The sequence below is a fragment of the Lampris incognitus genome, chromosome 18, assembly GCF_029633865.1.
Source record: "Lampris incognitus isolate fLamInc1 chromosome 18, fLamInc1.hap2, whole genome shotgun sequence".
Taxonomy (NCBI): domain Eukaryota; kingdom Metazoa; phylum Chordata; class Actinopteri; order Lampriformes; family Lampridae; genus Lampris; species Lampris incognitus.
The window spans coordinates 17845693-17917781 of NC_079228.1; the positions used below are offsets into that span (position 1 = coordinate 17845693).

A 72089-nucleotide genomic window follows, 5' to 3' on the forward strand; every position below is an offset into this window, starting at 1 on the left:
GACACGGGCGCTGACAGCTTCACAAAAGGCTGACACAGGGATAAAATGGCTGTCTCATGTTTGACAGCACTCAAGTGTAACAATGGACTCAATAGGCTTTTAAATGGCTGTTAACCTGCTGGCATACCGTAAAAAGGCGTTTGGTAGATGGCCCGCCTTTTAAATGCAGCCAACGGGAACAGCACAGGACACCGTGAAAGCATCCAATGCTCGACAAGCTGTCAGTGTTTTCTCAATGCATTGTGAAAATACCATTTTTAGAGTTAAACTCTGTTGTTATGGTGCCATCTTGCAGAGTGTGTTAAAAGTCGCCATCAACTGGGGCGTCCATGTGGCGTGGCGGTCTAATTGGAGGTTCGAATCCCCATGTTACCTCCAACTTGGGGTTGGGCGGTCCCTACAGACCAATTGGCCGTGCCTGCAGGTGGGAAGCCGGATGTGGTATGTGCCTTGGTCGCTGCACTAGCGCCTCTTCTGGTCGGCCGGGGCGCCTGTTCAGGGGGTAACTGGGGTGAATAGCGTGATCCTCCCACGCACTACATCCCCTGGTGAAACTCCTCACTGTCAGGTGAAAAGAATGTGGCTGGCGACTCCACGTGTATCGGAGGAGGCGTGTGGTAGTCTGCAGCCCTCCCCGGATCGGCGGAGGGGGTAGAGCAGCGACCAGGTGGCTCGAAAGAGTGGGGTGATTGGCCAAGAACATCCATCCATTATCCAACCGCTTATCCTGCTCTCAGGGTAACGGGATGCTGCAGCCTATCCCAGCAGTCATTGGGCAACAGGCGGGGGGGCCACCCTGGACAGGCCAACAGGCCATCACAGGGCCCCACCCACACACACACACACACACACACACACACACACACCACACACACACACACACACACACACACACACACACACACACACACCAAGGGACAATTTAGTACGGCCGATTCACCTGACCTACATGTCTTTGGACTGTGGAGGAAACCGGAGCACCCGGAAGAAACCCACGCAGACATGGGGAGAACATGCAAACTCCACACAGAGGATGACCTGGGATGACCCCCAAGGTTGGACTCCCTGGGGCTCAAACCCAGGACTTCCTTGCTGTGAGGCGACCATGCTAACCACTGCGCCACCATGCCGCCCCTGGCCAAGAACAATTGGGGGGAAAAGGGGGGACAAAGCCAAAAAAAAGTTACCATCAGCTGTCTGTAAGACCACTTCTTTAAGACAGGTCGGCCCTTTAGTCGACTGGTTAACGTTGTCGCTGGCGGTGCAGGAGATACAGGTTCGCGTCCCGGCTGTGGCAGTTCCGAATTCACTACAATATCTTGGACACCTAATCAATGACTAAAAATAAATAATAATAGTGATCATTTTAGGTCCTGGGTAAGACGCTAAACTGAAACTGCAACTGTTGTAGAGGGGTAGCACCTTACCTCAGCAAGGGCTCTTTGGCTAAAGACGACGTCCCTACTGATAGATCTGGTCCTCCTGCATGCCTGTATGGTACTTCCCATTGTGCCCAGTCCAGCCAACACATTGGGATAGAAGGGAACTCTGATTTCAAATCCACCTGCTGCCTTGTGGGTTGACGCCTCTTTAGGCAAAGGCTAGGGGAAGGTAACTCTGAATTCAAATCCCCAGGCACAGTCTACCCAGCTGCCAGTACCCGTAAAGAGTAAACCAAGGGTAAACCACTCCCCAGGCGCTGCACGGCGGCTGCCCACTGCTCCTAGCTACACAGCTAGGTTGGGTTAAACACAGAGAGTGAATTTCATTGTATGTATGTACAAATGACAAATAAAGTGTATTCTGTATTCACTTGGGTTAATCAGTAATTAAGCATTTATGTGTCTAATTATACAACAGACAATATGCACTAACCCTATGAAAATCTTCAGAGTTGCTTTTTGATATCTGAATCACCATTCAAAATGGACCCGTGCATCAGCCCCACATATGAGGATCAAGGCTACTTACCTATCATTTGTTTGTATTCAGGGGCGACCAGGACAAAAGTAATACAGGCTGAACTTTTGCAGACCATACATGTGTATGGATGAACGTGTTTCCTCGGCATCATTGACATACAGTGGCATTGCTCTAATGCACCACTGTGTTAGCTCTGACACAGTAATACTTCCTGCCATGGTAATTATGTGTAATCCACAGGCGCTGGTTAGTTGCTTATTTGGGCTTCTCTGAAATGGGGTGGGGGGGCCTTAGATACCTTTCAGGAGCAGGTGTGTTTTAACAGGCTAATCAAACTGTGTCCACCTGTTTTTAATTCGCGGGGCCATATTTGAGAGACGTGTGGGCAGCTGGGAAAGGCAGAGGATTTCCCTCGGCTACTGCAGAGCACATGGCTGCACTCCGGAGGACAAGATATCGCTTTCCATGAAAGACAGACAATGCATGTTTGTGCAACCTGGAATGAGTGGCAAGTGCACTTTACCTGATGCTTATTAAAGCTCTGGTTGTGTCGCTGTCAGAAATGGCTTCAGCCCAAAAGAATGCTATAAAGGCCCTACACTGCTATGCGTGTACTTGCTGCATGCAGACATGCACATGCGACTGTCTGCACATGTGTTTGACTGTGTCGGCATTTGATTGTGCATGCAATCCATGTGGGACGAAGCACAGACCCTCCCAATACATATTTTCTACCTCTTGCCGGTAGCGAGACTTCTCTTCCACTTGTCCGCAGTATTGATTCATTCATTTCTCTCACATTTGTTCCAACATTCTTTCTGCCCCCGTTCCTCACAAAACCATTCTTATTATTTTAATGATGACAGACTTATGCATTGGCCGGGCACATGTAGAGTAATTATGGGGAAATGAACCTGCGGGATACACGGACCATTGACCAGCATATTGACTTTGACTGCCACCACAAGCAATTAAACTTAAGCTGCTCAGCGTCTATAGCAGCCCCCACCTTTTTCCTCTTTCAAACCCCCCCTCCTGCGTGCGCGCGCACACACACGCACACACACACACACACACACACACAGTGACAGCCACTAACTGCACCCCAGACCATTAGCCCTAGCACTGCTTGCAAGGTCTAATGGTCACAAGGTCACCAGAGATCAGTCATTTAAGCCACTATGTCTCTCTCCATAAAGATCCAAACAAACTAACAACATCTTGTTTCCGAGAGAGTCTGAACCAAAACCCTCCATGCATGTGTGTGTCTTACAATGTTCCCTCCCATAGCACTTCACACACTACAGCTGCACACGCGACCCTTCGTGGAGCATGAGGCCGTGAAGAGGCAAACCTGCCCCTCGGCCCTTCCTCTAATACGGCCCTCTAAGTCCAAGTGCTAAGACTATTTTGACACGCTTTTATCAAACACGTCCAACCCACAGCCAGCAGCGAGGCGCAGACAACGGGGATGTAATCCATCTGTCAGGGCATCTCTGAGTCACTGAGCGCTGAGCTAACACTCATCCAGCCGGGCGGGCGGGCGTTTAGAGCCGCGAGTTAGCGAGCCACGCTTGTTCCGTTGAATCGGTTTCGGGAGCAGCGTCGATGAGAGGTTAGTCGACCCAAAGCCAGAGGGATAGAAAGAGGACGGAGAATTAGGGCTAGGTGAGGGATTTCTAACATGTTAGTATGGAAATAAAAACCATCACAGCAGAATTACACTGCGATACAAGATGCAGTGGATTGCAATGGCCTGCTGCGTCTGGCGTGCAGACACATTAATAATTCACAGCACTGCACATTATTTGCTTCCGCTGTTTGTAGAGGGACTTCACCGGGTTTTACAAATGCATACAAGAGTGTTTGACATAAAATAAGATGAAGCACTAAACAAAAACGGCATCCTCGTTAAAATGTTGCCCACTTAAATTTGATACTTATATGCACCATGACTGCAGAAGTCAAGAGGGTTATTGCAAGTTGTACTTATAAAGTTGTGTAGCTATATACAGCGGCACAGTGGTGCAGTGGTTAGCGCAGTCACCTCACAGCAATAAGGTCCTGGGTTCGAACCCCGGGGTTGTCCAACCTTGGAGGGGGTCATCCCCGATGGTCCTTGTGTGGAGTTTGCATGTTCTCCCCGCGTCTGCGTGGGTTTCCTCCGGGTGCTCCGGTTTCCTCCCATAGTCCAAAGACATGTAGGTCAGGTGAATTGGCCATACTAAACTGTCCCTCGGTGTGAATGTGTCGGCCCTGTGATGGCCTGGTGGCCTGTCCAGGGTGTCTTCCTGCCTGCAGTCCAGCAACTGCTCAGATAGACTCCAGCATCCCGTGACCCCAATTGGGATAGGCAGCTTGGATAATGGATGGATAGCTATATACAAACTTGTATAGCTATGTATTCTCTGAGGATGCTTTGCACCCACCGTGGCTGGGTTAGCTATATACATACTTGTATAATTATATGTATGTATAAATTTACACATACTTATTGGGGTGCTACCAATGTAATGTACCTTACTGCAGAATATTAACCACAAGTTACAACTGTAACAGGTTAACGTGATTAAGTGCATGCTCGATTAAGTTCATTCAGCTACAGATAATTAGATTTGTCTCCGAACATCTTCGAGCATCTCTGTATCTTTGTCCCATTTTATTTTCATTTGTGTATATATTCAATTAAGTGTGACTGAGCTAGGGTCTGAACTATGTGTTACACCACCAAACTGACATTTAATTAAGTTCACCGTTAACATTAGTGAATGCTGCACATTAAGACAATCCTCACTTACAAGCCTACCTGAAGTTTCTTTCTAGCGCAATACGATACGACGCTTTAAAGGAAATTTGGTTGGAAAAAAAAAACAAAAAAAAACAGAAAACATGATGGGTTCAGAGATTAAGTTGAATCAACTTTGTATTCTCGCCACAGATATGCTCAGGATAAATATTCCAGGTTCAGATAAAGTAAAAAGGCTCCTGATTCAGGCTGTTCATGTTAAAATGTGCTGACCTTGAACAGCATCATTAAATAAGTGTGAGGCTGTTTCCAGATGTTACCTGTAGGTCTGCATACTTGCATGTCTCCATGCACGCATGGATGTATGTATGTATGTATGTACATATGTCTGCATGCATAAATGTATGTATGTCTGTTTCATTTTTTTGCAACAACCAACCCTATATCATGTGCAGACTAATTTTAGTCATAAATAGTTGCAGTGGTTAGCACGGTTGCCTCACAGCAGGAAGGTTCTGGGTTCGAACCCCGGGGGTAGTCCAACCTTGGGGGTCGTTCCGGGTCGTCCTCTGTGTGTGGAGTTTGCATGTTCTCCCCGTGTCCACGTGGATTTCCTCTGGGTGCTCCGGTTTCCTCCCACAGTCCAAAGACATGTAGGTCAGGTGAATTGGCCATACTAAAAAAATTGTCCCTAGGTATGAATGTGTCGGCTCTGTGATGGCCTGGCGGCCTGTCCAGGGCGTCTCCCCACCTGCCACCCAATGACTGCTGGGATAGGCTCCAGCATCCCGCGACCCTGAGCAGTAAAAGTGGTTTGGATAATGGATGGACAGTTGCTGATAACAAGACCCTATTATATGAAGAGGGTGGTTTATGTGAATGTTCAAAGTGTGACAGTCCCACTGGTCTTCCCTGCCGTCGGAGCACAGTAAGTCCCAAAAAAACCTCTTTGTGTGACCAGTGGGGGTCTACTTGCATGACACACACTCGTTTCATGGCAAGACTGGTCAGCAAACATTCACCTCGGTGTAATCGTGCCCTGGATGCATCCGGCTCAAGCTGCTTCCTGTAGGAACGCACAGTCAACAGCCAACGCACAATTCTCAAGTCTGTCTCTACACTGAACCAGTGGTTTCCCGTCCATGGTCTAACACAGACTGGTCCATGTGCAAGTAGGAGGACATGCAAAGAACTTTGTAAAATTGGCCACAGGCACACCAAATGTCCAACCCCAAAGAAAACACCAGGACCCTCAGCTGTTAACTCACCAACACACCCTTAGCTGTTTCCCACCAACACACCCTCAATAGCATAGAAAATACAAGGTAGGAAATTGAAAGAAATATGGTTGACAGATTTCTGTCAGTCAGCCCGGTGTGTATGTGGGTGTAATTACGTCTCGGTGGATAAACTCTGCTTGTGGTATCTCCTTCACTTCAGGTGATGGGATTTGGCATGCTTCACTATCTATTACCAGGGTCTCTAGTTGTACCTCTAAAGCAGCTGTAATTAAAGGGTTTTATTCCCACTCTGGCTAACATATGCTCATGCAGATGTGGCCAACATTTGTACCCGTCTTTCATTTTCTTGCCAGCAGTTTTAATTGTGCAAGTAGAAAGAGACAGAATAAAGTATGGCAAGAAGTCGCACAAAACTGCAGTGAAATCAACTCCCTGACTGGCCTGATTCTGACCTGCCAAAGTACACCTTCTCCAAAATGCAGATAAACGGAGATTCACCGACACAGTATATTTTAGTATATTAATGTTCTCCCTACTTTTGACTCTCACATTTATTAATTTAGTGTTTTTTTTAAATATATATTGAGTCGAAATGCAGGTATGTGCCAATGTACTCACCGTTCAATTGCAAAAAAAAAAATTGTTACCTAAAAACACGCAATATAAAAACAGAGCAATAAAGAAACACACAAATCAAACATCTATTCGTTGTGACAGGAAAAGAAAAACACCATAAAGCTTGTGCAGGGACTAGTCCCGCCCTCCAACATTCACATCACACCCGTCTTGTGACCATGGGCATGTTCGTGTGCCCTTGTACGTTCTGAAAACAAACGCACCCTCCGCCTGCCCTTGCCCCTCATCCTTTTTGGAGGTGATTTTTGGCAGCGGGTTAAGTGTTCAGTGACTGTCACCATCGCTCTGACAGTCCTCCCAAGTGTCCTGGGGACTTAGCACACAGCCTATTGACAGAACATCTGTAGCATGTGGTTTTAGCTGGCTGCTGACATAGAGGCTCGGGGGGGGGGGGGGGTCACCATGTGCAATGTAAAGAATAAATGATAGAAGGGAGAGCGAGAGAGGGCTGAGGCATAATATAAAGATGGCACGGTGTGGACCACAGCCTGCGGCAGAGGCACACCTGAAGGCGTATATGGGAACATGGAATGTCACTCTGCAGAATTGGATAGTAATAACTCAGTGCACCTGAGTCATACAGAGAGGGAATACAGCACATGCAGCATTGAGCAGAATGGCACGTGCACACTGAGAATACACACTGCACCAGCACCACATGGGTACACCTTTAAATGGCATCCTATGCACTTTCCATCCATCTATCCATTACCCAAACCGCTTATCCTGCTCTCAGGGTCGCGGGGACGCTGGAGCCTATCCCAGCAGTCATTGGGCAGCAGGCGGGGAAACACCTTGGACAAGCTGCCAGGTCATCATAGGGCCGACATACACACACATTCACACCTAGGGACAATTTAGTACTGCCCATTCACCTGACTTACATGTCTTTGGACTGTGGGAGGAAACAGGAGCACCCGGAGGAAACCCACGCAGACACGGGGAGAACATACAAACTCCACACAGAGGATGACCCGGGACAGCCCCCAATGTCAGACTACCTCGGGGCTTGAACCCAGGACCTTCTTGCTGTGAGGCGACCGTGCTAACCACTGTGCCACCGTGCCGCCCCTTATGCAATTTGCATTTTGGAAATATGTATAAAATGTATGCCCGATACCCAGTTCGTGGTTCCTGGTTGAGCACTTATGTGGGCATAGTGTAATGGTTGGAGGAGCCATCAAGAGTACCACAATTTAATGTGGCTAATATTACATGTTTCCAGGACTAAGGTGGTGAGTCAGAGAATGATCACATTTGGAGAATAACTGGAGTGAACGCCTGGACTAAAAGACATTTTTTAATTGATCACCTGGATTTTCAGTGAAATAGGTTAAATACTCGCCTAAAATTAGCTCCATTAGTCTCTCGCTCACTATTTAAACTTGCTCCTATCTCATTATCCAGTCAAGATGGCTGTGATTAAAACTGTCCAACGCCTCAACTACTCCGTCCTCCATCTCTGTTATTCTCACCCAGTTTCTCTCCTACAGTTGATATCCACAAATGATCAGACATCCCTACATAAGTCTGCATCTACCACCCTCCAACGTACACACACACACACACACACACACACACACACACACACACATGTCGTTGTAATGTGCTTGACCCATGTCCGCTGTGTTGGCTCAGCAGCCAGTGCTGATGGCTAAATGACCACGGTGCCTCACTGATCTGCCCACACCATGGCAACAGATGACCTGGTTATTGACTCGTTCCTCTTAACAGGTCTTTGAGATATTGGATTCCCTCTTTAAACTTGTTTTTCTTTTTTTTTTGGAAAATTATCAAATTATGTCAAAGCACGATCTCAACACTTCCACCCAAAGTTTGAGCAAGTCAAGCAATCCGATATAAGCTGGTGCTTTGAATGTCAACTGGCCCTGCAGGCATCAATTTCCAATTTGCCATTGGCAGCACTTTTGGGAGGAATTTCTTTCTTCTTTCCCCTCCTCCTTTGCACCTGGCACTGCTTCCAATGTGAAATTCCCATTCATCATAATAACCAGTGTTGAGTGTCCATTTATCAAGCCCTGAAGGCCAGTGCTTGTACTGTAGTGAGGTGAGCCAGGGGGATTTACCTTCTAATGGCTGTTATAAAACGCTGTAGTAATGAGACAAATTTGACAACAAAGGAGGGGAAAAAACAAGATGGTCAACAACCCCAGCCTCCTTAAGAAACTACCTCACGAGACTACCATCCGCCTTGTACAGTATACTTGACAAGTAGCAAGCTGTGTATTTTTCTGCAATCGATTACAGTTCACTCTAAGCAGCCAATCTTTGCTAGGAGAAAAAAAATCAGCAGGTTTCCTATCTTTGATGCCATTTTTTTCCCCTTCCAGTTTCAAATTGGTTCAGCTGATCAAAACTGCATTCATAGATCTTCGGCTTGAGTCTTGGAGTTCATCATGATTCAATGTTCAACTTGTCACTAGCGTAAGGTTTCTCTCTCTCTCTCTCTCTCTCCCTCTCTCCCTTCCTCTGTCTCTCGCTCTCATCTCTCCCTCTCTCTCTCCCACTCTTCTCTCTTGCTCTTTTCCTCGCTCTTCCTCACTCTCTCCTCTCTCTCTCCCTTTCTCGCACTCTCTTGCTTTCTTGCTCTCTCCCTCTCATTCTCTCCCTCTCGCTCTCTTGCACTCTCTCGCTCTCTCACTCACTCTCTCTCACTTTCTTGCTCTCTCCCTCCCCCCCTCTCTCTCACTTTCTCACTCTCTCCCCCTCTCTCTCTCGCTCTCTCTCTGCAGACGTTGTGACTGGGATTATTCATTGGTGTGATGGGCCACAGGTGAGGAACATACAGGCTCAGCCTCCACCACAGCAGTAATATGTAGCACATGTCAATTTGAGCTTTATGCAAGTCAACATGAACCTCTCCAAAATGTGATTCATGCAAACCAGTACCCTGGGGTGTATCATTCTGATGATGAATTAACAAATCAGGTGTGAACATCTCTCATCATATCACACCGAGAAATGAAACGCTGAACTCAAAAAGGCAGGCCATGTGAGTGTATCTGCAGTAATAATTTTCCACCCTTACCCGACCAAGAGGACAAACAAGTGACATCTCAATAGCCCCTTTTGGTTTGATAGAGACCCAGATGGCGGGGCTCAGGCAGTGATCTGAAGTGGTCTTCAAAACTAGGTATGATTGAAGTGTTTACTTACGCTTTTAAAGTACGTTTCCTGCTGAGACGAACATCTACATTCTGTGGATGTCAATTGACCGTAGAACTGCTGATCAGCCTGCACCTTAACAAGCACGTTGGCAAGGCTCAGTACAAGCGGAGCAACATATCTCACTCTCAAAAGACTGCAGAGGTCTGCACCAGCCATGTGATTTATGCAGGTGAGGCTACGTGTGCTGCACATTACTGTACATTAGTGACTGTGACGCTTGTGCCTGCATGCATATGTGCTTAAAAAAGCAATATTGGGGGAAATACTTGTACAAGCTCATAAATAAGTCATCATAACGGGTAACTTAATATCCCTGTGTCAAAATGTGAAAAAAAAACTGCAAGCAAATACAACCCCATCTTGCAACTGTCCTCACCAGGGTTTTACATCATGCAGTTTAGCAATTGGATAGAAATGTTCTCTCTTGGGCGTCCGGGTAGTTGGTAGTTGCCTACCAACACGGGGCTCGCCGGTTCGAATCCCCGTGTTACCTCTGGCTCGGTCGGGTGTCCCTACACACACAATTGGCCGTGTCTGCGGGTGGGGAGCCAGATGTGGGTATGTGTCCTGGTTGCTGCACTAGCGCCTCCTCTGGTCAGTCAGGACACCTGTTCAGGGAGGGAGGGGGAACTGGGGGGAATAGCATGATCCTACATCCCCCTGGCAAAACTCCTCACTGTCAGGTGAAAAGAAGTGGCTGGCGACGCCACGTGTCAGTGGAGGCATGTGTTAGTCTGCAGCCCTCCCCGGATCGGCAGAGGGGGTGGAGCAATGACCGGGATGGCTCGGAGGGGTGGGGTAATTGGCCGGGTACAATTGGGGAGAAAAAGGGGAAACATAAAAGAAAAAAGAAAGAAATGTTCTCTCTTTTAGCTGAGAATGAGTTTTTCTTTTCCATGAATTCATGTGAATATTCTTCAGCGGGAAACAGCACCCACACGTTTGATGGCATTGAATAATTGGATTTATAACGCTGAATGTCACACCAGATCCTCAAACCTCAGCGGAGTCAACGGACGCCCACGGAAGTGTGAAGGAGGTAAGGCTCCTCTCCCGATTAACCTGCAACAAAGACTTCGTACAGTTTCCACAGTAAAATCAACTCCTGTTCCTGTCCTCATTCCCTTTAGCTCTTCCTCTATCTTCCTTTCAATCTGTCTGCCTGAGCGTGTGGAAAAAAAGCAATCTTTACAGAAGACAGAACGAGCACTAGACAGTGGGAGGGGGCGAGATGGGTAGATAGACAGACGTTTGCTCAAAGCCAAAACATTCCTGATCTATCTTTCCCCCACCAAGAGTTTTCTCTCTAACAAGCTACATATCACCTGGGGTTATGAATGCACAATAACTGCTGCCCCGGGACTCAGCATAACATGCATCCCCATTAATTGGGATGTTTCTGCATACACCTGTGTTCCTGGTACTGTGTACATGGATAAAAACGGCAACATAAACAAACCCACCATGGTGCATCACAGCCTCATATAGACGGAAGGATGCAGACCCCTCAAGGAGCACCGACTTGTATTTAACAACGGGATCTAAGATGCGATGAAGCGGAGGAGAGCTTGTTGACATCAGTTCTCCTTTTGCAATGAGCTAAGACTCCACAAAGATCTGTGTGACAGCCAGCCTGTGTAACACAGCGGACAAACTGGAGGGATGTAATGTAATGTGTGCTGCCTACATTCCCGGCGAGATTTCCCCGTTAGCTTGGCAGTTTACAGTACGAACCACATCCATGTATTCTTCGGTTTGTGCCAAGAATGCTTTTTCAAGGACCATGTTCAAAACGGATAAAGCTCATATCTTTATGGTGAGAAGGATTAAAAAAAACTCAACCGTGGGGCGTCCGGGTAGTGTAGCGGTCTATTCTGTTGCATACCAACACGGGGATCGCCAGTTCGAATCCCCATGTTACCTCCGGCTTGGTTGGGCGTCCCTACAGACACAATTGGCCGTGTCTGCGGGTGGGAAGCCGGATGTGAGTATGTGTCCTGGTCGCTGCACTAGCGCCTCCTCTGGTCGGTCGGGGCGCCTGTTTGGGGGGGAGGGGTGAACTGGGGTGAATAGTGTGATCCTCCAATGTGCTACGTCCCCCTGGCGAAACTCCTCACTGTCAGGTGAAAAGAAGCGGCTGTTGACTCCGCATGTATCGGAGGAGGCATGTGGTAGTCACCAGCCCTCCCCTGATCAGTAGAGGGGGTGGAGCAGTGACCGGGACGGCTCGGAAGAGTGGAGTAATTGACCGGATACAATTGGGGAGAAAACGGGGAAACCCCCCCCCCCCTCCAAACTCAACCATTATTTTTAGATTACTACTGGAAATCTGTTTGACTGAAATGTGGTTTTTGGTCTTGGCTAATTCATGTTTTAGGCGTGCTCCTACACCATTATCCTGGTATTACTGCAGACAGACTTCCTGAACCTTTTCCTCGCTGGTTGCAGTTACACAATAAACCATAGGGGTAGGCATTCTCCGGAAAGATGTCGCTGGTTTGCTACAATGGTTGTGTCAGAGCAGATAAATCATAGGGTCTCCACACAAAACCATTTTTACCAATGACTATTTCCAGCCCACTTCTGTTTAAAAAGATATCTCTGGTCTGGTCTGCGGGAACCCGTTTCCTCTTTCTAAGATCTCTGTGGTCCGAATTAAAGAAAACTGCAGTGTGCTGGCTGCCCGCCGTAGATACCTCTCCTAATGCGCTGCTATCTCGACACACACAACGGGTATTCTTAGTGGCCCTTATCACTTTATGAAACATGAGGCGGGCTGCAGAGGCTTACGTTACACACCTCGGATGCTTAGGCTTAGTATAATGCCGGCGTGTGGAAGTGGGAGGGGTAGAATTATTGACTCCCTCGGTCAGATAGCTTTTGGCTGAGTCTGTCTAGCATTTCCCCACAAACGGTTTCCGCGGGCTGTTAAATATGGCTGTCGGGTGGAAGGGTTATCCCAGACAGGGAGGGAGGGGGGCCGAGCAGGAAGAAGAGAGGCAAGGATGAGAGTGAATCTGCAAAAGAGAGGATGGCGTGAGGGCTCAACTGTTAGTCCCGTCTGCAGTCTCTGCCAAGTCCGGAGTCCATATAGTCAGTGTCAATTAATTCAAAGTGTGCGGCTTTAAAAGGAAGGCGACACTTCACAGGACATTTTGATTCAAAACACAGGCGCCCTGTAATTGCATTACACGAGTCTGCACACATCCAGAGATGAAGTGCTATACACAAACGATGAAGCTGCACACGCGCAGCATGACTTTGATGTCCTTCTGCAAAAGCTTGTTTTTTGTCTGTGAACTAGTAATGAACAACTTGTACATGATGTGTTCATTATAAACTGTGTTTGAACTGGAAGTTATGACTGGATGCACCAATTATCCAAGGTCAGAGATGGACCGGCAACCTACTATATAGGTTGTCTCCCTCCCTGTCTCTGTCCCTTTCTGACCCTGAAAAGCGGTAAAGAAAAGAGGAAAATAGATGGGATGGATGTAATTATCCACAGTGACCGATATGTGTTCAACAGCCTATAAAGAGAGCAATGAATGATGGCATGTGATTCGAGGCCAGCATGCCTGAAAATAAGACACAGAGTCATTGTCAATGAATGAGAACCATGTTAAAGAAATACTCGTTTAAATTTTCATCCACCGTGAATAGAAATGTGCCCTGCCACAGCTGCAAATGAAAAAACAATAAAAAATGAGACAAATCAAATGACTCATTCCAGGTTCTGGGTAAGGTTAAATAGTAGAAATGCAGAGACTGCCAAGCATGCTTTTCTTTCCTCTCGTTTGGTCTATTGTGAGTCTCTACACATGTCTGAGACAACAGAGTCTGCATAAATCACAGCTTGTCCAAAATGCAGCAGCCACACTCCTCACCCAAACCAGAAGAAGAGGGCACATTACTCCTATTTTAGCTTCTCGCCACTGGCTCTTGGCAAATTTTAGAATTGATTTTGAGATATTATTTTTTTAACATTTAAGGCCCGCACCCAAGTACATTTCAGATCTTCTTTTTATGCATGCTTAATAATCCAGGCAAGGAAATCACAGAAAGTTGAATCGGTTCATCTGGACACAACGTTTATTGAGAGAAATGTTTCATCACTCATCTAAGTGACATCTTCAGTCTAAACTGACTGCAGGTATCCCCACACTCATAAACAATACAGTGGCATAATGACCGAAACAATGATCGGTTTCATATGCAGATTGCCATAACCATTAACTAGAGTTACAATGGCCATGTGTGCTATTCACAGAGGATGGGGGAATGTTTGTAATCACAGTACTGTGAGATGGTGACAGATGTACTCTTAGCCCCCCCCCCCCCCCGGTTCAGGGATGGTCGTTCCCTCTTCACATAGATGGCCTCTTTGACTCCGTTCAAACCAGCGTTCCTCCCTACCAAGGATGTGCACATCCTCATCCTTGAAGGAGTGGCCACTGGCCTGTAGATGGTGTAGACTGTGGAGTCCTAGCCTGATGCGTTAGCTCTCCTGTGTTGCGCCATCCTCTTGGCCAGCATCTGTTTGGTTTCCCCGGTGTAGAAGTCATGACAATCCTCCTGGCACTTAACAGCGTACACTAGATTGCTCTGTTTGTGCCAGGGCACCCAATCCTTGGGGTGGGCCAACTTCTGGTGCAGCATGTTCTGGTGTTTGAAAGCAACTGAGATGCGGTGTTTGGAAAATATGTGTCTCAACTGTTCCAAAACTCCCATCACATATGTAATCACCACTGGTCTACGCTTAGGCAGCTGTTGTCCTTCTCTCTTTGATCGGCTGGTGCGCTGTTTGGGTGTCTTCCTGGCTTTGACAAATGCCCAGTTAGGATAACTACACTTAACCAGGGCCTGTTTAATGTGGGATTTCTCCCCTTCCCCGGCCGCTGTATCGGTGGGGACGTTGTCAGCTTGGTGGTACAGCGTCTTGATGACTCCTAGTTTGTGCTCCAGTGGATGATGAGAGTCAAACCTTAAGTACTGATCAGTATGGGTTGGTTTACAGTAATGCCACTGTATTGTTTATAAGGGTGGGGATACCTGCAGTCAGTTCAGGCTAAAGAGGTCTCTTACATAAGTGATGGAATGTTTCTCTCAATAAACGTTGTGTACAGATGAACTGATTCAACTTTCTGTGATTTCAAATCTTCTGACCCCCATACCTGCCTGGTCACAACCTGAGGTCCTCAACCAAGGCTCTGTCAGCCATTCAACAATCTAGGCTGAGGATCAAGGGTGACCAGGCTTTTTCTGTTAGGGTCCCTACTCTGTCCTGTTAGGGCCCTACACTGTTCTGTTAGGGTCCTTACTGTTCTGTTAGGGCCCCTACATTGTTCTGGTAGGGCCCTACTCTGGTCTGGTAGGACCCTTACTCCATTCTGTTAAGGCCCCTACTCTGTTCTGTTAGGGCTACTGCATTGTTCTATATTCAAAATGATCTTAGATTGGTTTATTGTACTTATTTTATTTTTCCTCATATGCAGCTCCTCTTGCTTTTATATTTCCTTCCCAATGCTGTTTAACTTTTACCATTGTTTTTTATCATCATTTATATATTATTTATTTATTTATTTTTTTTGGGCTTGTAAAGCACTTAGTAACTTTGTTTGGAAAAGTGCTATGTATATAACTATTATTATTGTTATTACTAATAATAAAATATCCGTTACAAACACAAAAAAGGTGCCGTTAATGGATTCGTCTTCAATTCAATAAATGAATTATTCAAAGAATTGTTTCAAAGAGTAACTAAAAAAGTGGAACATTTTCAATGATTACCATAATTTCAAAATGCTGTCACAGTAGTGTGTGTGTGTGTGTCCTTCAGTTTGTAGGCATAAGTGCATGTATGTCATTTTGCTTAGGCATGTTTATATTTGCAACTATTTCATTTATTCAGCCTTAAACTGGTTCTTGGTTTTATGGGTTGGAAAGTTCTTGCATGTAACACCTGGGTCTCTCTCCCTCTCCTTGTGAAATGACTCACAATGACGCACAAATCCTCTATCTTGGTTTGCCTGGTCTTCTTCACCTAAAAGAGTGGCTTATGGCTGATGTCTGCATCCATGTTTTGTTCCAAGTACTTCACCCTTTCTTTCTTTTTCTTTACCTGGTGTGAAGTTCTGATGGAGCCAGGGATCAATATGGCACACACACCGAGGGGGGAGGAGGTCCATGCAGTAGAGCAGCTTAACAGCGCCACACAGACCAGGATGTGTGGGCTTGGAGGCAGGAGATCAATGGTGTAAAATGGGGGGAGAATTAACAATGATGCCCTAGCAAGGGGAGGATACTCAGCTTTGACCTGCTGTGTACAGAGACAACAGGCCTCAACCTTGCATCCAGATAATCACTCAGCGAGAAAGGTGACACGGCCAGACAAGAAAGGCTGGTACAAACTAAAGGCATCCTTGCAAATGGGCCAAAAAGCATCACAAACTTTACAACACCATGGAAACTGCTTATAATCAGTGACGGCTGATGGTGATATTGGGTGGGTGGGCGAACAAATATAGTATACCCATCTATAGTTCACACTGCAGCAATAGCAACACAACATCTGAGATACCAAGTTAGAGCAACGACACTATATACCTTGTTATAGCAAGTGCACTACAACAACACTATAGAGAAGTATAAGATTGGCCGGATGTCCAAAAATTCTCTCATACGTGTGCATGCACACACACACACACACACACACACACACACACACACACACACACACACACACACACACACACACACACACACACACACACACACACACACACACACACACACACACAATTTGACTATTTTTCTCTGTACACATTAGCACATGCCATTTTTAACAGGAACAACATATGTAAGAATGATGGGATGATATGCTACATGATAGAACAGAATGCAGAATCATGTAGCCTACAATGTCAGAAAAGGGCTCACCTAAGCATGCACAACAAAACGTGTCCCGACTGAAACGACTGCAACTACTTTTATCACAACTGTTTTGCAACACATTGTGTCAAACATGTCCCGAATAAAACAATTCAGTAAGCACAACAAAAATAACGGTCATTATAGAAGAGAGACAAGCAACATGTAGACAGGAAAGCTAAACGTGTCTGGTGGTCTTTTAAGAGGTCTATAGGCTTGGGCCTACCTTATTTGAAGAGAAGCTCACATCGACGACCTCTCTGGGATGCAAACAGTTAATCACCATGTCATTGAAGTCCGGTGATTTTCCGATGAAGTCCTGCTCAATAGACAGCATAGCCAGGGCGTTCAGCCTATCCTGTCCTCTTGACTGTACTGGAACACCTCTCTGACTCTGCAGATGTCATGGGGGTTGTAGTGGCTATTTGTGTTCATTTCAATGTTTCAGAAAAAGTACTCTGAAGATTGTTCTCAGATTGTTCCCTGAGAACAATCACACACTGGCTTACACATGCCACATCGGTTGTCTCATCAGCTTGAACAGCCACAAATGGTGCCTGAGATATTTCATCAGCCAATGTTTGTCCATAAACAGCTAACATACAATCAAGCAACTCATTCTGGCCTGTCTTACACTTGTACTTGGCAACCTGTGTGTTCGACAGGTGATCGGCTAACTGGCTATCCAAAAAAGAGAACTGGTCAACGAGGTCCAGAAACACGCCCCACTGGAATAAAGTCGGAGATTCGTCGGACCCCCGCAGGGCTTGCTCATGTGCCCCCCAAAATGTAATACAGTCCACAATCCGTGACCATGAATGCCTGTTTTTCTTTACCTGCTTGTTGTGTCTCTGTATAGACATCAAGTTCACAGGCGATGTTAACTTTACCCAGAATTGATAGATTTATGCTATTTCCAATGCGACTTGTGTTACAGTCATGTTCCCTAATTTTGTCGGATAAATGTTTCAAATCCACAATCCCTTGCTGGGTCAAGCCGTGTCTCCCCCAAAAAGCAGCAAGCATGGGGAACAGAAAAGTGAATTCTTAGCTACACTTGCCATTAGCCAGTCCTTTCGTTGAAACCAAGTAACACAAAACTTACGATTTTGTCATTTGTCCTTTTGTGTTATTTGAACATCGTTTGGACGATGTGTCCCCAGTCTCTTCTTCACTTCCAATTTTTCCTCCAAAGACATTGAAGAAAATGGATGAGAAGTAAATAATCCACCTCGTTCATGCTAATGCCCGCGGCCGCCATTGCCACAGTCTCACTTTTCTCCCTTCCCACTCTCACACAAGTAGCGCGTCACTGTATGTACTGTCTGTGCTGTCACTGGTTAAAAGTCAGTGGCCTGTGGGCTGATTGAATTTAGCATGCCGAGACACCTGTCACTCACGTAACACGAAGATGAATGGAAGCTGAAGCAATTGTGTTTGGGCTGTAAAAAATTAGACAATTTAGATGCATTTGTGTTTTTTCTTGTGACTATTTAGTGCTGTTGCTGTTCTTAGGTTCCACCAAATTTAAAATAATCTGTTCTAAGGTTTTTTTTAACAATATTTTCTCATCTTTACTGTAAAATATAGAGAGGGATTAGCCCTGTTAGCCCATTTATACCAGCGTCCCTGATTTTACTGTTCAAAAGTCACTGGGCAGAATCATTCCCATGCCGATACCGTAAATATTAGATAAAATACACGTACATAATCTATTTACTGTGAAATTGGAAATTTAAATTATATCAATGTTTTAAAAATGAAGGCAATTTGGGAAATCTAATGTGAAAATGTGTTATTAGCTTTTCACTCACTCTGGTAATACCGAATGGCACCACCACCACTCTGAAAAGCCAAAAATCCACCTCCAAAATCAGCAGATAGCCTAAAGTAGCATATTACTTTTCATTTTCAGGCCTCGGCCTTTTGTTATTAAAACAGGACCTTAGGCAGTGCCAAGACAATGTTACTGAAAGCTGTAGTGTATTTTCAAATTCCTGTTAGACACGTTTGGAGTAGCATTTTGTTGCAGCACAGTAGGCTGTCTTTCAACCAATCAGATTCAGTAAAATTCAGACTGCCCTTTAATTAATAAAGGCGGGGTTGACTTCATTTAAAGTGATAGGCCGCTTATAGTGATCATATCGGCTGGATCATTTATCATTTATCTCATCTGAGTGTATTGAGCAGACTATCTAGTATAAAGTATAGTTATTTAGACCAGAATGAAGATGCTGACATCAATCAATCAATTAATCAAGTTGCATTTCATATAGCGCATTTCTAGCTGCAACAGCCACTATTATTTGTTCATTGGTTTGCCTTAATCACACATACTGACCAGAAAGTTATTGATTGATAAGAGGCTAAAATATGCTACACTACAATTATGTCGATATTTTTACTTCACTTGCATGCTAATAGTGTTTTGTGCAACAACAAAAAAAGAAAAGAAAATAACTTTAGTTTATCTCTAAACTCTCTAAACCTTGTTTTCCTTGGAAATGTCAAGGGTCAAATGCCATTTAGATAATGCATAACTTCAACTGCAATGAACAAATTAAGTAATTTCAAATTAATTTTCACATGAAACGGTGTGATGGCTGCTTAAACAGTAAAGGTGAATAGAGCTTGAGATGTATTGATAGTAAGAATAAACAAATCAAAAAGTCAGAATTTAAGGTTGACAAATGCACTGGTTATTTTAAGCAAGCCTGTTGTCAGTAAGGCATGGGTTTCTTTCTTTTTTTGAAAATGTTCCCCCTTTTTCTCCCCAATTGAATCTGGCTAATTACCCCACTCTTCCGATCCGTCCCGGTCACCGCTCCACCCCCTCTGCCGATCCAGGGAGGGCTGCAGACTACCACATGCCTACTCCAACACATGTGGAGTCTCCAGCCGCTTCTTTTCACCTGACAGTGAGGAGTTTTGCCAGGGGGGCATAGCGCATGGGAGGATCACGCTATTCTCCCCAGTCCCCCCCCCGACAGGTGCCCCGACTGACGAGAGGAGGCGCTAGTGCAGCGACCAGGAGACATACCCACATCCAGCTTCCCACCCACAGACATGGCCAATTGTGTCTGTAGGGATGCCTGACCAAGCCGGAGGTAACACGGGGATTTGAACTGGCGATCCCCATGTTGGTAGGCAATGGAATAGACCACCACGCCACCTGGATGCCAAGGCATAGCTTTCTTAAAATCGTTCAATTACATGATGCTGAACCTGAAATAACTCACATCAGTGATAACTCCTCTTTGGCTTTGTGAGCATAAAATGCTATTGAAACATGTTTGACCAATAGAGAAACAGGCACACTGTGTAGCATTTTATATGGTTTTCATTGATGAGCCATCGTTCCGTTAAGATCCTAAAACACTACGTGATAGAGATCAGTGTCTGAATGGCTCTAATCGGTGAGACATGAACTACGTTTTGATCGTACTTCTCCTGAAGTAAATTGGCTTAACATAAAATGTATACTGGGAAAGATTTGCCCACGCTTGCCCCCATTAGACCTGTTAGGGATCTAAATCAAACCGAAAACACAGCATGTCTCCACCCTTTGCCTTCCAGGCCTCCCACCTCCCACTCCCACCCACTTCATTTTTGTGTTATGTAACACAACCACACTACCGCCAAGGAGAAAAACTACTGTAGTTTATCATCAATGACAGGCGGAGGTTATACCCTGAGCCAATGTCAAGCAAGAGGGAGGTAAAACATAGAAGACAGTCACTACTGTGGCAAACGGCAGAGAGTGGAAAGATGTCTGGCTCCACGGATGGACAGTAACACAGTGGTACGCAGCCACCGTCCATTCCACCCAGCTGAGCTGGAGGTCTAAATAAGCAGCGGTGCATAATTTACACAGCGTCTCTTCCTAATAAATTGATCGATGGCAGGTGTCCTTGGTTAGTGTGCACAACCTATCCAAGTGTAATACAGAGCGTTAAGGCCTATGAGTTTAAATTATGAAACGGCATCCAGGTGGCATAGCGGTCTATTCTGTTGCCTCACAACACAGGGATCGGCAGTTTGACTCCCCGTGTTACCTCCTGCTGGGTCGGGCGTCCATACAGACACAATTGGGCATGTCTGCGGGTGGGAAGCCGGATGTAGGTAGGTGTCCTGGTTGCTGCACTAGCGCCTCCTCTGGTTGTTCAGGGCATCTGTTGGGGGGGAGGGGGAACTGGGGGGAATAGCATGATTATCCCATGCGCTACGTCCCCCTGACGAAACTCCTCACTGTCAGGTGAAAAGAAGCGGCTGGCAACTCCACATGTATCGGAGGAGGCATGAGGTAGTCTCTGCAGCCCTCCCTGGATCAGCAGAGGGGGTGAAGAAGAGTGGGGTAATTAGCCGGATACAATTGGGGGAGGAGGCTAAAAAAATCCAAAAAAGTAAATAAATAAAAAGAGATGAAAGAGTATTTCCCGACTCCCTACCTTGTATTTTGTAGCAACTTCTTCTCCAACATATTTTGTAGCACACCTAAAATTCATAAGGTGTGGGATGGGCTTAACGCTTTGTGAAAAAGCTTCTAGATAACACGGCTAAAACAAACCTTATGGGAAATAAATAGATTAGAACTTTATCCTTAACCATATAGACCTACGTAGGAGGAGGACTGCACCTTATTGCTTTGATAAGAGCTATATTTGTTTGGATGAGTCACTACCAATTTCGGAATTAAGCAATTACTCTCCATCATTATTTGCTGAGGCAAACCTCCAATGCAAACTCTTCGTCAGGTCGGTTAAAAAATGACTTGGGGCTAAACATATACTTTAAAATTAAGAACCGAGTATGGCCTTGATTGATGGTGTTTGGAGCGAGCAGTGCTTTCTATCTTGCCATCATTCTCCAGATGCCAGAACTGAGACCATATGAAATGGCTGTCACTTAAATGTCACATACAGTGGGTTGGTTATTTGGTTGGCCTCTTGGTAGCTTAATGAGTTTCCCTCTTGTACGGTCATATAGCCGGGAGGTTCACCCTGATCTAGATAGGGTCCTTGCAGTTTCATATTTCATCCATTTTCTAAGTACACAACAAAAGCTAAAACCCTAGCAAGTGAAACATCAAGACAGTAAATTTATTTTTTGTCCGATGAGATCAATAATCTTCTGAGCAGTTTTAGGGCAAGATTTTTTTCCTCCCTTTGGTCCTGTTATAAGAAAACTCAAAATTAAGATCAATAGTTGTTTTCAATTAACTAATAATTGGAAAACAGTGTAATTAATATTTCAGGTTGTGATGTCAGTGTTGTTGATACTGATGATATTAAACCAGGATGGTTTTTGTCTTATTCCAAGATGTTCACATCAGACAATAAAACAGACATCTATGATTCTTTATCTTTTATTGTATAGTGTCATACAGTCATGCCGCATGTCTTTAAAAAGTGACGTGTGGTATGGAAGATTCTTAGGGATAGCCAATTAAATCCCCTTGTCTCATAGGGACATTGTTTCTGGTGCAGAAACCATGATATGGGGTGAAGTCAACAAGCTTTTCTTAGTCTTAAGTTCAGTCAACAACAACTTTAATTTATATAGCGCCTTTCAAGGGACCCAAGGATGCTGTACACAGTGGAGCAGACAAAACAAATAATACAAGAACGAGAAGAGCAAATAGCAATATTCTAAGTCTGTATCCTTATTAAGGTATTTTGCAGGATAAGCTTTTGAACTGCATTTTCATATCCTGATCAAAAATACCCATGTTACAGATATTTCAACCATTACCATTGTATCAGACTCAGACAGAGCGTAAAAACCAACAATGGGCATTTAAATGCGGCAGTATCATAGTTTACATCAGCTTATCCCAGTGATCATGGCTGGGTTTTGTGTTTACAAGAATTATGCTTCAAGGAGAACACTTCTGTGTCGTAAATGAGATTTGAAAACCAAATATGCAAGTAAACACACACACATAAACTCGAGTTTGAAAAAAAAAACTGGACAGCAATTAAAATTTCAGGCTGAAATGTTAGCAAAGTTTGGGACCTGCATCACGTAAGATGCCATCATACCATTTCATATCACTGTAACTCAAAATGTAAAGTTATAGAGTAAGTAGCTCAGAATCAGTGCTTGGCCTAAATTGCTTTATTTGCATATGTTTTAAATAGTTTTAAGGACTTATGTTACACTTATGCATTTATGTTGCAGAGTGACTAGATATTCTCAAAGTAACTAGATATTCCCAAAGTAACTAGATATTCATGCTCACGTCAAGAAACCTAAGAATGTTTTTCTCCCCCAACTGGCAGATTTTTTGCTTAATACGAAGATTTTCTCTAGTTTAATGGTTCTTTAGTCTCGTTGTTGAGGAATCACTTTTTGCACTTTCAGGGCATATTTAATGCCATTGAAATATTTTTATATCCAGCTCCTTTATACTTCTCAACTTTCTGTAATAAAGTCACAAAACTCTTGCATGACTTCTTGTTGGCCCAGAGACCACCTATAAGACATTAGCAATCTAGTTCTTGCGTTTTAACATGTTGTCAAAAATTAGAAGTCTTTAGTCCTTGTTATTTTTTTTCCTCCTTTCTGGTTACAGCAGTCTATCCAAATAAAAGCTTAAAGGTTTTCTTTTTATGAGTTTTTATTTTAGCCTTCAAAGGCAGTAAAACAATGACATTTGAAAGGCTTTATAAACTTTTGATTCTCACTGTACCAGCAAAAAAAAAAAGAAGACAAAATTCAGAAAACTCATCTCTTCTCTCTTAATTCTTCCTCCACTTGTCCCCTCTTAGTTTCCTTTTTCACCCCCAACCCCCATTAAATTAACATTGATGTTCATTAACAGCTGATCTATCCTGTGTACCTGTGCGCTTGGCCTGGCGCTGTGCCCGCATAGGAAATCAATGGTGTTTTCATTCAACCAGGGCAAGGCCCGGTCACTTTTCTTCCACACACAGTGGCTTCACTGTGATTAAAAGGTCACCAAAGGCATGTGGTCTGCAGGTAATGGCAGTCACTGCTGGAATCCCAGTCACAACTGTAATCACATCAATGCAGCAATGAGTGTTGCATCTAAGTAAGAGGAATGAAGAAATTTGAGAGGGATGAGTAAAGAGAGCGGGAGACAAATAAGATAGAGTGAGGTTGACAAGAAGAGGGGGAGAGAGAGAGATTATGCAAAGAATATGGTAAACCAAATCTATTATCGCCCTTCTCTTCCATCACTGATCAGGGGTGTAAAGGATGATGACGAGTCAGTCAATTCCCCCAATTCCCGGTGGATGCTCGCTCAAAGTGACGAATCGCCAGATTAATTGTGTAAGGGTCGCGGCCATTTTGTGAAAACGGGACACTTTATTTGGCGGGGAAAATCTATAAGGGAAGTTCATTCCCACACCAGCCATCTTCGGTTGGATCTGATGAGAAATTACCCTGATCCTTCGGGAACTATCCCTAATTGTCCATGTACAGTGGATACAGTATATGACAGTAATTAAAAACAGGCCAGCCTGGCAATCAATAAGGGCTTTCTCAATTCAGGGCCATGGCACCAATATTGTCTTGTCAGTTGTATGACAGGAAAGATGTATTTTATTTCTCTTTTGCTATCTAACCCGCAAATCAATTCCACTTCATTTCCTGTCTGATGGATGAGGCAAGAGAAAAGTCCATTAAACACCTGGAGCCACATTCATTCTGAAATCTGGCCACCTGTGTACTTCTTATATGCTCTTGAATCCGCTCCTTGGTACCCCGAATGCATATTTCCAATGCTCCGTTCACAAATACTGAAAGAAGGACGGATGCTAATAGTAAGAATTTACAAAGGAATCAGTAAGGAGAATAATCATACAGGGCAGTGAGTGGGCTTAGAGTTGAACCATGATGGTGAGTAGAGTTTGATGCTGGTTTGGTTTGATGTGGAGTGAGAGTTGGCATACTTTCAGTGGTGGCTACTGTATAAGTGGAGGTTTTTTCTGGGCAGAGGCAAGTGAATCAGTGGTCTGTGCATCTGAACTGCAGCCAGTTCCATCCATTCTGCCATGCTGAGATTAGGAGAGAAGGCCTTTCTAAACGTGACTCTCCCCATGGTATGGTTGTGGAGAGGCAGGGAGCCGAGGCAGGCAGGCTGACTGGTTGGCTAGCTGGATGGACGCGAGAGGTACAGGAGTTAAAGCTGAACTGTGAAGTTTTCCATGGAAACAGACTTGTGTTTGTTCACATTCATAATTTAATTTGTGCGGACGTAGAGCATGTTGACTCTACTGATAAAAAGCTGGTAGCCTCAAAGGTACTCTTTAACTTTTAATCCTTAAATTGCTCCAATGATTAAATCCAGATTGGGATGAGAAAGCTCCCGCCCCCTCTTTGATTGACAGACAAAGTTGCCCCATATGTTAAAAAGCCAACTTTCAGTCAACTTTGATTCTGTCTGTGATCGCTAATGTTGTGTTTCAACATAGCATATAACACAGAAGAGGTGTTGTCATAGACGCATCTTTACGTTTCTGTTGTCACATGACTATAAAAAAGTGGTTTGATCAGGGTCACGAAATGCTTACAGCCCTGAAGTAACCAATGAACATGGTTAGCGAGCGAGCATTTTGTTAGCAAGGTAGCATTTCGCTCTTTACACTAACTTGGTCATGGTGTGTGTGCAGAATCTCAGGCACAAAGCTGAAAATCACATTGGGTTAGTGTTCTGGTTGTGGTATGGGCACCCACTACGCTCAGTAGCGCTACCAGTGACCAGAAACTCTCCAGTTCATCTGGAAGGAGTTTTCCCGGTTGTTCAAATGGAAATGCCCACTCAGCCGTTAGCAAAAAGCAGGGACACGGGTTAGCACTGACACCCGACCAGACTCTCCCTCAACACCCCCCCCCACACACACACACACACACACACACGTAGTCTGCTGCCAGTGTATGCAGGGAAAGTGACAAAAGTGTTAAAAGGAAGTGCAGAACCCTACGTCAGGTCACTTGGGAAAAGCTTTCAGAAGGGCTTGGGAAAATAATATTTTGATGCCAAAACATACATACTTTCACCAAAGTTTGAATTTTTGGATTTGAATACACAGGGAACACTACCGGGAAGCCACAGAAGAATATAAAAACCTTGAAAACACACAAAAATGCCCCCCCCCCAATTAACATGGGAAAGAGTGCAGATGAAGTGAAAGAGTGGGCTGTTTTTAGTATCTCCAAGTGCATGAGGCGAAGTCGGTGGAGGAGAGGATACGGGGGGGGGGGGGGGGTCTCTCGACTTCCCTCCTTCTCACTTCCTCTCTTCTTGTTCCCGCTCTCTGACTCTGTTTCTATGGCAGCAGGGTGCCGGAGGAGCCTTGAAGTCAGCGGGAAGTTAGAGGGAGGGCCAGGTGTGCAGGGGACCGCGATGGGCCCTCAGGTTTGTCTTAGAGGTGAGGGACAGACACTGACGTGTGAGACAAAAGGTATGAGCTTCACTGCTAATGACTCCCACAGGGGAGGCCAGCTGCTCCACTTGCTAAGGCTTGTACGTGCACTGTTACAGTGCAGAAGACACACAGCAGTGTCATGGTGTAAAGCACGCACACACACACACACACACACATGAACACAAACTTTAAAAGATATGGTCATCAAGAAGCAAAGGCACATGCATGCACTCATGCTCACAGATTAGCGGGCTCATCTCTCCTCCCTTCATCTATCTCTTATTCCCTCTCTTCCTCTATCCCTCTCATATGCCTGTATTTCAAAAATAAACCCTCTCGTTCTCCCTCCCTCTACTTCTGCAAACGCTCCTACCTCTAATGCTCCCCCAACGCGCACGTGCACACACGCACACACACACACGTGCGCGCGCGCACACACACACACACACACACACACACACACACAATGTTTACTGTCCCCAGCTTGCACCCGTGTGCCATGTGAAATGATGCAGTGTTGCTTATAAATTCAGATAGTCCGTCGGTGGAGTTTTGCCACCAGTTATAAAAGTAATGTGTCAGCACAATAATGCATAATCAATAATACATCGCATAGTCCTCTATGTGATAGCTGGGGAAATCTCCAGTCAAACCCCCTGTGCAGGAGAACAGAGCAGCTCTTTAGCAATGCATGTGAGCCCTCTAGTGTTACATTATTTTTTTTTCTTTTTCATTTTACTTATGGGTAAAATGTAGCAGCAGTGAGAGGCAGTGGGTGCTAAACAGTGACTGTCATGTGTGTTATGCTTTGCCCCTTATTCACCCTTTCTTTAGATTGTGTTCAATAAACCAAAAACCAAAATCTTTTCTTAAAATTTGCAATGCATTGTTGATAAGGGATGGGATTATGAACGACAATGCATGTTCACGTGATAAATTCCACTTTATCCAAGCTGAGAAGCAATGGCCAAAATGGGAGCTCTTACTGCACCGATATGTTTACTAGGCATTCGTGTACCAGTTAAAAAAAAAGAGAGACATTTAAAATGGCAGCATTAAAGCCATTATAAAGCAATATACATGTTACCATTCTGGTGACATTTGTCCAGAGACTTGTGAGGGAGAGAAATCCATCGCTTTTGGAGAAATAAAAAAGCTCGAAGGCCCAGATTCGGAGGGTGAATAATGTGATATTTAGTAGATGTGACATTTTAAAAGAGGCTTTAAAATCTTAGCATTGATCAAATGTAAGGTGACAGGCATCATACCACATTTAATGGCATTCAGGCCAAGACTTTCCAAAGGTTGATTATAATCTGTGATAAGTCATTGTAAGTAGAATAAATTTCTCCCTACCTGCTTTTTCTGCTCTTATATTATACTCAGTTTACCAAATCCATTCTTATACTTGCATTTTATAAGCAATGCATGGTAAGACATTGCATAAATCACGCTTCAGTGACAGTAACCTTCACCGCTGATGTCGGCAGAGGGAATATTGCAGCATTTCCACCGGGGAACATCAATTCTGAATCATAGTTTGCTAGATTTATCAGTAAGCTAATGAGACATCTAAGTGTTATCATTTGAACGGCATGCTCCGTTGTAAAATTATGTTCTATAAACCTTAATTTCCCCTGTATCACTGTAATTGTGATTACATATACCGTTTTGGTGAATTGTAGTTCGACATCTGAGTAGTCTAGGGTATGACCAGAGACATTACTATTTATCAATCCCACCATTAGTGCCTACTACACACTTTGCACTTGACATGCAAGGACTGTGTTCACTTTCAGCCATATACATTGAGATATAATTAATTGCATTTTTTATTTCTTGTGTATTAGAGGTTATGGAGGTATTTAGAAAATGTAGTTTCAATTAAACTGACTGTTAATCACATGTGACAAACATTTAAGTGCCGGGCGCTCCTTTTCATTTATGGCATTTTGCTTAAACTGGAAAAATGTGGTGTAGCAAATAGAGATTTATATTCCTAACCCTCTTCTGCATCTGCTCATTACATCTATGCAGTGCATCTTTACACCCAAAAGTTTGGATGAAACCCAACGTTGCCCCACTACTTTGTGCACTGCTTTACAGACCCCCTCCAGTCATGTTTTAAGACATATAAAATGCTCTGTTTGATATAACAAATTGTCTGATGTGTTTTTTCTGCAAAACAAGTTAAATTATCTTATTAAAATCCTTAAAATCACATCTACTCCTTTTCTCTTGTTAAAAAAAATCCAGAATCTATGACTATGCAAACTATCCCCGCCCTCAGTTCAAAACTACCCACCCCCCCACCCCTCCGCCACTTGCCCGCAGTGCATACCTGCTCACCATCGACTCTGCTCATCAAACACAGTAACCTCTGCTTGTTTTCTGTTTTGCTTGATATTGTATGCTACACAATCTAACATGGTAATATAGGAGTAATTCAGCCATACATTTTCGAACTGGAAATCAATTCTGAAGAAGAGGAAATTGGACAGTGTTGCATACAACTGGACATATCAGAATGGTAATGAATTTTATGTATCCCTCTCTACAACATTAGAATTGCCCAGGGCTTTCGAACAGCAGCTAAGGATATGCTCCAGGGTTCCTCTCTTGATGCACAGCGTACATGCTCGTGACTCCACTTTCCCCCAGCAGAAAAGGTTGGACAGGCTTGGTAGAATATCATAGACAACCTAGATTAGGAACTTGATACAATGGGGCTCAGCTCTCCAAAGTTTGGCCCATGAGATATTGTGCTCCATTGCTTGCTACCATCTTATCCAGGCTCCCTGCTGCTGTATTCCAACCATCCTGCTGGTTCCCTCCTCTTCAACTAATGCCCACACCTCCTCTTGAATAAGTGCCCTCCTGTCCTTCCCCCGCACCTTGTCGTAGCATGGTGTTATACTGCTACTAAGGCCAGCCCTTCACAAGTCACTGCACCCACCAGCATGCTGTGTCTTAGCTGAGACTCAGCAACCTCCACTGCATCTGCTGCCCTCTACTTCCATTCTGTCCTGACCTCAATGCCAGCCTGGAAGACCTTTAGGTCAGAAGACTCGGAGTATGCAATACCTCCCCTGTATAGCTCATCATGAACTCTTTGTTCAGGCTGCTAATGGGGAGCTTCAGCTTGTTGTTCTGACCATACAGGGTGATGTTGCTCAGGCCTCAACATAGTCCCATCCACTTCCATAGGAACCTGCTGATCCTCCTCTCAAAGCCCACAAATTTGGAGATCGGTACCTTGTAGACCAGAGAAGGCGTGGGGGGTTGCTATTTTGGTATACCCTGACTTTGAACTTGCCAAGAAGTCCTGACTTGTCCACCGCAGCCAACAAGGCTTCCAGCTCTTTGTTGATTGTTTGGATGGATGCTGCATCCCGAAGGCTGTTGTTGAACACATTTCCCAGGCTCTTCACAGGCTTGTATCTGTGTGCTGCCATGTATGCGAGTGAATTGGAACTTCTCAATGGCCATTCCTTTCTTCAGCAGCAGGGATCTGGATTTCACTGGCTTGAAGCTCATATGAGTCCAGCTGATCAGCTCCTCCAGACCCTTCAAGATCCATCTGCTGGTGGGAGAGATGTTGTCACAGTGCGGTCATCCATGAAAGTCCTGATTGGCAGCTGAGAGACACCAGACTTGGTGAGCAGTTCTCTGCACTTGACCTCAGCCGACTTCATCAGCATGTTCATAGCAAGCACAAAAAGGATCACTGAATTGGTACATGATTCCCTTCTCAAGCTTGTGCCACTCATTGATCCAGAGGAGACTCTCAGACTGAAGCTGTTGCAGTAGTCCAGTATTAGGTTCCTGAACGTTTCTGGGATGTGATGCTGGTTAAGTGCCATCTCCACAAGTTTGTAAGGCATGGAACCATAGGCATTTGTGAGGTCCAACCACAGCATGACCAAATACCCCCTTGTTCTCCCAGGCTTCCCTAATCAGCTGTGTGACCACACCTGTGTGCCCCAGACACCCTGGTATATTCGGGGTCCCTCCTTTCGGGACTGAGGTGTCGATGTAGGAGTTCTTCAGGAGGAGGTTAGTTAGGCACCTGGCAACAAATGCTGGAGAATATCTTGCCTTCAATACTGAGCAGTGTGATGGTTCTGAACTGATCAATGGTCAAGTCAAGTCAATTTTATTTGAATAGCCCAATATCACAAATGGTCTTTGATTCCTCCTCCTTTGTAATCCACACCCCTTCTGCACACCTCTGCTGATGAGCAACTTTACCCCTCCGCCAGATCACATTCAGGATCCTACAGAGCCTGTGGAGAAGCCAGTTCTTGCAAACCTGCAGGGCACCCCACTTGGTCCTGGGGCTGAGCTTGTTCTTGTCTTTTTGACCACCTCCTGGATCTCCTTCCAGCTGGGCCCCTTCCCATCGAAGTCCGAGGTTGGTGCAGGTGGATTTATCAAGGACTTACAGTTACTCAGATCCTGCTTCCTGTTCACATCACTGAAGGTGGCTGTCAATTTCCGCTTTGGAACAGGTGAGCTGGCCACTGTGCTTCTTTCCCAGCAGCTTTGAACCCAAAAAGGTTTGCTAGAAAGGCAGCCCATTTCCTGGCCCTGTCCTTCCTCCACCTACAATACCACTCAGCCTGCCTCAAGGTCATGAGCTTTTTTTCAGAGATGCTGAGCAGCTGTGTGAGAGCTCCTCTCTCCTCCTCACTTGCCTCCTCGAACTTCTGTCTCAGGCACTTAAGCTCCTGTCTGTGCTGGTTAAAAACATGATATGATCACACTTATAAAGTTATTTGGTCACATGATATGCATAAAGGATATTAGTTGACCCTGCCTGTTCATATTTGTCTGATATTTGCTGATGTCACATACAATTAAACCATTGTCCCAAGTGTAATACTGGAGTTAAAGCAACACTGAGTTTTCACAGATATGAATGAGCATGTGTATGTGTGTGTGCCATGTAATAATGTGGGACTCTGTAGCTGAATGGTTAGAGCGCATGCTACATGGTTGCAACCGTCGCCGGTCCGAATCCAGTCGGTGACTTGCTGCATGTCTTACCCCTCTCATTCTCCCCATTTCCTGTCTGCTTCTGCTAACACTGTCTAATAAAAAGTATGAATATACCAACAAAAAAAATAAATAATGGAGGGAAATAAGTCCAAGGTGGAATAATTGATTCTATTCTGCTGTGTACTCCCCAAAGTTTGATCATTAATCATTGCATGCATAACTGTTTGTGTATACTCATATACAAGTGTGTATGTGTGCACATCTGTACATTCCTGCATGTGGCAGAAATGTGAGTCAAAATGCAGTGTATTTGTGTATTTGTGTCCCTTGCCACACTTGCACAGGGGACATGTGCACGTAAATGTGAAATACATTATGTCCGCTCCATTCCAACAGCAGCCAGCATAGATATGTTAACAAAACGGAAATAACTGATGGATTGGACAAAAGGCCAGAACACAAGGGCACAGTGAGATTGCACCGGAAAAATGGCCATTTCACCTCTGAACGTCCCCGTCTGTTGACAAGTAAATCAATCACTGTGAGTGAATACTAAAATGAACATGCATGATGGATTCTGGTCTCCTATTTTTTTTCTTAATCTTTTGTCATACGGATTGGGCGTTTGCAAGGATGATTTGAAATTGGACCAAAGGAAATCATAAAAAGGTCTGTTACATCATGTCATCTTTAATGCATTTAGTGGATCAAAGTAAAGTTCAAAATGTGGTTAATAGCCTTGGGAAAAAAAAATTTCTAAGAAATGTAAAACCTGAAAAATGTATAAATAAAATATGCATTTTCCTCCCACCAAAAGGTGGATGTTACCCATCCACCACTAACACACACACACACACACACACACACACACACACACACACACACACACACACACACACACACACACTACATGTGCACCATGAAACTGTTATCACTTTCAAATAGAGCTCAAATGTACTGAAGAAGGTATATTTATCGTTTGATAGTAATCACACAATTGTTTAGATTTCAGGAGAAGGCACCCATCTGTGAGATCCCACTGAGGTCAACAAGCTCCACCAAAAAATGAATGAATAAATAAATTTCGCATCAAGGTGAAAAATCATATCAGTGAAATATTTATAGTCCGCTGTAGCTTCCGTACTTGTGTTTCAATTAATCGAAGTGACAACTATTGATGTGCATCCACATCTTCAACCTTGACGCTTGAAAGCTAGATCAAAACATTATTATTCATCTCCATGTCATACCACACGTATTTACATAACACCGTAGATTAGGATTCGTACTGTACTGGACGGTCTTTTCGATCCCAGGTTTTTGTCTGATGACCTGTAATACTGGGCCACTTTTCTTTTCTTTTTTTTTTGTCATCAGGTGAAGCCTGTGTCAGCTGCCATGTGTCTAAGCATGTTCAACTGGTAATTATATGATATGGGTGACCATCTGATAACTGACAGACCTGACCGGCTGACCGGCAAATGAAAAATACTGAGCGAATTCTTTATGAAAGCATATAATGAGAGACAAAGGCAAAAAGAGATGAGGGTAGGGAGCAAATAGGGAGGGAGGGACGCGTTTCTGCAAGGATGGATAATAATGTCACAATAAACAGGCGTGCAGGGGGCGTCCGGGTAGTGCGACGGTCTATTCCGTTGCCTACCAACACAGGGATCGCCGGTTCGAATCCCCGTGTTACCTCCGGCTTGGTCGGGCATCCCTACAGACACAGTTGGCTGTGTCTGCAGGTGGGAAGCTAGATGTGGGTGGGTATGTGTCCTGGTCACTGCACTAGCGCCTCCTCTGGTTGGTTGGGGCCCCTGTTCGGTGGGGGGGGGGGGCTGTGGGGAATACTAGTGTGATCCTCCCACATGCTACATCCCCCTGGCGAAACTCCTCACTGTCAGGTGAAAAGAAGTGGCTGGCGATGCCACATTTATTGGAGAAGGCATGTGGTAGTCTGCAGCCCTGAGGGGGTGGAGCAGCGACCAGGACAGCTTGGAAGAGTGGGGTAATTGGACGGGTACAACTGACAATTGGGGAGAAAAGGGGGAAAAGTCAAAAAAGAAAAAAGAAAACAGGCGTGCAGATCTTACAGCTCTCTTCTTGATACCATGAGTTTTCAAAGGAACCCACCCACTAACCCCCTCCCCTCCCCCAATAAAGTCTGGTCTTTCATGTAGACAGATGTTAAATCTATGCACTCTGGCAGCACACTGAGTGAGTTTGGTGTCTCTCAGTCCAGTTTGTTTGGCCAACTGCTGTGCTTTGCGAGTGTTGTCGTAGGGCTGCTGTGGGCTTATGCAACCCACATCCTTCTCCGTCGAGACCGGCTACTCTTTGCTCCTCCGCAGCTCTGAACTAATGCTGGCAGCAGGACTGAGTGCTTTGTAGATGTGGATGAGACACATAACGGGCTACAATTCCCCAGCTTCCAACAGGAAAGTCACTCCAAGATTAATGAGTGTTGCAGTGTCTGCTGGCTGCTCGCTCGGCCATCCGAAATTTGGACCAAAGGACATGGGATAACTTCATGGAACAGAGGTTCAGTTTTGAAGCTACGCAATTGATCCATTTTGTTCTCGTCTGCCTCTGGGAAAAAAAAAAAAAACATGTGTACTACTACTACTACTACTACTACTACTACGACTACTACTACCACTGCTACTACTACTATTTTCGGCTGCTCCCATTAGGGGTCGCCACAGTGGATCATCTGTTTCCAGCTCTTCCTGTCCTCTGCGTCTTCCTCTGTCACACTAGCCACCTGCATGTCCTCCCTCACCACATCTATAAACCTCCTCTTTGGCCTTCTTCTTTTCCTCTTCCTTGGCAGCTCCATATTCAGCATCCTTCTCCCAATATACCCAGCATCTCTCCTCCACACATGTCCAAGCCATCTCAATCTTGCCTCTCTTACTTTGTCTCCAAACCGTCCAACCTGAGTTGTCCTTCTAATATAATCATTCCTAATCCTGTCCTTCTTCGTCACTCCCAGTGAAAATCTTGGCATTTTCAACTCTGCCACCTCCAGCTCCACCTCCTGTCTTTTCATCAGTGCCACTGTCTCCAAACCATATAACATAGCTGGTCTCACAACCATCTTGGAAACCTTCCCTTTAACTCTTGCTGGTACCCTTCAGTCGCAAAACTCCTGACATTCTTCTCCACCCACTCCGTTCTTTTCTTCACCTCTCTTCTGCACTCCCCGTTACTTTGAACGGTTGACCCCAAGTATTTAAACTCATACGCCTTCGTCACCTCCTTGCATCCTCACCATTCTGCTGTCCTCCCTCTCATCCATGCATATATGACTGATATTACTGTTTTGCTATGTTTGTATTGCTACATTTATATGTCACTGAATGAGAATAGATAATTCGTTGACCTTTATGAAAAACATGGTTTCTCCCTGTAAGAGAAGGCTATAAAGAAACGCCTCCAGCTTCTCACTGTTAATCAAGCCATCAGCAGAAGCATCATTTGGAGTAAATGAAGCAATGTTTAGCATGGTAAATGTGGGAATACGAGATTGCTACAGATTAAAGTTGTTCACCTATCGAGTGGCCCAGTTTGACGGCATTTAGTACCAATATAGAGGAGTCACAAGATGGTAGATGGTTCACTCTCTTTCGCAAACCCCATTCTATTTTTCCTTTTGGAAAAAAAAAACAAGCGAGCAAACAAAAGACTTCGTCACCTCACATGAGGTCTGTGAGGGACAGAGGGAGAAGACACAGACTATTTTTCTTCTGTAGTGTGTGAGTTAAATGCTGATTTGATTATGAACATTTGAATTTGGAAGCAGTGATTTCGTCATAAGGAACCTCAATGGTGGCCCAGCCAGCAGTCATTTTGCTAGCAACATCGCTCTTATGAGGAAAATGTTGCTTCAAAATTCATGAATGTGAGACATCTGACTTGCAGAACAAAAAGTAAGTGATTTAACCCTGGGTTAACGCATCTTATTTGAGATTTTGTGGGGATTTCCGCACATGCACCATCTGCCATCTTGCAGCTAATTTTGTCCTACAAAGTGACGACATGGCCAGACCTCTCTAATTCATCCCCAATTCATTTGTTTTGGTTTCTTTTTCACATACAATCTCGAAGGGACAGCTCTGAGTTGGCGGGGACGTGTTATAAAGAGGAAGTGGCACGGTTTGCCGCCTGGGTTTGAAATTTAGCACAATTAATGTCTGTTTAAAAGGTGAATGCATTTCTTTAGCTGAACTGCTCGCTATCTTGCTTTCTCACTTCGTCTTCGGCGCTACCTCCCATTCATCTTGCTCTGCTGTGTGCAGAGAGAGGCGACCTTTAGCTTCCTTGTATAAAGAAAAAATAAAAATGCAATAAAGTGAAATGAATACAAGGAAGGGCGTGTGTGCAGTTTAAAATGCCACTGCTGAACATCCTGACTCCTGATGTCTACACAATGTCTATCTGCACAGTTTTACATGTGTACACTCACTGCACGAATGTGAATGCACCCTTGCATGTTTTGGGACATGCTGCTACCTGCTACCATACATTACACCTCTCAATCTTTTCTCTTCTCTTCTCTTCTCTTCTCTCTAATCCTTTCTATTTCTTTCATTTGCCAGTCAACACTCTCTCACTCTCTCTCTCTCTCTCTCTGATAACTGTCCCTATTATGCCCAAAGAGAAACAGTTTTTCATTGTTTTCTAGAAGGTGTGAGGCTTACACCCCTGTTCCTGCTATTAGAACATTTATTTAGATCAACTGGGGGACGTTTTTACAAACGGAACTTTATTTTTGGTTTCAAACATAGCCACCATGTAAAATATAAATGCCAATTCTTGAACTTCACTGCAGGGCAGGCAAAAATTACTATTTATGTGAGCCGGAAAAAAAGAGCCGAAGAGTGTGTAGAATGTGATGTTGAACTGTTGTTTACCAGGACGGTCAAGGCCAGGGTAAGGGTAGATTTTAATTATTACAAAGCAATGAAGGATCTGGACACATTCACAACCATCTGGTGCTATGAAGGGGTGCTGCGGTAGAGGATGAGCTGGTTTTTGCTGCAGAGCTCGGAAAGGGGTCTTACCTGTTTTTTGTTTTGTTTGTTTGTTTGTTTTTTTGAGTTGTTGTTGAATGATTATTTTTGGGATTTTTAAAAGATGCATGTTAAGTGTTTGTTTGCAATTTGACAAGTATCGTTTATATTGTTAAAAAGACATCAAGGCTGTTTTTTTGATAATTTTTTAATATGAATTTTGAGGCCTTATGCACAGGCTACAGTTGAAGCGTACAGGAAGTGCTGATATGAAGAAGAAAGCCAGAAAGAAGATGAAGAAGAAAAAGACGAAGAAGAAGAAGACGAAGACGAAGAAGAAGGTATAATATACAAGCATTTAGGCGATGCTTTAAGCTAGATTTCCCCATGGTTTGTATCAGATCATATTTTTTTCTCCCCTCCGATATCCGATCTGGCATTCTGGGCCAGTATCGACCCGATACCGATGCTGTGGATCGGATCGGAACATCCCTAGTATAATGCATGACCGACATGGCAATCTAAATTCAAGCATCATCAATAAATCATCCACTCTGCTAATTATTCTTTAACAAAGTTACTAAGTAACCACTAATGAAGATTTTTGACCTGAAATGTGTCATAATTAAGAGAACATTTTTGCACGTGTACACTCACAGCATGAATGTGAATGTATCTTTGCACGCTTTGGGACATGCTGCTACTTCTCTCCCTCTCTCTCTCTCTCTACCAATCTTTCTCTCTAACCAGAATACGCCCCAAATTCCTCTCTGTCGTGGGCGTAATGGTGCGGTCTAGCGGCTAACAATGCTGTGATCCACAGGTCATCCGCCCCAGTGCCAGAGCAGAGCAGCTTCTCTCATGGTCCATTACAGTCTGCCTAATGACCACGCTGATGACCTAAACTCAGTGGCAGGCTGTCCTCACATTGCCTGCTTAAAACTTTCTACACTAACAGGGGCGGCATGGCTCAGGAGGTAGAGCGTCTACCTCCCCCATTGTCTAGTAATGGGAATGCCGCTGGTTCAATCCCCGGCTCCTCCAGAGAGCATGTCGAAGTGTCCTTGAGCAAGACACTGAACCCCTAACTGCTCCTGATGAGCAGAGTGGTGCCTTGCATGGCAGCCTCCTCCATCAGTGTATGAACGTGTGTGTGAATGAGTGAATGTGAGGCATACACTGTAAAGAGCTTTGAGTGGTCAGTAGACTAGAAAAGTGTATAAAAATGCAGTCCATTTACCTTTTGCCATTAACACAAAACACAGGATTTGGGTCTTTTTTTTGGGTCAAAGCAGATAATTACAGTTTTGAAGATATTCCTTTCATTTAATTGTGTCACAACTGAAAAAAACAGCCTTTTGGTCACAGAGCAAAAGCACATTTTAAAGTGTAGAAACCACTTTATTTGTGTAGGTCATAATTTCAAGGTTTTTCTTTCCTTCAGCAACATGTGGAGTATGGGATTTAAGGCTCACAGGTGTTGATTTCACCCTGATGCTTTGTGTCCGAACAAACTGCTGCAAAAAGAAAATCTTGATTTCTACGTACATCACCCCAATGACTTAATTAAGAAAAATAATCTGGTTCAGAGATAGTGGCAAAATAGGTCTGACACACACACACACACACACACACACACACACACACACACACACACACACACACACACACAAGCATCTGGTCACCTATTACTGTAAGTCACAGAAAGTTGAATCAGTTCATCTGGACACGTCTATTGAGAGAGAAATGTTTCATCACTCATCTAAATGACCCCTCCAGTTGCAACCGTTCCCAAATCCTCTGTGAACAGTACACACGGCCATTAAAACTCTAGTTAATGCTCACGACACTGTGCATATGAAACCGATCGTTTTCAGTCATTATGCCACTGTATTGCCCCCCCCTTCCCCCCCATTGTACCCGTCCAATTACTCCACTCTTCCGAGCCATCCCGGTCACCGCTCCACCCACCCTGCCGATCCAGGGAGGGCTGCAGACTACCACATGCCTCCGATACATGTGGTGTCACCAGCCGCTTCTTTTCACCTGACAGTGGGGAGTTTCACCAGGGAGACGTAGCGCGTGGGAGGATCACGCGATTCCCCCCAGTTCCCCCTCCCCCACTGAACAGGTGCCCCAACTGACCAGAGGAGGCGCTACTGCAGCGACCAGGACACATACCCGCATCTGGCTTCACACCCAAAGACAAGGTCAATTGTGTTTGTAGGGACGCCCAACCATGCCGGAGGTTACATAGGGATTCAAACCAGGATGCCCATGTTGGCAGGCAACAGAATACACCACTACACAACCCAGAAACCCCCCACCACTGTACTGTTTATGAGGGTTGAGCATACATAAAGACATATTACTTTCAGGCTTTGTTTCTATGCTGTGAGAAAAGGCAGTCAGGGCTGTGATTTCTACATAGATCAATGGCAATGTCCATTTGTGTGCACGTAGGGGTTTGTGTGCATGCATGTGTGTGTCTGCATGCATGCGTATGCATGCGTGTGTGTGTGCACGCTTGTGTGGAGCGGAGGTTGGGGGGACAGTAGTCCCGGGCAGCTGCTAAGGGTTCCTATGGGAGCCTGATGGATCTGTACCAGAACACACAGAAGTAAGCAGCCAGCAAACAGACTGCAGCCATGCCCCCATTTCCTTTTCCTCCAACATGGCCACTCAGTGACTACAGCACTGACAGAATTACATGCAAAAAAAAAAAGAATCTGTTCTCCAGGTATATCTCCACAGAACCTCATTGTTGATATCCCAATATTGTAATGGACCCCCACCCCTCCCCCACATACACACACTCACATAAATACTACACTAAACTGCAGCGTATGATATGAGGAATTTGCAGAAGCTCTGCCTCTATAAACGTCAAATTGTAAATGTTGTAGAGCACAGTAATGCATTATGCAAAATAACATAATATCTATTACTGCCTTGCTCTTAATTATGACACATTTCAGGTCAAATATCTTCATTAGTGACTACTTAGTGACTTTGTTAAAGAATAATCAGCAGAGTGGATGACTTATTGACGAGGCTTGAATTTAGAATACCATGTCAGTCATACATTATACTCACACAAGATGAATTCTGAAAGCCTTACGCATACAGGCCATAATCAGGACTCTTACCATAATCAGGCCATAATCAGGACCTGTGGCATTTTACTTTTCCTTTCTGCCATGACTGTCTCTCCATCTCTTGCTCTTTTGTCTTCTCTCTGTCTCTCTTTCTCCCTTGCTACTTGGCTGTTATGACACGCAACCGTGTTGTGTGGTGATTTTGATATGACTGATGATCTCTCTGATTGAGTAATGCAATCAGAGACATGGGGAACAAATGAAGGAGGGAGGGAGGAGAGAGAGAGAGAAAACAAACATACATCAACCAGGGCGCGGGATTGAATCTGGGTATCTTAATTTAGTAGGCCATAATTAAAAATCTGTTTGCCAGTTTTTTTCCTTCACCCTGCTCCGGAGTCTCGCCTCCCCTTGACGATTAAAGATTTAATCACCATCTGCAGAAGGGGGCTGGGGAAGTGTGTCTGACCCAAAAGCGCGAAATGCAAGATGCTGCCGTTGAGGGACAACATTCAGTAGAGTTGGACAGTGTGTTCTTACTGTCCATTTCCAGCCAAATACGAATGTGTTTACTGACATAATTATAAGAATTAATGAGCCCCCGAGTACAGATTGTTGTGACAGTATACTCGCTTTAGAACTCAATTATGGTGGCTTGCCAGAACAAAAATAGCAGATTGGAGCTTTTAGTAATCATTCCTTTCTGAATACTGGCATTAACATCATGACGTGAAAATTCAGAAGGTGTCCGAGTGGCGTGGCGGTCTATTCCGTTGCTTACTGACATGGGGATCGGCGGTTCGAATCCCCGTGTGACCTCCGGCGTGGTTGGGCATCCCTATAGACACGATTGGCCGTGTCTGCAGGTGGGAATCCGGATGTGGGTATGTGTCCTGGTCGTTGCATTAGTGCCTCATCTGGTTGGTCAGGGCACCTATTCCTCACTGTCAGGTGAAAAGAAGCGGCTGGCGACTCTACATGTATCGGAGGAGGCATGTGGTAGTCTGCAGCCCTCCCCGGATTGGCAGAGGGGGTGGAGCAGTGACCGGGACGGCTCGGAAAATAGGGTAATTGGCCGGAAACAATTGGGGAGAAAAAGGAGGAAAAATCCATTCATTCATTCATTAATTTTCAGCCGCTTCTGTGGGGTCGGATCACAGTGACAGCAAGCTAAGTAGGGCACTGCAGACGTCCCTCCCCCCAGCAATGCCCTCCAGCTCCTCCTGGTGGATCTCAAGGCATTCCCAGGCCAGATTGGACGTGTAGTCCTTCTAGTGAGTTCTGGGTCTACCTCGGGGTCTCCTCCCAGTTGGATGTGCCCGGAAAACCTCCAAAGGAAGGCGCTGAGGAGTTATCCTAATCAGATGCCCAAATCACTTCAACTGGCTCCTTTCGACATGAAGGAGCAGCAGCTCTACCCCGAGCTCCCTCCGGATGTCCGAGCTCCTCACCCTATCTCTAAGGCTGAGCCCAGACACCCTACAGAGGAAACTCATTTCAGCCACTTGTATCTGTGATCTCACCCTTTCAGCCACTACCCAAAGCTCATGACCATAGGTGGGGGCTGGAACGAAGATTGACTGGTAAATTGAGAGCTCTGCCTTCCGGCTCAGCTCCCTCTTCACCACAACGGTCTGGTACAACGTCCGCATTACTGCTGATGCTGAACCAATCTGTCTGTCAATCTCCCACTCCATTCTACCCTCAGGAACCCCCCCCCCTCAAAAAAAAGAAAATTCAGAAATCCCACCACAATTTGTCCTTATTTACTTTTGTGCTTCAAATGGGTTGAATAACCATAGTTGCTCCACAGCGTGAGTAAAGTTATTGCAGCTTAATCCAATATGAAACTCTGCACAAGTACACATTGTGGTCCCACAGAACAATGGTACACAGGCTTAAATGGCTGGAATATGAAATATGTTTCTGCACGGCATGGTGGGAACATCATATTCCATTTTCAGCTCCAACATTTTCCTCTCTGATTGCATCCAGAGAGACCAATAACAGACCTTGAAAACAAAACATTGCAAATAAACTGTATTTTCACTGTTGCAATTGCTACATTTTGAAGTAAAGTTTCCCTGCAGATGATAATCTTACCTTTCCTCATAGCCTTTGATAGCCGATAGTGTAATGTGAATAAAATGTTGCATGGTTTGATCAGTACAAGAGATTATTCAGGGAGAGGTAGAAACACAAGGCCAATTTTAGGCGTAGCATATTACTTCATGAAACCAACCCAGTTTCACAGACAAAATGTTGATATACAATGTATTTGCAGTTCCCAAAATATGATGATTGCCGACATTCTGTCACTTGCAAATGGTGCACGTCAGCTAGTCACATGGAGACACATGTGACTATGTATCTTCGTGATGAGAATATACTTATTTAAGGTTGGCCTCAAGAGAGTATATATCGAAGTATTAAATCACATTCTGTTATGTGCATATGAAGCATGTCCAGAGATTGATGAAAGAGGACATCTGCTCAGATCATCCGCTTTAACACCATTAGATCAAAGCTGGTTAAAGTGAGGTATATCGTTAGAAATGGTCATATTTAGGTATGAGATTTGGTGTGGTTGAGGTCAGGGTAAGGATCTGGGGGGCCAAATGGTAAATGTTTGGGTGCCACGGTGGTCAAGTGGTGAGCACTGTTGCCTCACAGCAAGAAGGTCCTGGGTTCGAACCCCAGGCCATCCCAGGTCCTTTCTGTGTGGGGTTTGCATGTTCTCCCTGTGCCTGAGTGGGTTTCCTCCGGGTGCTCCGGTTTCCTCCCACCATCAAAAAGACATGCATGCTAGGGTTTATACTCCTGTCTGTGCCCCTGAGAAAGGCAATGGAAAGAAAACTGGCGTTGGTCCCTGGGCGCTGCAGCTGCCCGCTGCTCCTATACAATAGGATGACTTAAATGCAGAGAAAATATTCATTGTAATAATACAATTCGTTGTGAGAATACAATGTTGAATAAAGTGGCCTTCTTCTTCTTCTTCTAATCCGTGTTAAATTTAAATCAGGGTTAAAAGTAAATCCTAGTGTGTCCTCAAGTGAGTAAACACTGATTGATACCTTGGCAACCACTGTATTTTCGGACTTGCAAATAAGCTGTTGTCAAACATTTGGTCTGTGAAAATGGGCTCCATGAAAAACACTGCATGGCCACACATGTAAAGCTGCAGAATTGTGCAGAACAAAATAAAATCTGACATTGAATTTTACTCGAGCACACTTGGTGTCAGTAGTGCACGCTAGATTTATTAGTACTTTACAGTGCCACACTGCAGACACGAGTGACCCGACGTATACCAACAGGTGCCATCTAGTTGTAATTAAAAAAAATTAAAAAAAACTTGGCCGGTCCTCAGTGTTGTGAATCATCTCTGAAGCTGCACTGTCCAACTGTCCCTGACACGTCACTTTGAGATTTTAACTGGGACATTTGCCAGCCAAAGTACGTACACCTGCAGCTGGAAATAATAGGAACTATTCCACATTCGCCACGATATAAAACATCTGCGCGAGTTACACGGCGTGATTGCAAGAGTATGTCGCTGCTGAATTGGCACTGAATGAGGTTCTGGTCTTTTAAATGTCCTCCTTTTCACAACAATAGACGCTAATTAAGACTGAGGCTTGGCGCAAAATGGCATTGTGAAAATAGCCCCCTCGTCTGGCAAGTGGACAGGAAATTCGGAGGAACCAGAAGAGGAATGAACAGAATTGCCTTTATTTATTTAGAATGTGGAAAAAAGGAAAAATGTGTGTTTTAATATTTGGTCCCCCCCCACCCCACCCCACACACACTTTTTTTTTTTATGTAAAAAACAACCTGGATGTCTGGGTGGCTTGGTCGGGTGTCCCTACAGACACAGTTGGCCGTGTCTGCGGGTGGGAAGCCAGATGTGGGTATGAGTCCTGGTTGCTGCACTAGCGCCTCCTCTAGTTGGTCGGGGTGCATGTTCAGTGGGGAGGGGGAATTGGGGGGGGAATAGTGTGATCCCCAACGCACATCCCCTGGTAAAACTCCTCACTGTCAGGTGAAAAGCAGCGGCTGGTGACTCCACATGTATCGGAGGAGGCATGTGGTAGTCTGCAGCCCTCCCCGGATCAGCAGAGGGGGTGGAGCAGTGACCGGGACGGCTTGGAAGAGTGGGGTAATTGGTTGCATACAATTGGGGAGAGAACGGTGGGGGGGAAAAAAATCAAGAAAACGTAACAGACAACCTTATCGTGCACTTACCTCTGCCTATAATTAAGTCACAGAGCAGAAGTGTCTTGTGTTATCTACGGGGACAAAGTGGGCAGGGAAACTTTGAGACAGTGACAGATCATGAATTACAACTCAGTCTATTTCCCCGCCGCTTCTTATCTGGTCCACAGACCTAGCCGCTCTAAAGGCGAGCCGGAGCTTCGTGTATCAGGCCAGTGCTTAATGGAATTGATGGCTCCGTATCAACTTTGGTCCAAAGAAGGAGATATATTGGAGCAGGTCGGACTCCGAGGACCTGTGCCAAAAAGACTTAAAGTCTCATCTGCCACTTTGACTTAAGTTTCGTGCAAATATTGGCTTTTGGAGTTTGAGTTGGTAAATATGTGTTTTATGACCGCTGGACAGCAGAACTTGTGGAGACGCTGCTGTTTTGTTTTTCACATGGCGTATTTCACAGGATGGGCTCAGGGTACTGCCGGAGCTCGAAAAAGACGGCGGAGGAAAATAAAGGTGGTGAAGGATGGAGGGTGATATTGACACAGAGAAATGGAGAAAACTATGAAGAAAAAAGGACGACAGCTTCAAGGGTGTGCTCTTGGTCTCGAGGACTTGCTGACTTGTTGTCTCCTGGCGTGAACTTAACAAGGCAGCATTACTTTCCCCCGGTGCCCATAAGAAAAGAGTTGAATTTGTTGAGGAAAGGCAAATCGTACTCTCTGTCCAAGTGCAGACAGGGATCCCTCTCTCGCCTCTGATGCCCAACATAAAACTCCCATAAATCTTTGATTTGTTTACTGCGCAACTCGGTCTTGCGGGGGGGGGGGGGGTCTCATCATATTCTAACTCAGCCTAACTTTCTTATGGTGCTGGGAGCCTCGGCATACACATTCAGCAGCACACAGTAAACAAACACACACACACACACAACAGGATATAATGATGATGTGAGAACAGTTTCTGCCACAGATTTGTTTTTCAAACCTGCAATCCTAGTGCTAAAGTAACGATATACATGAGCACACCAGGTGATGTTTATTTTGGCCTCAAGCCGCCCTGTCTCCAGGTGGTCTGTAGTAACCGTAGCATAGGAGATAACCCCTTTTGCATTGCATCCAACACAAACAAGCAGCGAGACCAGAGAAAACACAGAGCCAGGGCACACAATTGGCTTTACGGAAACAAACAGGTACGTGGTAATATCGTTTTGCAAAATCAAAAGTTGGATTTTACTGAGTGATGGATAAATTATACATCACAGATTAAATATTTTATGAAACGCTGTGCATGGAGGAGAGGGCCGTAGGAAAACAAATCTGTTTTCTAACGTTGAATATGGCTATGTATTATCTGTGACACTCCATAAAAAATTAAAAAAACGTTGTTACGTTACTTTCTGTTCAAGAGTCCCTTATCAGGCCCAGCTGACTGGTATATAGCGACACACAAAGCCGGCGTGTTTCCTCCTCAGAGAGTTGTTGAGACCCTTTAGTGTTTTGCTTTCTGTTCTAATCTCTACAGTTTGTGTTGTGAAACACATCAACATACACGCAAACGTAGTCACATCTGGACACATGCTCTCTCTCTCTATCCTTATAACTCTCTCAGTCACACACACACACACACACACACACACACACACACACACACACACACACACACATCCACTGATACCTGTCATAGTTGTGTCCCACTTCAGCTGTCATAATCAGGAAGTCACATCACCATGGGCAGGCGACATCGCTGCAGACCCGTCACACCCTGGTCATAACCAGAGGTGGAAAACTCCACTTCAGAAAGTAGAAGTACTAACCATGTATTTGCTCCACCCATGCACCAAACCAGCTGATTCTAATTAGCACACTTCAGCCAGGTAGGAGAACTAATTATTGAAATCAGCTGGTTTAGTCCATGGGTGGAGCAAATACATGGTTAGTACTTCTACTTTCTGAAGCCAGGTGTTCCACCTCTGGTCACAACCTGTTCCACCTCCTCCCCTCTGGTTGGCACTACAGGGCACTGTCCACCAAAACAACCAGATATAAAAACAGTTTCTTTCCGTGGGCTGTCATTCAAATGAACGCTTGGCACTGTCTAATAAATACAACCATTTTGTATATACTGTACTGTGCATTGTGTGTATACTGGTACCCTCTGTCATGTCCATCTACCTCAGGCACATGTGTGTGAGTAACCTGTTAACAGCATCTCTGATCTCTGCACCACTGCACTTTATCATCTCTTATTTCACCTGTATAAGTCAATCCTTGTGTATATATCTGAAGATTGTTGTGTTGTAGTGTTGTTATTCTATGTTAAGTACACTGAGAGCACCACGAAACCGGAGTCAAATTCCATGTTTGTGTAAACCTACATGGCCAATAAACATGATCCTGATTGTGATTCTGATCATTGACACCAAGTTGCCAGCATTTACATTCTCAAGATAACTTTGGCTACTCCTTATTGCTGCACGACTGTTGATTGTAATGGCAAAAAGGATTGATATTTGTATTAGATACTGTATAGATACTTTATTATAGTACAAGAGGAGATTAACACAAGAGTTTAGAGGTTCAGTGAATTCAGATCTTCAATGGCAGAAGGAACAAAGCTCCTTTTAAAGCGGCCCATCTCCAGATGAGGACCTGAGACCAGATGGAAGCAATGTGAAAAGTGGGTTAAGGGGGTGAATGGGATCCTGAGTTATGGGTAGTGCTCTGTGTATCGTGGCTTTGCTATTGAGGTCTGATGAGTTGAGGGTGTGAAGGCGTATGATTTTGGATGTGCTGTGTGAAATGTGGATGAGCCAGTTCCTTTATATTTAACTGTTAAAATGGTGATGTGGAGTGGAGTGGTAAAGTAGTATTGGCTGATTTATACTTTTGTACAGTAGCAAGAGAAGTTGAGGTTCGACAGAAAGTGCCTTTAGTTTACGAACAACTGATAAGTCTTTGCTGACAGAGTTTATGGATATCAGTGATGTGTTGGTCGAAACAGAGTCCATTGTCCAGAGTCAGTACAAGGTACCTGAAGCAGTCTACAAGTTCAGCAGACTTGTTATCAGGGGCGGAGCGTGGGTCTCAGCACAAAGGGGGCAGAGCTGTCAAGTGTAAAAATGCCTACTCACTCCCCCTTCTGGCAGTGTGACGCAGTTATACCTCACAACCAATCACAGCTAGATCACAGCTCCGATGCATTCATGAATAGTCGTAAAAAAGGCTATAGCCTTTATAGGGGCCGTTAATATCTATGTATAGGGGCCCCGTACTGTACTGTATTTTTTATCATTAGCCGACTAGGCCTGTCAGATAGCATTTGAAATTCGAATGTACATTCGAATTATGGTAATAATATTCGAATTTGAATATGAAAATATGAAATTCGATTTTTTGTAATATATTTTTTTAATATATTTTTCCCCCTTATTAATATTATTATTATTAATGCACACACGTTTAAATGGAAATAAATGATGGTTTCGTGAAACGTATTTTATGAAAATAAGCATAGCCTACATCCGTAGTAAAACCGGAAATTAAAAAGCTCTTGTCAGTTCCCACGCCGAGCGGGCGGGCTCATAGAACACAGGAAATGGCGGAATCCGAGAAGAACGTTGGCTGTGACCCAAGCGCTAGCACTAGCACTAGCACATCTCCTGCGAGAGTCATTCATACTCCACAACATCTGAGAAGTTACGTATGGAAATTCTTTGGGTTTTGGGCTGTTAATGGGAAAATCGAAGAGAGAACCCGTGACAAAGTTGTTTGCAAAATATGCAAGACAGAACTGTCCTACCGCACCACCACTACCAACCTGAGCAATCATCTCGATGCTAAACATCCCGAAAAGCTAGCAGACGATTCCGTAACGTTTACCGGAAAATATCCACACCTCGGGAAGATCGCTCAGAGATACCTCGCCGTGCCAGGGACATCCGTGCGCTCTGAGCGTGTCTTTTCTGATGCGGGAAACATAGTCACCAAAAAAAGGAGCGCTCTCGAGTCTGAACACGTGGACGCTTTGGTTTTTCTCGCAAACCACTATTAGCACAACTTCTTATACTACTACAGTGAGTAGGACTCTTGATTTTATTTTTTTAAGCCCCGTGGGTCATGGATAATTTACTATGCCTATGTTACTTACGGTAAATTCGTTAACACCATCTGGCCTTTTCCTAGTCAGATTTATTTTACTTGTATGTTACTTAGAGTAGGCCCTAGTTAACATCATCTGGCCTTTTCCTAGTCAGATTTATTTTATGTTTAGGGGTGCTCAACAACAGTTTTTGGACTAATATGTGCGGACAATGTGCTGGAGTTGTATGTTGTCATAAATATGCTGTTAATAAAAACACGGGCTGCAATAGACTTACTCTCTCTGTATTGATTTTTGGGGGTGATATGCAAATTCAAGGTATTCGAATGCCATTCGAACCTCAGTGTGTAATATTCGTTATTCGTTCGAAGCCTATTTTTGGCATTCGTTCACAGCTCTATAGCCGACTTTACGAGTGTGTGACTGAATGTGTCGGAGTCCCGAGACCCGGTGCGTTCACGGACACTCGTAAACTCGGCAACAGAGCTCCAAACAGGGCCCCCCGACCTTGTGGGTCCTGGGGCGACCGCCCTCATGCCCCCGCTCTGGCTCCGCCACAGCTTGTTATGGATGAGTATGTGGCTGTGGAATGAGATGCTAGAATTAGGGTTGCGAATGATGGTGGTGGAAAAAACTTTTTCCTCACCAGGCCTTGCATCAGTGTTGGGAGAGCAGAGCAGATTGGGTCAGATAGAATTCTCCATTAATATCAGAGAACAAAGAGACAGGTATACAGGTACAGACACAAATAAACATCATGTTGTCAAATAAACCTTCACACATTGTCTGAGTAAACAGAAGAAAAGTGCATATATCTACTTCTACTACTTTCAGCTGCTCCTGTTTCCATTTCCTCCTGTCTTCTGCATCTTCTTCTGTCACACCAGCCACCTGCATGTCTCCCCTCACCACATCCATAAACCTCCTCTTTGATCTTCCTCTTTTCCTCTTCCCCAGCAGCTCCATATTCAGCATCCTTCCCCCAATATACCCAGCATTCTTCTCCACACATGTCCAAGCCATCTCAATCTTGCCTCTCTTACTTTGTCTCCAAACCATCGTACCTGAACTGTCCCTCTAATATACTCGTTCCTAATCCTGTCCTTCTTCGTCACTCCCAGTGAAAAACTTAGCATCTTCAACTCTGCCACCTCCAGCTCCACCCCGTCTTTTTGTCAGTGCCACTGTCTCCAAACCATATACCATAGCTGGTCTCACCACCATCTGGTAAACCTTCCCTTTAACTCTTGCTGGTACCCAGGCGCGGATCTACGGGGTGGCAGCTGCCACCTCTGGGACACAGTCTTGCCACCCCTGTTGCCACCCCATTTATAAATCAGATAATATGTTTTTAAAGTATATTTTATGTACATGCATGGTGAAGGTCAATGAGACCCGCACCAAACTCATCTCAAACAGAAGTCGCCGATTTAGAATCCCCCTCCCCCTCACAGGCGCGGATCTACGGGGTGGCAAGGGGTGGCAGCTGCCACCTCTGGGACACAGTCTTGCCACCCCAGGAAAAAAATCTCTAGATCCACCACTGCTGGTACCCTTCTGTCACAAATCACTCCTGACACTCTTCTCCACCCACTCCACCGTCTGCACTCTCTTCGTCACCTCTCTCCTGCACTCCCCGTTACTTTGGGCAGTTGACCCCAAGTATTTAAACTCATATGCCTTCGTCACCGCCACTGCTTGCATCCTGACCATTCCACTGTCCTCCCTCTCATTCACACATAGGTATTCTGTCTTGCTCCTACTGACTTCCATTCCTCTTCTCTCCAGTGCATACCTCCACCTCTCCAGGCTCTCCTCAACCTGCTCCCTACTCTCGCTACAGATCACAATGTCATCCGCAAACATCATCGTCCACGGAGCCTCCTGCCTGATCTCATCCGCATATATGTATTTGTTAAAAGAAACACTCAACAGTAGGGAAAGTGCTCAACAAATAAGGAGCAAAATAATCCTTGACTCACTGGATTTTATATATATATATATATATATATATATATATATATATATATATATATATATATATACATATATCAACTTGATGATATTCCGCTCCTCATTAGTCGAGCACTCGCAACACCATTGACGGTTTCGCAAAAAAACGTTATATATATACACACACACACACACACACACACACACACACACACACACACACACACACACACATCTTTGGTGGGTGTTGGACTCCGCCAAGGTTGTCCCTTGTCTCCGATTCAGTTTGTGATATTCATGGACAGGATTTCAAGGTGCAGCCAAGGTGAGGAGTGTGTCCGTTTTGGGAACCTCAGAATTGTATCTCTGCTCTTTGCAGATGGTGTGGTTTTGTTGACTTCATCAGAACGCAACCTACTGGGGCAGTTTGCAGCTGAGTGTGAAATAGCTGGGATGAGAGTCAGCACCTCCAATTCTGAGGCCATGGTTCTCTACCGAAAAATGGTGGATTACTCCCTCTGGGTTGGGGATGAGTTGTTGCCTCAAGTGAAGGAGTTCAAGAATCTCGGGGTCTTGTTCACAAGTGAGGGTAGGATGGAGCGGGAGATTGACAGACAGATTGGTGCAGCATCAGCAGTAATGGGGATGTTGTACTGGACTGTTGTGATGAGAGAGAGCTGAGCCAGAAGGCAAAGCTCTCAATTTACCAGTCAATCTTCATTCCAACCCTCACCTATGGTCATGAGCTTTGCGTAGTGGCCGAAAGGGTGAGATTGCGGATACAAGTGGCTGAAATGAGTTTCCTCTGTAGGGTGTCTGGGCTCAGCCTTAGAGATAGGGTAGGAGCTCGGACATCCAGAGGGAGCTTGAGGTAGTGTTGCTGCTCCTTCGTGTCGAAAGGAGCCAGTTGAGGTGGTTCGGGCATCTGATTAGGATGCCTCCTGGGCGCCTTCCTTTGGAGGTTTTCCGGGCACATCTGACTGGGAGGAGACCCCGAGGTAGACCCAGAACTCGCTGAAGGACTACATGTCCAATCTGGCCTGGGAATGCCTTGAGATCCCCCAGGAGGAACAAGAGGGCGCTGCTGGGGAAAGGGACGTCTGCAATACCCTACTTAGCTTGCTTCCACCACGGCCTGACCCCGGAGAAGCGGCTGATGATGAGATGAGATAAGATGATGCTTTTGAAAAATATTCGTTGTAAACTGTATTTTGTTAAATCTAGCTCCAGGTGAGATCTGTTTATCTGTATCTGTATGTCTGTCTGAAGGCCAAGAGATGCACCAGTTTACTTTGGGCATTTTAGATATTAAACATTTTTATCATTGTAAAGGCAGTGTCCTCATCCTTCTATGTCTTTCCTTTAATATATGTGACCTGCAACTATATAAAATGATGACAAATGATTTGGAAAGCAACTAAAAAGCAACTCTTGCAAATATTCCCCCCAAAAAATAACACTTTTTTCCCAACAAAGTGATATTAAGTCCAAGAGTGAACATGTCTCACTCTACCCCCTCAGTCTGTTACTTAAAACCTGAATGGACAAACTATTTCATCGAGCCAATGAGCACATCCTAAACTTCCATCTATAAAAATAACACACACGTGTGATTATTCACAAATGTTCTGAACAATAGCACGATGAGGACAGGAATGACTTTAGTGGCTGGGTGATTAATTGGGCATTGTAATTGAGTAATTAATGTAATGAATAATAACAGCCATACTTCCATGCATGACAAAAATAGCAAAAGAAGAAGTAGCAGCAGCCAAGGTACCAGCATTGCTTTCTTATCATGGACCAATCTCTCCTGCAAAATACACAACGGGAACCACAGTGTGAGGCGGCTGGTTTCCAGATGACAGGAAGGCCTATTTGTGCAAAGTAAAGGTGATATGTGTAAGGTTCTTCTTTGGAGAAAAGAAGAAAAGAAAGTCTTCGATTGTGAGCTTATATCATTGAAAATGAGGAAAAGAAAGACAAACACGTGCAAGATTGCATATCGTAATGATTCTGCACATCCTGATGACAGAAGAAATAGCTCTTGTTAATTCTTATCCAACTCATTTGTCTATAGGAGCTGCTCAAAGGGCTCAAATTGTGTGGTGACCGAAAGCTGAATGTGTCGCTGAATAGGCCCACATGGGACACAGTGGGGGCGACAAAGTGCATGGGTAACTTAAGATGAATGAAGAAATGAAGAAACAGCTGGTTTGTTAATGTATCCTACATTTACAATACATATAGATAGTCATATAAATTGCTTTTTTTTTTTTTACAAATTATCAATCAACTGCAGAGTTGTTGTTTTTTTTTTGTACAAGTTATTCCTCTGTGATTTGGGGTGTTTTTGTGTGTGAATGAATAATAAAGAGCCATGACCTTCCAAATTCACTGTTATTTGCTGAGTAATCTTGAGCGTATAAGGAATGAGTAATTGGTTGCTCAAATTGAAAATAATACACTTATTATCATCATACTAAAAAAGTAAAGTACGTAAAACAAGCTATGCATAAGCATTTAAGATTGAGAATTTAAAAGACAAATTAAGGATGCAATTTACATAATGGGCCTGGATGAAAACGGTGATGGCTGCATAAGACCATGTGGTATGATAATAGGCAAAACAGTCGCCAGAGTAAAATGCTGGCCTTTTACATTTCTGCAAACCACAGATACATGTAAATCTTGACATTTCTGAACTAAAAATTTGTGTCATATCAACATTTCAATTTGTATCCAATATTGGTGGAGCCTGTGTCCACATCACATCTGTCAAGTTGTCGGTGAAAAGAAAAAAAAAGGTTGATGTTCCTTTCATTCTCTGTGGAAAATGCAATATTTTAAGATAGTTTAAGTATTAAAATGCATTTCCATACCATTTCTAGAGAGAAAAGTGTAATTTACGGGCATCCCGGTAGCGTAGCGGTCTATTCCACTGCCTACCAACACGTGGATCCCGGTTCAAATCCCCGTGTTACCTCCGGCTTGGTGTCCCTACAGACACAATTGGCCGTGTCTGCGGGTGGGAAGCCGGATGTGGGTACGTGTCCTGGCCACTGCACTAGCGCCTCCTCTGGTCGGTCGGGGCGCCCGTTCGGGGGGGGAGGGGAGCTGCGGAGAATAGTGCGATCCTCCCACACGCTACGTCCCCCTAGTGAAACTCCTCACTGTCAGGTGAAAAGCGGCTGGCAGCTCCACATGTATTGGAGGAGGCATGTGGTAGTCAGCAGCCCTCCCCAGATCGGCAGAGGGGGTGCAGCAGCGATCAGGACAGCTCGGAAGAGTGGGGTAATTGGCCGGATATAGTTGGGGGAAAAACAAAAAAAACAAAAACAAAAAAAGTGCATTTTATTTTCATAATTTTTGTTCAGTGAACATATGTGTTCTCTAGTTTGTTAGTTATTACAAAGATTATTTCAGGTCTTGCCAGAAAATTGTTGGAATGCAATGTTTCCAACATTGAAAATGGTCCCATGCCATCATTCCGGCGGCCTATTGTTCCAAAAAAAAAAAAAACCAAGAGTCCGAAAAAAAGTCCCACTGGACCGAAAGGCTATTTGTCCAACCGCCCATTACCCTGAAAACAAACTTCCACAGCTCCGAAGGCCTGTTGCTCTGGAAAATACACACTCTCCCTAGAGCTTTTAGTTCAGTGACTGCCAGTGTTTCACCAAAATCTGTGAACCATCAGGTGCTAATCCCAATCTTTACCACACCAACCCCACATCAATATTTAACTATCTCCAACAGAATGCCTTATCTTAAACATTTCTAATGGTATGCCTAAATTTAAGCGGATCGATCAGACTGCCATATCCTGTATGAAACAATGTGTTTTAAAAGCATGGCCACGTAATCTGACGGATCACAGATTTCGGTGTAACACCTGTCCAGTGTCATTGTGAATCATTGATCTGAGCTGGCCACAGATATATATACAAGAAAGTTGATATTTCTGGTGAAGTAGCGATGACATTCTCACAAGGGGTTTTAACGTTACACCTTTTATTAATGCGAGTCAGTAGTAAACGCGTCAAAATACACTAAGATACACTAAGAGCAAAAAACTCCAGGGAGAGTGTGTATTTTTGCAACAACAGGCATTCAGAGCAGTGGCTTTTTGTTTTCAGGATAATGGGCTGTAGGATAAATGGGCTTTTGGTCCAATGGGACATTTTTTGGACTATTGGGGTTTCTGAATAATGGGCTGTCAGAACAATGGGCAGTCGTCTTGAACACAACCCCAAAATATGTTTCTACAATACGTGCTAAAATATCCTAAATACATCAACATTTGACTGATTTTTTTTTTTAAATAAACCACCTAAATGCAATGTTATTTGTGTTTCAGCTGCAGTAAATATCTGATATATTTGCAAGACTGTTTTGACTGCAATGATTTGAGTGTATTTAAAGCTGCAACTGGTAATCTGGACGAACTAAGTGACACTGGGACATCTTACATCAGCTTTTGTGAATACATGCGTTTGCCTACCAAGACCGTCTGCACATACAACAATAACAAGCCATGGTTCACAGCCAAACTAAGACAACCTCTGCAGGCCAAGCAGGATGCCTACTGTAGTGGGGATAGAGCCCGGTACAACAGGCCACAAATTCACTGACAAGAGTGGCTAAAAGGAGCTACACTGAAAAGCTGAAAAACTGTTTTCAGCCAATGACCTTGTGTCAGTGTGAAGAGGCCTGCAAGGCATCACACACTACCGAAGACCATTTGCCCATGCTGAGGCAAACAAAGACCTGGCTGAGGGCCTGAATGTACTCTATTGTAGGTTCAAGAGAGACAAATTTACAACCCCCACCCACTCCAGCCTAACAACAACAGCTCCCATCACACCTCTGGTAACTCCCCGCTGATATTCAGGCTGCACTCAAGATACTGTAGATTTTGTGAGCCAGCTTTTCCAGAGACACAATACCAGGAAAGCACTGGGTACAGACAGTATCTCCCCAGCCTGTCTTAAAGCCTGTGCAGACCAACTGACTCCAGTCTTCAAAACAGATCTTCAACAGATCCCTGGAGCTGTGTGAAGTCCCATCCTGCTTCAAAGGCTCCACCATCAGCCCGGTCCCAAAGAAACCCTCCACCACAGAACTGAATCACAGAGGGCAATAGGTATTTTGGCATCCTCTTCCCCCCTAAATTAGATGAACTTGTGGAGAAGAACTTTGACTTGCTTTTGAGGAAACTATCATGTGATGTAGACAGATGGGCACCCTTATTTTTATCTTCGTGGGGAAAAGTGAATGTTGTGAAAATGAATTGCATTCCTAAACTTAACTACCATCTTCAATCTCTCTCCATTCCTATGAAATATCTCAAGCAATTTGACCACCTATGCAACATTTTTTTTGAGTGGGAAACGACCATGCATGCATCTGGAAAAACTACAATTTATGATGGACAGAGCAGGCATTGGACTTCCAAAACTGTTATTCTATTATTATGTAATTAGTCTGCAACACATTGCCCAATTGTCCCTCCCACCAGAAAGAGCTCCTCCATGGTCAAGTATTGAACGGGATTTGTGCCTGCCCCTCATTCCACTAGCTTCTTTATCCATTAGATCAATGTTTCCCAACCCAGTCCTCAAGGAACCCCTATCCTGCAGATTTTCATTTTAACCCTGCATAGGTAGCCCTGCTTGTACTTACTCAACCAATCATCTCATAGCACTTAATTATGCAAGGTGTGCAACATCTGACATAATTCATTGCTGATTGGTTGAATAACTACAAACATGTACCAAAGAAAATCTGCAGGATAGGGGTTCCTTGAGGGCTGGGTTGAGAAACATTGCATTAGACTGTCATCTGAGATGCAGTCCCACCTAGTCATTTCTCATCTGCAGGACCTATGGAAAAAGGTAGCCAAGATCCATAACATAGACATTCACCTCAACTCAGAGTCAAGCATATGGTTCAACCTGAAATTATGTGTTGGTGAAAACCCATTCTTTTGGAAAGTGTGGATAAATAAAGGTATTGGGACACTTGGAGATCTGTTTAGAGCTGAGGCACTTGCTGTCTACTGTGCTGGGCTCTCCAAGAGCACCCCCTCAACAATCTAAACTGCTCTCTGATATCATCAAAATATTTCGACTGTGTCATGAGGCCTCTCAATATTATTCTAAAATATTTTGCCAGGCTACTACACTTCCAACAGTATTAAGGACTACCTAGGAGAGACTTAATGAGTCAGAATGGAATAGGATATGCCAAAACCAAATAAAGTTGTCAAGGAATATAAAAATAAGACTCATACAATTTAAAATCCTCAATCGCTTCTATTGGACACCATCCAGACTACATTGATTAGGCCCTAAAACAATGCAGACTGATGGAACTGTCAGAATTCAGAGGGTACATTACTCCATGCTCTCTGGCAATGTCCTAAGATCCAGGCGTTTTTTGAAACAAGTCCACAGTTGTATAAAGGAGATTACTAGCAATGACTTTGAATTCTCTCCCAGGTTATATGTGCTGGGTGACCCATTAGGTGTGAAAGACTGTGGAAATGCAGGACTGATCCAAACTGCCATAATGGTGGGTAGACAGACGTTATTGAGGGGAGGGAAAAAGACAGAAGCTCCCTTGTGGTGGGAGTGGTTCATAGAACTTGGAAAAGTGGCCTCATATGAACAACTTTTCTATAGAAAGACTCACAGATGGCACGATTATATCTTGAAATGGAGAAAATACCAGATCTATATCTTTAAGGGATAAATAATGCTGCACTCAATAACTGTATGTTTACTTTTAATATCGTAACAGACTTTCGTATGGTCCTCATTTTCTTTTTATCTAAATTGTTTTTCTTTCTTTTCTTTCTTTTTCCTCTTATATCTATATTATAATAATTATTATTATCATTACTTATTTCTGTTTTATTGTTTTTCAGAATTGTTCAGTGTTGAACGTTTAGTTTGTTAAAACTGAAAAATGGCAATAAACTTTAAATCATAATAAAAGAACTGAATGAGGACAGGCCTGTCACTCTGTGGTCATGAAGACTTTCGAACGACTGGTGTTAGCCCCACCTGAAGAACATCACAGGACACCTGCTGGACCCCTGCAGTTTGCCTACTGGGCAAATAGTATGTCAGTGAATGATGCAGTCAACATGGGACTGTACTACAACCTGCAACACCTTGACTGGCCAGCGACATATGCAAAGATCCTGTTTGTGGACTTCAGCTCGGCGTTCAACACCGTCATTCCAGAAATCCTCTCTGACAAACTTTCCCAGCTCACTGTATCCCCCACCATCTGCCAGTGGATCACCAGCTTCCTGACAGGTAGGAAACAGCAGGTGAGGCTGGGGGAAGTCACTTCTGGTATACTGACAGTCAACACTGGTGCTCTAGAGCAGTGTTGCCCAACCCAGTCCTCAAGGACCCCCTATCCTGCAGATCTTCATTGTAACCTTTAATAGGTAGCCCTGCTTGTACTTACTACTCAACCAATCACCTCATAGCACTTAAGCAAAGTGTGCAAAATCTGACATAATTCATTGCCGATTGGTTGAATAACTACAAACAGGTACCTATTCAGGGTTGCAAAGAAAATCTGCAGGAGAGGGGGTCCTTGAGGACTGGGTTGGGAAACACTGCTCTATAGGAATGTGTCCCCACTGTCCCCACTTTTCTTCTCCCTCTAAACCCTCTACACCAGCAGTGGCTAACCATGTGCCATGGAGAGCCATGTGTAAGCAGGTTTTCATTCCATCCGGACTCCACACCAGGTGATTTCACTGATAGATTCTCCCTCTTTGGTTGAAGGGATGTGAATGCATCAGTGAAATCACCTGGTGTGAAGTCCGGCTGGAATGAAAACCTGCATACACATGGCTCTCCATGGCACATGGTTAGCCACCCCTGCTGTACACCATCGACTGCACCTCCAAGGACCCAGCTGTTAAACTACTTAAGTCTGCAGACAACACTACGGTCATCAGACTCATCCAGGATGGTGATGAATGAGTCTGCATATCCACAGGAGGTTGAGCGGCTGATGCTCTGGTTTAGTCACAACAACTTGGAGCCGAAAATGCTCAACACTGGTCGACTACTCTTTCTTTTTGAAGGACTCATTTGTTAACTGTTTTGTACTTTTACATTGAATTTCACATTAATAAATTGCATCTAATGAAGTTACTCACTATTTGAGAGTTTTTTTTACAAGATAATTTCTTACTCTACTCAAGTAGTTATTTTTATGAGCACTTTTATTTCTACTTGAGTAAACATTATTACAAAGTAACTATACTTTTACTTGCATACCAATTTTGTTTACTCTACCCACCACTGGTGGTAGCAGGTAAATAAAAAAAAAACACTCCGCCCTGCTTACACGATGTGTCGCGTGCATGCCTGGTGTATTTTTTTATTGGTTTAATTTATATGTATTTATTTATATATATTAATATATATTTATTTATTTATATGTATTTATTGGATTCTTTTATATTTCATTTATGTATTTATTGTTGAATTGTATTTGTATGTATTGTGTTAAGGCATCAAATGTTTGCTTATTAGTCAGAAGTTGTTATATTATAGCAAAAATACCCTGTTCAGGACTTATTCCTCTGCGTATTTTAAATTGGATTTTTATCATCTCCTAGGAATTATAAAATTGCTTGTCCTACATTACGCTTGTGTCATGTAATGTCTTGTGTCATGATGGTTTTGACGCTAGCAGACAGTGTGCATACAGAAATTTGCTGGTGGGCATAAAATACAGAGTGGCAACTGCACCATCACCATTAAGGTAAGCTGCTTCAGTGTGATAAATTTTTTGCTGTACTGAAGTATGCATGTAAAATGTTGGCTCCTCATTTCTTTCTCTTTCTTTCTCAGAATATACTATTGCCCCTGCAGGAAAACTCCTCCAGAAAATAAGAAAAGCCTTCACTAATTTCATCTGGAATAAGAGACACGCCTGAGGATAAAATTATCTTTGTAATACCCATCATTTGATAGGGGAGGACTTCAATGTCCCAATCTACAGTGGTACTACTGGGTGGTCCAACTGTGAATGATTATGTTCTACTTCTCAAAAGAATCCCCTCCATACTGGGCATATTTAGAGACATGCTTTGTTAAACCAGACCTACAGTTAGATCTTCATATGTAGTACTCATCCTACATGAAAGTTTTGAAGAAATCAATGAATAACCGTTTTATAGTGAATATGGTAAATGTGTGGTATGACAGCCAACAATATTTGAAAATTTCTCAGCCTTTACATTTCAGTCTGATGTGGGGCAATGCTGAGTTGAGCAGATGGGGGCTTCTGTATATGGGCAGAGAGGGGACTGATGAAAATTGGCGATATATATACAAATAGGGGAAGTTCATGTCATTTCGGGTGATGACAGAAAATTCAACCTACCAAGAAAACAGTTTTTTTAAATACTTGCAATTACACAGCTTTATTTACTCAAATCAAAAACCAAAAACATGACATTCGGTCGCTCTCATCACTGGAGGACTGTTATGGACTGAAGGCTTGATTTCTTCGTTCTATGATTATTATTTTTTAATTTCTGGTTCCCACGTGTCCTCAGAGGAAAAACTAGAAGCATGGAGGAAGGACTTGAATGAGGAAATAATGGAGAATTGGAACATGGCTTTTGAAGATGCACAGATATGATCTATAAACACTGGTCTAAAACTATTGCAATATAATTGGCTCATGAGTGTACATACAACACAGGTTAAATTACATAATTTTGACATATAACAGACATCTGTACTAAGTGGAATGAAGCCCTAGCTCCACCCACCCCATCATCCTGTGTGGCTCCCTAGTCAACACTATGGAATCCTTCTGCTTCCTGGGCACCATCATCACCCAAGACCTCAAGTAGAAGCCGAGCGTCAGCTCCCTCCCCAAGAAGGCACAGCAGAGGATGTACTTGCTGCGGCAGCTGAAAAAGTTCAACCTGCCAAAGCCAACGATGGTGCACTTTTGCACCACCATCACCGAGTCCATCCTCATCTCCTCCATCACTATCTGGTACGCTGCTGCCACTGCCAAGGACAAGGGCAGACTGAAGTGTACCATTCGCTCAGCTGAGAGGGTGACTGGCTGCAACCTGCCATCCCTCCAGGACCTGTACAGCTCCAGGACACTGAGGTGAGCAGGAACGATCATGGCCGACCCTTCCCTCCCAAGCCATGAGGCTGAGGTCTATAAAAAGCTGAACCTTGCACCACAAGAACAGCTTCTCCCTTACAGCAGTAGGCCTTTCTAACAAGCCCCCAGATAACCTCAGACACTGGCACTGCCATCCACCTTACCCCGCCCCATTTTTATCTTCCCTACTGTGCTCTCTGTATATGGACACACCTTGCATAAAACCTGCACTAACCTGTTAATAACTCGTATTCTGTAAATAACTGCTTAAAATTCTCATTTAACTTTTTGTAAATACAGCTCCTGCTACCCAGTGCCGGGAATCAGGGGCTGCCACATGGTCTCATGTTCACCTCTGGACCGGTGTTGATTGCACCTTATTGCAGCTTACTTCTATTTTATCTTGTATGTATGCATTTTATTTATTATTCTTTTTAACTTTTACTATTTACTGTTCATTTTTCCCTCTTGCACCAACATACCAAGAGAAATTCCCCTATCCCCTAATTCCCTCCACACAAGGACCCCTGTATCATTGTATTTGGGTATGCAGGGAAATAACGGATTTTTTGAAAGAAGCAAAACACACGACGGACTGAATCACCTCTGAAGAGGTCCGTCTTGAACCCAAACTTTACATTTTGAACTTATACCCTTCAAACTTAAAACTAAGGGAGAAGGAATATACACTTACAGAGACATGTGTATCTTGCAAGCCAAACAACTTATTGCTCTTTACTGGAAGAAAACAAATAGACCAAGTATTACCAAAGGAACTAACAAAATGGCATCATGTATGGTATTGGATAAGATAACTTACATATTAAGGAATAGACAAACTGTGTTTGAGGAAATCTGAAAATATCTTATTACATTCCTTAGAAATGCAAACATTAGAGAAATCCTAACATAAGGCCACAATGTTATAGTTTATTAAAACATAAAATAAAATACACAAGTATCGCCTTTGAGACAAGAATCCCATTAACAGTTCTAGTTAGAATGTAGGGTTAATACATAATATTTATGAATTGTTATTTTTTGTTTGTATGTATATTTAGTTTGGTACTGTTGTTTTTATTTTATTTTTTTGGGGGGGTCTATGTCATCCATTTGTCTCCTGTTAGTAATACGTCATTGTTAGTGTACCGCATTGTTATTGTGTTATTGGGAAGGGTCTGGGGAAGTGGGGCGGGGGAAAGAAGAACATTGTTTGTCCTTGTCATTTGTACTTGTAAAAGATAACTAATAAGGGGGCGTCTGGGTGGCGTAGCAGTCTATTTCGTTGCCTACCAACACGGCAACCTGATCTCACAGAAATACGTGTCATGACCACAGCCGCTTAACACTCGCGTTAGGTGGTGGTGGCATGTACTGTGTTAAAATTACGTGCCACCACCATGGAAACAATGCCAATGGAAAGTCAATTAGGATCCTTTGTCATGCTGGGCACACAAATTCCCTGATTCAACAACATCATGCAATAAGCAATGTTTAATATTTTCTAGTTAACAAAATTTTATTTTATTGTTATTTTTATTGTCATTTGACTGAATTTATTATAGTGCCTTAGTTACGATTTTTTGTTCTCTAAAAACCCTAACCCTAACCTCATTACATCAAAATGAGTTAAATCACACACAATTCAGTGTTTTTAGAGAAGAAAAAAATCGTAACTAAAGCACTAATAAATTCAGTCAAATGACAATAAAATAACAATAAAATAACATTATGTTAACAAGAAGATATTCAACACCGCTCACTGCATGATGTTGTTGAATCAGGGAATTCATGTGTCCAGCACGACAAACTATCCTAATTTACTTTCCATTGGCATTGTTTCCGTGGTGCCGGCACATAATTTTAACACATTATGTGCCACCACCACGTAATGCGAGATCATGTTGCAACACGGGGATCGCCGGTTCGAATCCCCGTTACCTCCAGGTTGGTTGAGCGTCCCTACAGACACAATTGGCCGTGTCTGTGGGTGGGAAGCTGGATGTAGGTATGTGTCCTGGTCACTGCACTAGCACCTCCTCTGGTCGGTCGGGGTGCCTGTTTGGGGCGGACAGCATGATCCTCCCACACGCTACATCCCCCTGGTGAAACTCCTCACTGTCAGGTGAAAAGAAGAGGTTGGTGACACCACATGTATTGGAGGAGGCATGTGGTAGTCTGCAGCCCTCCCTGGATCGGCAGAGGGGGTGGAGCAACGACCGGGACAGCTCGGAAGAGTGGGGCAATTGGCCGGACACAAGTGGAGAGAAAAAGGGCGGGGGGGGGGAGAAAACTATTAAACATTGTTTGAAAAATGTTGGGTCTTTCTTTTTCAGAGTAACTGACTGTTGACAACCTCTCCAGGTTGGCTAATTCTCAAAGAGTAATTGTTGGTGTAATCGCTGTGTCATGAAGAGGAAAAAGTAGAATATCACGTGCAACAATTTAAGAAAAAGGGCTGTTAAAAGAGTCAGCTGGTTGTTTGAATCTTTGAATGCCGAGGGTAATAGAGTTGAGGATAATACTGAAGAGGACTATAGTGTTGAACATGGAGCAGTCGCTTCAAGCTCCGACTTGCCACCAAACTGTGGATCGGAGCGTAATGGGGAAAGTGAATTAACTAGTAATGAGGATAGCAAAGTTTTTTTTTTTAATATTTTTTTTTTTTGGTCATTTTCCGCCTTTATTGGATAGTGATGGTAGAGAGAGGAGAGAGTAGCCCGTTGACTCTGGAGATTTGGGGATTTGCTTTGTGTCAGATCTGTCACCAAATCTGATGTGCTTCAAGTTAGATACCAATGTGCAGACATGTGTCCAGTTACTTCTAGAGGTTGGTTTTTTTGTTCTCCCACTTATTCATCCAGACCCATCCCAAATTACAGTCTTTACATATCTGGTGTGGTATGGCCACAGGCATGGGCGTAACTCCATGAATACTGGGATGGCATCCAGTGCTTTACCTGTGCCCCCGTCCATAGGGTTTAGGGGTTGTGTCAGGAAGGGCATCCAAAGTAACATTTTGCCAAATCATTATGCGGATTGACAAGACCGCCATCAGTGCTGTGGCCTCACAGAGTACTGATGGAAACTATCAAATCCGATGTGGCGGTCTGGGAAACAGGGAACAAGCCAAAAGAAGAAGAAGAAAAATAAGAAGACATACCTGGTGTGGTAAGTCATTGGGACTGCTGAATTTTAGATACGCCAAGCTTTTTATCTTGAAGGAAATGACTGATAATTTATGTGCAGATCTGCATCAGATTTAGACAGTGGTGACATTGTCCAGCCTGTCTTCGCTAATCTCTTAAAGTGTGTATTCCATATTTATACTACTAATATATTGGGTTTGGAACAGCTATTAATGAGCACTTTTACAGGCACTTAAGCCACCATTCACCTTTTAAACCACTTAGGGTTATCATAAAAACAGACTTCTAATCATGTGAATTTGTTTGCAGTTAAAATAAAGAAGTAAAGGTTACTGTGTTTATAACCAGTAACTTTGTGGCTCTTTCTATACAAAGCCATGTTTCACATTGTTGAGTTTCTGGAAACCCAAGAGGTTGAAGTAGTACCAGCTCTGTGGGCTGCAGATGAAATCCACCATTGGCCAGCTCACTACAAACCCGCTGAATTAGTAAAGGTCATAAGAAATGAGGACAAGCCTGGACACACGTGGGACACATTGAGGGTCTGAGTTTTATTTACAGGTAATTTACTGGTATACACATCACACATATGGCAGAAAATAGGTCGACCATGTTGGAAGCCAGGGGGCTGAGTGGAAATGAATCTTAAAACAGACATGTGTTGTGCATCCTTGAATACTTTTTTTCAGCGTGCTCAAAATCGTGTTTATTTCCAGTCTGTGTCTACTTTATTAATTTTGGAGCAGTACACTTCCCATGAAGCCCCTGTTCTCACGACAGGAAAGGATTTAATGGACCAAATTTGGTAGATGCATAGAGCAGCAAATACAACTAATGGGAAGGAATCAGAACTATCTAAGATCTTACAGTAGACATCAGAAGAACCAGACATCAACCAAAGCTACATGCAGCCTTACTTAAAATGATGGAACAGGTTAAGCATTTTTCACATGCGGTGAAATCAGATGTTAATCTGAGCCTTTACTCACTGGCAGTAGCATACCATGGGGTTTCAGTCAGGGCCTTCAGTAACAAACTGCACCCCCCACACACACACACACACACACAAACACAGAGTTATTATATGGGTGCCAATTCAGCCAACACAGCCACATACAAAATACACTATCATGCACTACTGGATCAACACCAACAAGACAGCTGATCCTCAACAACCACAACACACACCACTGTGCACTATAGCAGCTATTGCAGCATCACACTCAGATTTTCCTTTATGTCACTCAGCAACCAGATTGCGCACCCCGTGGCACAAAAACAAAAACAACTAGAAGAGTGCACTCAGTAGAGTGCAGACATCCATCCGCCAGGCATATCTCCCCTTTTCCAGTGCTCGGACTTGGCAACAAACCACCCCTTCTTTCGCCTACTGGGAAAAGGGGCCCTTAGACTTCAGATGCATTTAACCGTCGCAGATTTCACGATATCAAATGAATGTAGGCGAATGACTTTCATTCATTCTAAAGCAATAAAAAATGGTAAGAAAACAGATCAGCCATGGGAAAGGTTTTATTGTAGCAACTGAGATGATTTCCAGCTGTGACTGTGATTAATCCTACTCTTGAAATCGTATCTTTATAGCAGACTTTTAACATTGGAGTCTATGGCACTTCTGTGTCCAATCCCCCTCATTATGTCGGTTACACAAACATGGTGGCGAAGTGGATAATGTGAATTATTTTTGGTGATCCAGTGTTCCTCCAGTTCTCCTGTGCTGAGATCAGCGTGAATTATTTGCCGATTTGCTGAATACGATCAATGTCTCATTGACTTTTGACACTCATACCCGAATACATAATGGGCCCTGTCGCTGCTCGAGCTAAAACTGTGCTGATGTGTACAGCGATACAGAGCAGGTTTGGTCGAGCAAGCTAGAGCGTGAATGAAGAGAGGGAGCGGCGATAAAGAGAACAAACGTTTTCCAAAGGTTTTTAATCACCACAACTACAAGAGGTTCTGGATCATACAGTCACAACTGTGCACAAAAAAAAAAAAAATAGGCTGATAGGTCCAGTAGTTCGCGAGATTATGCGCAGACAGACACACACATGTGACTAAACGCATACCGCCTGGTAGAGATAACAAACAAGTTTCCACAGTATGTAGTGTTCACCAGTCACTCGTGCAACTTCAACAAATTCAATTAAGCATAGCAACAATGTTATCAGTGCACTAAATCAAATCAATTTTATTTGGATAGCCCAATATCCCAAATTACAAATTTGCCTCAGTGGGCTTAACAGCAACACAACATCCTGTCCTTAGACCCTCTCATCGGATAAGGAACAACTCCCTAAAAAAAAAACCATTAACAGGGAGAAAGAATAGGAAGAAACCTCAGGGAGAGCAACAGAGGAGGGATCTCTCTCCCAAGACGGACAGCATGCAATAGATGTTGCGTTTACACAATTTACACAATTCAACACTACCTTCAATTCAATAAGAAAAATGTGCGTACCAACCTGGAGCTGAAATTCTACCTCACTTGAGAGACTCATGGCAGCCTTCTCTTGCAAAATTGATCTAGTAACAGTCCATTTGGGAGAATGTGTAAAAAATTGCAGACAATCCTACCAGATTTGCAAAAAAAAAAAAAACTCGAAGTAGATCGACAACAAGATTGTCAGTAGCTGTGAATGTGGCGGCCTTTGCGTTTAGTTTGCTCACAACCCGCCAAAGTTGATTATGACACCAGGGTAGCGCCGATACATCGCAGGGCTCCTGGGGTGTTCCATCACTACACATCACAATTTGATTGGCTGATGATATAGCCACTCACAGCTGTAATCAGTTTGCAGCTTTGGGCTTCAAGGAAAGGCTAGCAATACAAACTAGTGCTGGCCCAAGGAGCTGCGATGCATTTAGATGACGTAGGAAATACCTGCTCAGCCCCAAGCGAAAACAAGTGATTGAATTCAAATACATTTCAGGCACACTTCAGTTTAACTATGAAAAACAAATTATGATTTTGACAGGGCCAGCAGAGAAGGCCCTGGTGGCCCTGATAGCCCACCACTGCTCACTGGCAGTTTTAGTTATGGGTGACATGGGCAGCTGCCCAGGGTGGCATCTGAAGCCCAAGGTAGGAGGAGCAGGCGAATCTGTCAAACATAACAGAAAGTTGAATCAGTTCGTCTGGATACAACTTTTTTTGGGAGAAACCTTTCATCACTCATCTAAAGCCAAGGCAATGGAAAGCAGAACTGGAGTTGGTCCCTTGGTGCTGCAGCTGCCCACTGCTCCTGTACAACAGCATGGGTTAAATGCAGAGAACAAATTCGTTGTAAGAATACAATGGCAAATCAAGTGGCTTGAGTGACTTCTTCAGTCTCAACTAACTGCAGATATCTCCATCCTTATAAGCCCTTATAAAGGGTGCGGGTACCTGCAGTCATTTGAGACTGAAGAGGTCTATTAGAATAATGAAACGTTTCTCCCAATAAACATTGTGTCCAGATGAACTGATTCAATTTTATTTGATTTCCTTTCCTGGATTATAGAGGATGCATAAAGACAAATATATCAAATAGCACACCTCTAACTTTGTACAGTACTAATGCAATTAGTAAAATCAGTTAACTGCACATGAGCTCTGAGCTCCCGCTCCACTTGTCCTTACCCTTCATCGCGCTTGTAGTCTCTTAGATTCTACTTCCACAGAATCATGTTGTTATTATTCTGGTGTACTAACAGGAACTTACAATGTATGGAAATTAAACCGAAAAAGCACCACAACCACAAGGTAAAATTGACATATTTGTGCTTAAACAGTGTTAATGTGTTTTACGGATGAATTACATTTTAAAGGCTGAACACCCAAATCACACACTTAATTACTCTTTTATTTCCGCTAACATAACACAATGAAGCACGGCAACAGAAGAAACATTAACAGGGCGTTGATCCAGAAATAGTGTGCCTGTGCACTTTTTAATCATATGTGCTTCTTCTTGTGTGACATTAAGTGCTGTAGACATCGGCTTTAGGCTGTTCAAGAAGGATTCTAGCTGCGAGTGGGGATCTACCCAATGTCAGGTGGCTAACAGTTAAGCTTGGAACGTTCAGCCAGTATCCAGCAATGACAACAGGGTAACATCACTACTGTCCTAAATACCAGCGAAAGGAAAAGTGAATTAGTGTCATTTTTTTTAGAACTGGTTTGCTATATGTGTAATGTTGAGGTAAGGCAAGTATCCATGGCTTTTAAATTATCTTTTTCAGATTACTGCATTGTCATCAGAGGAGTTGAAATTAAGTACAGCATTTGGCGAGTTATGAAGCACTGTTTTATCAATTCCCTCGCCAAACAGCTCAACTGGCATAGCATCAACGGCAAAACAGCTTTCCACAGGCTGCGACTGAAAGATGTAATTACTGGTAAGTGTTACATTGTGCTGTCATCAGTCTAATGAGGCCATTCTCCTTTTCTTGCATGTTGGACACACAGTTAGTACATGCTGATACTAGGTTCAACCAATTCAAATTATTCTTGGTAAAAAAAAAATTCAAGTAAAGGGGTGTCCAGGTGGTGTGGCAGTCTATTCTGTTGCCTACCAACACGGGGATCGGCGGTTCGAATCCCTGTGTTACCTCCGGCTTGGTTGAGCATCCCGACAGACACAATTGGCTGTGTCTGTGGGTGGGGAGCCAAATGTGGGCATGTGTTCTGATCGCTGCACTAATGCTTCCTCTGGTCGGTCGGGGCGCCTGTCTTTTTTTTGGGGGGGGGGGGGATAGCGTGATCCTTCCACACGCTACGTCCCCCTGGCAAAACTCCTCACTGTCAGGTGAAAAGCGGCTGGCAACTCCACATGTATTGGAGGAAGCATGTGGTAGTCTGCAGCCCTCCCTGGATCAGCAGAGGGGGTGGAGCAGCAACCGGGGATGGTTCGGAATAGTGGGGTAATTGGCCGGATATAATTGGGGGGGGGGGTCAAATGCTCTGTCAAGCTCTGGTACTACTCTGTCCTTGCAATGGTATCAAAGCCAGCAGTTTCTCACTAAAAGCTTCTTCCTTGGGGGGAACCCAACCCAGATAGCTGTGCATCACCACACATCTGGGCTCTCATCCAGTGAGAGACTGAAGCACAATGCAACGGATATATCCAAAAGACATTGTTTACAATCCTACATTATCTTGGAGCACCAGCAACCGACCCCAATACAGACGGAAAAGCGGAAGACGAGGCAGGTTCCTGGCTGGGCTACTGCGTTGCTTATGTACAATCTGTTGGCAACGAGCTAGATGAACTCCCCTACCGTATTAGCGCCCAACGGGACATGAGGGATTGCTGCATGTTGTGTTTTACTGAGACCCGGCTGACCTCAAACATCCCAGAATTACCTAGAAACGGGAAACGTACGAATCCCGACATCCAGAATGAGATACTGGAAATTACAGCATTGCTACTTATCCATGGATTTTGGAAAGATGAGTGTAAAGACTTATGAAAACAAGAGCTTTTGGCAGTCTGTATCAGATACATACACAAAGGCATGTTGAAGGACAGGGCTCTGGGTTTTGTTGAGACTGGGAACACGAATGCACATGCTATATGTCAGCAAAGATCCTGCAAGTACTGGAGCCATTGCAGCTGGACCCCACGTAGGATTTGGTTTTGATGGGGCATTGGTTATATCCAGCAACAAAGAAGGGGTACATATGATTTTATAGAAAATTTTTCCAGATGCCATATATGTGCATAGCAATTTCCATCGTCTAAACCATATCCAGTGCACAGCATCAAAGGCATTTCAACATTTTTTGATGTCATTAACAACCTGCATAGTTTCATGACAGGGTCACATAGACTTGCTAGATTTATAGAAATCCAACAACAGCTATGACCTGGGAAATGAACTTTGGAACTAGAGAGATCATGCAATGTAAATAAAGTTTTGACATTTTTTTTGGTCCAATTTTGGAGACCTTTGCTGAATCCTCTGAAAACCCCGTCCACACAAAACTTGAAGCCAACTCTCTACTTCAGCAAATGCAAACGAAAAAATTTGTGTTTCTACTTGTCATATTCAAGTTGTTTGAAATTACTGACTACACCACTGAGGGCTTGCAATCTTCAACCATATCAGTTAGTACAGATTGCATTGATCTAATTAAGTGTCCTAAGGAGGGCTATACAATACATTCAGGCAGTGATGGCTGGTGGTAATATTGGGTGGGTGGTCTAACAAATATAGTATAACCATCTATTTCACACTGCAGCAACAGCAACATAACTTCTGAGATACCAAGTTAGAGCAACGACACTATATGCCTTGTTATAGCAAGTGCTCTACAACAACACTATAGAGAAGTATAAGAATGGCATGATGCCAAAAACTCCCACACGCACGCGCACACAAACCATTAGACTATTTTTCTCTGTACACATTAGCACATGCCATTTTTACAAGAACAGCAAGAATGATGGGATGATATGCTACATGACAGAACAGAATGCAGAATCATGTAGCCTACAATGTCAGAAAAGGGCTCAGCTAAGGGTGCACAACAAAACGTGTCCAAACTGAAACGACTGCCAATAAACACTGCAGCTGTTTTTATCACAACTGTTTTGCAACACATTGTGTCAAACATGTCCCGAATAAAACAATTTGGTAAGCACAGCAAAAATAACGGTCATTATAGAAGAGAGACAAGCAATATGCAGACAGGAAAGCTAAACGTGTCTGGTGGTCTTTTAAGATGCATTGGGCCTACCTTATTTGAAGAGAAGCTCACATCGACGACCTTTCCGGGACGCAAACAGGTTAATCATCATGTCACTGAAGTCCGGTGATTTTTGGATGAAGTCCCGCTCAGTAGACAGCATAGCCAGGGCGTTCAGCCTATCCCGTCCCATAGTACTTCGGAGGAATGATTTGATCCTTTTGAGTGTACTGGAACACCTCTCTGACTCTGCAGATGTCATGGGGGTTGTAGTGGCTACTTGTGTTCATTTCAGTGTTTCAGAAAAAGGTGCCCTGAAGATTGTTCTCCGATTGTTCCCTGAGCACAATCACACACTGGCTTACACATGCCACATCGGTTGTCTCATCAGCTTGCACAGCCACACATGATGCCTGCAATATTTCAACAGCCAATTTTTGTCCATAAACAGCTAACATACAATCAAGCAACTCATTTTGGCCTGTCTTACACTTGTACTTGGTAACCTGTGTGTTTGACAGGCGATCGGCTAACTGGCTATCCAAAAAAGAGAACTGGTCAACGAGGTCCAGAAACACGCCCCACTGGAGTAAAGTCGGAGGTTCGTCGGACCCCCGCAGAGCTAGCTCACGTGCCCCCCAAAATGTAATACAGTCCACAATCCGTGATCATGAATGCCTGTTTTTCTTTACCTGCTCGTTGTGTCTCTGTATAGAAATGCGGCGGCCCTCATCAAGTTGACAGGCGATGTTAACTTTACCCAACATCGATACTTTACGCTATTTCCAGTGTGACCTGTGCTGCATTCATGTTTCCTAATTTTGTCGGATAAATGTTTCAAATCCACAATCCCTTGTTGGGTCCAAGCCGTGTCTCCCCCAAAAAGCAGCAAGCGTAGGGAACAGGAAAGTGAATTCTTAGCTACACTAGCCGTTAGCCAGTCCTTTCGTTGAAACCAAGTAACACAAAACTTACGATTTTGTCGTTTGTCCTTGTGTGTTATTTGAACATCGTTTGGACGATGTGTCCCCTGTCTCTTCTTCACTTCCAATTTTTCCTCCAAAGACACTGAAGAAAATGGATGAGAAAGTAAATAATCCACCTCGTTCATGCTAACGCCCGCTGCCGCCATTGCCACAGTCGCTCACTTTTCTCCCTCCTCACTCTCACACAAGTAGCACGTCACTATACTGTCTGTGCTGTCATTGGTCAAAAGTCAGTGGCCTGTTGGCTGACTGAATTTAGCCAAACGATCAGCAAATCAAGGGGGCGTACCAACACACCTGTCACTCACGTAACACGGAGACGAATGGAAGCTGATGCAATTGTGTTTGGGCTGTAAAAAATTAGCCCATTTAGTTGTATTGTAGCGAATTCGGGGGACAACGCAACCACAGGAGCTGCCGCGGCCGGGAAGCGAACCCGTATCGCCCGCACCGCAGGAGACATCGCTAACCGCTAGACTAAAGGGCCAAACCCGCCAGCCAGCGTGTGTACTTATCTATGCACGTTACGGTATTTAGTGTTTTTCTTGTGACTATTTAGTGCCGTTGCTGCTCTTAGGTGCCACCAAAATTTAAAATAATCTGTTCTAAGGTTTTTTTAAAATAATGTCAAATCACGTGTAAAGGACAACTCAGACCTAAAAAATGTATATATGGAGTGATAAACTAGACAGGCAGCTCATGGAACTGAACATGGAACAGCCCGCCAGCACACACTTTTCCATCGGATAAAAACTGGCATCAGGACATTACTGATGACATACAGACGAAACTCTTTGTCCCTCTCCTTTGAAAGAGAGACCGACTTGTTGGACTATAATGAAATAATTCAGTGTCCAAACACCAAGCCCCATCTTCTCCTTTTGTAATCATCAAAAGTAAACTAATTTACTATTTCGGACTGTATCCAAAGGAGTTGAATCAAGTGCAACTGGACTTAGTATATATCCGTGAAGACGTTTCGCCTCTCATCCAAGATAGTCAGGCGGCTTAGCAAAATGATGGGGACACGGCAGACAAAAGCACCAATTTTTTTCCATATGCTCTCCATCACCATAGCTTTCAATTTTTGATGGGAGCCACTTCATCAAGATGGCGGATGGCCGCCATATGGCCGCCAAGTAAAATCTATAAGTGCCAATATCTCAGCTTCCAAGCCACTTAGAAGATCAGTCCTGATGTCAAAATATACATTTTCTGGGTCAACAAATGTATTAAAGCTATTGAGAATATCAATAGGTGACACAGGCATCAGGCACAGGCATCAGTCTCTTTCAGTTCCCCTCCAAGTCCAATGTGGGACACTTCCAGGATGGAATAGGTATGCCTTCACCAGAAACAAAGAAAAATCATCGGTTGCCTGACAACTTCACCACTGTGCCGGCGGTTGCACTCAGGAAGGCCAATGTGGCTGTTCCCAAGACACCCAATCCGATTAAAGTTTTCAAGGAACACCTGGGTAGAGCACATATGAAAGAGAAATGTTGGCTCAAGCATTCACTCAAGTTGACCGAAAAGGAGGAGCTAGATAAGGGGGACAATGTGGTCTGGTCTGTGCATCTCTACATGATGTATCAGATGATTTACAGCCCGCTGTCATACAGCTCTTGCCATTGTTCTATGAGAAGGCTGCTA

The 72089-nt window shown here is 44.0% G+C and overlaps 1 pseudogene; it reads right to left on the reverse strand.

Annotated features, from left to right (window-relative positions):
• Positions 1-28762: 28762 nt before the first annotated feature.
• Positions 28763-59628, reverse strand: LOC130128358 (uncharacterized; annotated as a pseudogene).
• Positions 59629-72089: the final 12461 nt, after the last annotated feature.